At 39.3% G+C, this 71535-nt stretch overlaps 6 protein-coding genes across 8 annotated transcripts in view; 4 read left to right on the top strand and 2 right to left on the bottom strand.

The window, feature by feature from the left end:
- Window positions 1-8176: 8176 nt before the first annotated feature.
- LOC127757070 (disease resistance protein RGA5-like) lies at window positions 8177-10674 on the top strand. The gene is made up of 2 exons (XM_052282494.1): window positions 8177-10189; window positions 10335-10674. Exons 1-2 carry the CDS (start codon window positions 8321-8323, stop codon window positions 10362-10364), a joined length of 1899 nt encoding a protein of 632 aa, XP_052138454.1. The 5' UTR covers window positions 8177-8320; the 3' UTR covers window positions 10365-10674.
- A 2258-nt stretch (window positions 10675-12932) lies between these two features.
- LOC127757074 (prefoldin subunit 2-like) lies at window positions 12933-15861 on the bottom strand. 2 transcript variants are annotated; one of them, XM_052282500.1, is made up of 2 exons: window positions 15729-15861; window positions 12933-13607 (listed from the first exon to the last, which is right to left on the bottom strand). In XM_052282500.1, the coding sequence occupies exon 2, from the start codon at window positions 13561-13563 to the stop codon at window positions 13120-13122; it is 444 nt and encodes a 147-aa protein (XP_052138460.1). In that variant the 5' UTR covers window positions 13564-13607; window positions 15729-15861; the 3' UTR covers window positions 12933-13119. The 2 variants fall into 2 exon arrangements, with proteins under 2 accessions (XP_052138460.1, XP_052138458.1); XM_052282498.1 differs by having other exon boundaries at window positions 15557-15856.
- A 9436-nt stretch (window positions 15862-25297) lies between these two features.
- LOC127757073 (lysine histidine transporter-like 8) lies at window positions 25298-29451 on the top strand. The gene is made up of 5 exons (XM_052282497.1): window positions 25298-25977; window positions 27336-27469; window positions 28027-28454; window positions 28557-28688; window positions 28792-29451. Exons 1-5 carry the CDS (start codon window positions 25634-25636, stop codon window positions 29278-29280), a joined length of 1527 nt encoding a protein of 508 aa, XP_052138457.1. The 5' UTR covers window positions 25298-25633; the 3' UTR covers window positions 29281-29451.
- An 11822-nt stretch (window positions 29452-41273) lies between these two features.
- On the top strand, window positions 41274-44331 carry LOC127757075 (iron-sulfur assembly protein IscA-like 1, mitochondrial). Its single transcript, XM_052282501.1, has 4 exons — window positions 41274-41522; window positions 41993-42238; window positions 43473-43590; window positions 43665-44331. Exons 2-4 carry the CDS (start codon window positions 42049-42051, stop codon window positions 43756-43758), a joined length of 402 nt encoding a protein of 133 aa, XP_052138461.1. The 5' UTR covers window positions 41274-41522; window positions 41993-42048; the 3' UTR covers window positions 43759-44331.
- A 491-nt stretch (window positions 44332-44822) lies between these two features.
- Window positions 44823-53324, bottom strand: LOC127757071 (cyclin-T1-4). 2 transcript variants are annotated; one of them, XM_052282495.1, is made up of 7 exons: window positions 53028-53324; window positions 51617-51933; window positions 50990-51071; window positions 49213-49347; window positions 48377-48552; window positions 48142-48293; window positions 44823-46215 (listed from the first exon to the last, which is right to left on the bottom strand). In XM_052282495.1, the coding sequence occupies exons 2-7, from the start codon at window positions 51850-51852 to the stop codon at window positions 45365-45367; spliced, it is 1632 nt and encodes a 543-aa protein (XP_052138455.1). In that variant the 5' UTR covers window positions 51853-51933; window positions 53028-53324; the 3' UTR covers window positions 44823-45364. The 2 variants fall into 2 exon arrangements, with proteins under 2 accessions (XP_052138455.1, XP_052138456.1); XM_052282496.1 differs by having other exon boundaries at window positions 51617-51922; window positions 53028-53131.
- A 14988-nt stretch (window positions 53325-68312) lies between these two features.
- The window catches only part of LOC127757438 (uncharacterized), a 4357-nt gene continuing 1134 nt past the window's right edge, over window positions 68313-71535 (top strand). Inside the window, exons 1-2 of the mRNA XM_052282938.1 lie at window positions 68313-68848; window positions 68966-71535. The exon at window positions 68966-71535 is cut by the window's right edge and continues 1134 nt beyond it. Of these exons, the coding sequence (XP_052138898.1) occupies window positions 68392-68848; window positions 68966-69390 (882 nt within the window). The 5' untranslated portion in view covers window positions 68313-68391 and the 3' untranslated portion in view covers window positions 69391-71535. The remainder of the gene's footprint in view (window positions 68849-68965) is intronic.

Raw genomic sequence — 71535 nt, 5'->3', positions numbered from 1 at the left:
AGTGATTAAGTCTGAACAAGTGACGGCCCTTCATGAAGTCAGTAAGCTAACCAAGCTAAGGAAATTAAAATTAACACTAGAGTCACAATTGTCACTTGATGATTATCATAGTTGTTGGGGAACATTATTGCAATCTTTATGCAACCTTCTTGATCTTTGTACCGAGAACCTATATGATGAAAATTGTTGTCTTACGTTGGATTCATGGCACATTGCTCCTCCTTGTAGCCTTCGTAAGCTTGTAATCGGACTAGTACTCACCAAGGTGCCAAATTGGATGGGTGTGCTTGGAAATATTGGAGTACTAGCTCTACATATCATATGTTTGGCACCAGAAGATATTGAGATCCTTGGAGCAATATCCAGCTTGCTTTTTCTCAAACTAAATACTTCCGGAGGAACCAGTGGAAGGATCATCATCCATGGAAACAACAGATTCATAAGATTGAAATATTTCTCCTTGTGTATTTATGCTTGTGGGACTGCACTGGAGTTTGAAGCAGGATCAATGCCAAAGGTTGAGCACCTCCAACTTATGTTTTGTCTGCATTAATTGGAATGCCAGAATGTTTCTTATGACTTGGGCATTCTGTTGGCAACTTTTTGTGACAAGTCGACAAGCACGAACGCGGTACCTGAACGTCTTGTGGTGATATGGAGTCGCCAACCACCTCAATCTCGCCAAAAGGCCAAATCAAGATGGGTTTTGTAGAAGAACAGCTAAACCGTCTAGCGGAGCCGATTTAGATATCAAAATTAGCCTCTAGACCGATTTAGATCGATATGAGGATAACTACCCGTCTCGTGGGCAAAACGGAAGGTTTTCAGGGCAGAATGGAAGAGGTGTCGCACTCTCGCAGCGGCGGCGGATGATTTACAACGCAAATCGACAAAGATGGACTAAAACTAGGGTAAAGTAGAAAACATGATAAAAGAACGATTCAAGTATATTCTATTCGAGGGATTTCAATGAACCAGCCTTGTCCCTTAAATAGGGGTTGTCTTGCCCTCTATAGGCCCTCCTCCACGTCTAACTCGGGATAGAAACCAAAAGAAACCCGAAACATGCCTTCCCGAGAAAGGAAACCTGAGACCCGACGAAAACAGATTCGGACTCGGATCTTGACGGTCTGACCAGCCACATACCTGCGGTCAGACCGGACCTACTAGCCGGTCAGACCGCCCACATACCTGTGGTCTGACCGGCCCTATGAAGGAAACCCGACATTCCAAACTTTGGCAATTTTCCCCTATTTTAACCATAGATGCCAAATTTGGGTGTAAACACATGCCCCCCTGCATTTTTGATGAACATCGTGAATCTAAAAGCATAAAACATGTTGTCTTAGGGCGATAATCCAATTACCGGCCACAGGACTTTCTAAGCATCTTGCCAAATGCTAGGGAAGTATTTCTTCAAGTATTTCCCATAGATTGCTCTATGAAAACACCGTCTTGAAGTGCCTCCATCTCTTTCAAAGTCTTCAAATGCTTATCGATGACGTCTTCAAAATTACCTCCCATCAAGGTCTTGTAATCTTCAACCGACAAGTCGTCGTGCTTGAAATACCGAAGAGAGCCAAGATTTATCTTAACTGGTAAAACGGCTTTTGTCCAGAAACCAACTCAAAAGGAGTGACTTTGGTAGCACCATGCTTAGATATTCTATGAGCCCATAATGCTTCCGAAAGCACTTCATGCCACTTCTTCTGATGTTCTTCAATCTTCTCTTTGACTAATTTTAACAATATTTTATTACTCGACTCGGCTTATCCATTACCCTAAGTGTAGTAAGAAGAAGAACTCAACAACTTAATATCATGAACTGGCCTTGTCCCTTGAATAGGGGTTGGTCTTGCCCTCTACATGTCCTCCTCCATGTCTAACTCGGGATAGAAACCAAAAGAAACCTGAAACATGCCTTCCCGAGCAAGGAAACCCGAGACCCGACGAAAACAGACTCGGACTCGGACGCTAACGGTCTGACCGGCCACATACCTGCAGTCAGACCGGCCCTACTAGCCGGTCAGACCGCCCACATACATGTGGTCTAACCGACCCTGTAAAGGAAACCCGACACTTTCCAAACTTTGGCAATTTTCCCCTATTTCGCCTATAGCTACCAAATTTGGGTGTAAACACGTTCAACACCTCTCCGCTCTTGCCAAGGTTGAGGTCAATATTATGGGTGATTTCTTGAAGACTTGTTTGAACTATGATCCAGTGGAAGAAACGAGTGATTGCATTGTCAGATGTGTTGAAAGAAGCATTAAAACTGCCGTTGAGACACTCCCCAACCATCCCACTATCAGTTTCCAAACAGAGTATATGAAATGTGAACATTTCGAATCAGTAAGGCTGTGTTTAGTTCCACGTTAAAATTGGAAGTTTGAATAAATTGGAACGATGTGAGGGAAAAGTTGAAAGTTTGTGCGTGTAGGAAAATTCGATGTGACGTAAAAGTTAGAAGTTTGAAGAAAAAAGTTGGGAACTAAACAAGGCCTAAGTTCTCCCTCAGAATTGCTGGCATTAATATTGTTCACAATATCGCATATGCTTGACCATCCAAATATACAATTTCTAACTTATTCTGATACACACTTTATGTGCCTTGCTTTTTTCGACTTCTGTTCTAGCGTATCAAGAAACTAAAGGCATGTTCTGACGGAATGACCCCAAAATCAGAAAATTGAAGAGAAGCAGACAGCGCAAGCACAACAGGACTGTTTCCTCGTCTTCATTCCCCTATGGTATCATAAACAGAATAATGGCATCAAATCCGGGGAAATCGGCCATGGCAACGCTCTAAATAACTGGATATGTTTCTACTAGGAGTCATCGCTCTGATGTTGTTGCTGGATATGTTATATTTTCTTTTTCTTTCTTTGGATGAATCTGGTGCTGGGACTCTGCTTGCTGAAATAATTTTAGTGCTGAGGCGCATGCTGCCTGTCCTTTCTTACTGATTCAGGTCTTCCAGGACCCAACAGATTTTGTAAGACTATTCAAACAAATCTTTGAAACAAACCAAAATATCATCTTCTGACACCAGAACAACCAAGAAAGAGGAACCAATCCAATCACCACAAACACGAAAACACACTTGGTCGCGTTAAAAAAAACAACATTTCAACGCTCACCCACCTTGCTGTTGACCTAGCTGGTGTCGGGAGGTCAGTGAGAAGCGTGTAAAGAGCATGTGAGCAAAGGCATTTTGGTCACTTCACGCCAAAAATCTGGACCCCTAGCACGCCATTAGCACGGATACATTATTTTAATCGGCGCGGTATCCGCTGGCAAATTACCACGATTATGGAGTGTCTTTCCCTAAAAATAAGTTTGTGCGGTGTCCTACGGCTAAAACCACGAAATTAGGATGTCCTGTAGCAAAATTTACCTTCTATATATGAGCTTGTTTCTCACTGTGGTTTGTCTGTACAACTCAGCACATTTGTTTACTGGTTAGTCCCATTTAAGTAATCAATAGATTCTATATGATTTAAAGAGTGTTGAATGATCGACACGATGATTTGAAGTTTCGGTTAAGTCTGATTTCAGCTAGTGTTGCTTGTGACCAACCGGAGGCGTAGAAGTTGATGTGTGGTTTTGTTGGAGAAACAATATTCTGTTCCGTTCTCTTATTTCACTCTTCTTCAGACGCCGTTTGCTCTTGGAATTAAATTTGAAAATACACTGTTTATTTCTTTTTAGAAATATTCAGGATACAATTATTTTAGTATATACCGTCGATGTTGTTAAACAGTTGCGTGAAAATGATAAGGGTGTGATGACGCAGGCGGTCTTGGACGGCGACGATGCAGGACCGCGCGGTGTCACGTGGAGATGGCCATTGCCTGAAACTACTGAGTGCTGACAGTTGTAACAAAATGATGCTTTCAGTCCTATCTTGAGTGATTAAATTGAATAAGTAAAACAGCAACTTGCCGATAAAAAGAAACTGCAAATTATTGGAATCTATTTTCTTTGAAGAAATTATTAGCATCTTTGACTGATTAGACTGGACTACAGTGCCAAGTCGATGTGCTGCGTACTTCCTCCGTTTCACAATGCAAGTCATTCTAGCATTTCCCACATTCATATAGTCATATAAATACGTCTAAATTTATTAACAACTATATGAATATGGAAAATGCTAGAATGATTTATATCATGAAACAGAGGGAGTACCATATACCTCCTTTGCACGGTAAACTTCAGATTTTAATACGCAGCCTAGCTAATTTCGGAGAAACTAGAAAGAATGAGTTTTTTAGCTCCTAACTTCTTATTTATTTTCTAGATTCTACACCAATACTAGATCTCATAATCTAAATGACAGTTTGAATTATTTGAGAGAACTCCCAAACTGAAATTTAGTTTTCTTTATGAAAGAGAAAAAAAAATTAAAAGTGTGCAACTTTTGAAAGCCGGGTTTTACGCGTAAAACCAACTACTCCCGGGATGCAACTACCAAATTGCATTAGCGGTACATAAACTTGTCAGGTGCGTGCAATTTAGTGTATGAACTTATAAAATGCTTGTTTTGGTGCATGAACTTAACTTGGTACGTGCAAACTAAGACTAAAATGGCGCGACAAGACCGATTTTTCTATGTTGAACATTATAAATTACAAATTAGTAGATGACTTGCATGTACATAAAGGTTATATTTGTAAACTTAGATTCCACTTTATCTTTCTTTGTTTCTGTCCCTTGCATCATTACTTAGATTTTTATTTTTTTATGCAATCATTATGCCTTATTATATGTTTATCCTTCTTAGACTAATGTTTACATAGAGTTTAAATCAACAACAAAATCAGCAAGATTAACCTTGCAGTGTGATTTTGACCTTGTTCGCACGCACCAAACAAATTCGTGCACCAAAACGAGCGTTTTACAAGTTCATGTACTAGATTGCACCTACCTGACAAGTTCGTGTACCACCAATGCAATTTACTCAAACAACAACAACAACAACTCCCGAGACCGCACAACAAAAACGACGGAAGTCAGCCCCGACCCCATAGGCCATAGGCGCTCGATCGTATGCTGCCTCGATCGATCGGCGCCTCGGCGGCGGCAGCAGCAGCAGTTGGTCGGCCTCGGCCAGGTGGAGGAGGAGCTGCGGGACTGGCCTCTTTACTCAGGCAAGAATCCTCTCTCTTTTTATCTCCTCCTTCCCTCTCTCCGCACGATTCCTTGTGAGAATTGAGATTAGCCAGCGTCTCTGCTACTTCTCGAGCTAACGTCGTCGTCCACAACCTGATCTAGCAGCTCAGCACGGCGGCACCTGCTTCTTGCGCGGGTAATCCCCCTCCTATTTTCATTGATGCACTGGATTGATTATATACAGGAGTGCTGTTTACTCTACCCAAACACTACTTTTACAGGGGTATTGGGGGTAATAAAGCATGATTATACTTTTGGTGACCGTCAAATTACAGGTGGAAAGATTTTACCGGTGAAAGATATACTATTCCCTCTATTTCATATCATAAGTCGTTTGACTTTTTTTAAGCCAAACTTTGTTAAGTTTGACCAAGTTTAAAGTAAAATTTAGCAACATCTAAAATATCAAATTAGTTTCATTAAATCTAACATTAAATATATGTTTATTTTGTGTTAAAAATAAACAATATATGTTTTTCTATAATTTAGTCAAACTCAAATCAATTTGACTAAAAAAAAGTCAACCCACATGTAATATAAAACGGAGGGAGGTAATATCCCAAAATCCAAACTATGTGCATCATATGCTTGTTTCTTCGTGTGGTATGCCTCCCAACCAAGCATGATAGAAAAATTTTAATCAGGATGTTCTGAGTCACATTATTAATTACTTGGTCGTCACGATCCTCATGTACGAGTAATAGGTCTTCATGGCAGTGTGAAATGCGTCGTGCAATATTCATTATCAAAGCTAATTAGCTCTAACATTTCTTTATTTTGGGTGAATCTAGAGGACAGAAAACAATTAACCCACTGCTGACGTCAAGGTACTCTTCTTACTTGAAAAACAGGTGTTGGTTGTGCCATATACACGATCTGAAATTAGTCCACTCCCAAAGCACCACCTCACTCCAGGGAGCTCACCAGATCGATGAGCAAAAATGGCTGCAGCAACAGCTCTTGTGGGTGTTACCACGGGGGTGATGAAACCCCTCCTGTCCAAACTCACCAAGCTGTTGGGCGATGAGTACGCCAAGCTCAAAGGCGTGCGCAAGCAGATCAAGTTCTTGAGAGATGAGTTGAGCACCATGAGTGTCGCCCTCGAGATGCTTGCGGATTCGGATCAGCAGCTCAACCCAGATATGAGGGACTGGAGGAACAAATTACGAGAGCTAGCCTATGACCTAGAAGATTGCATCGATGACTTCATGTCTCGTGTTGACCATGAGCATGATGGGAAAAGGATGGGCTTCAAGAAATTCTTCTGCGAGTTGAAGAAACTGAAGGCACGCCATGAGATTGCCGATCAGATCGAAGAGCTCAAGATCTGTGTGATCGAGACAAGCGAGAGGCACAAGAGGTATAATTTTGACCAATTAGCACACAACTCTAGCACTTTTTGCACTGATCCTAGGCTGCCGGCATTCTACGAAGAGGTTGGTAGACTTGTGGGGATCGACGGTACGTCCTAAGGAGTGTATCATTGAGCTGCTAGCTATGGAGATGAAAGGATCTCTAAAAGTGGTCTCTGTTGTTGGTTGTGGAGGTCTTGGTAAGACTACTCTTGCAAAACAAGTCTATGACACAATTCAAAGCCAATTTTCTTGTACAACTTTTGTTTCAGTTTCACAAAACCCTGATATGAAGAGGATTCTAAAAGATATTGCTAAAGGAGTAGGGATCTCTTCTCATACTCTGGCGGATAATGATGAAAAGCAACTCATTAATATACTCCGAGAGCATTTCAAGAATAAAAGGTATGCCTGATTATATTATCAATGATAATATATATGCATGCATACGAATTAATGCCCTACAGAAAGGTTTCAACTGTGAAATGAAATTACCATTACTACTTCTTGATGCAAATGAGATGTGTATATCTTAATTGGGGTAAACATTAACAATTTTCTTATCTATAGGATACTCCCCCTAGTCACAAATAAATGTTGTTTTCTGGGTTTTGAAATGGCTTAAGGGCTTGCTTTGACTACTATATCTGTGTTTCTACCGTTTGCAAACCACAGTGAAATTACATTACATCATATTTGTTTCAGCTTATATATTGTATAAGGTAGCTTGCAGTTATCTGAAATTTACTCTTGCATGAAACGTTAGCACTAGCACGTATACTGCAGTGGCATGCCACATCAGCACTCAGCCCACCACTTTGGTCTAGCTGCACTGCGATGATTTGGTTTGGCTGGAATACTGTTCAATCGATGCACAGATCAAAACCCATTCTAGCACAGGGCAAATGACCCTCTTGTCTTGCCCTTTTCTCTTTTGAAGCTTGATGGGTTTTGACTCCAGTGCAACAACCAAGTACAAGTGGCGTTTCAATTGAACCATATCGCTACAGTGCAACCAGGACTAAGTGGCAGGCTTAGCAGTCTGCCGACATGGCATGCCGCTACAATGCATATGCTAACGTGTCATTCTAGCATGTCCTTCACCGGGTACCACCTCTACAACATGTGGACCCCATGTGTAAGTAACATTGTGGTCTGCATGAAGTTGTCATTATGTGATAATTTTCTCCGCTATCATTGTAGTAAACTGAAATAGGTCACTAATGTTGTAGCAACCTGATAATTTAGTAATGAAATATGCAGTTCTCTGAAATTTACTCTTCTTGCAATGAAGGTGGGAAGCTGCTTAATTTGTTCGTTTTCTCAGTTACTATTTGGTGATTGTTATGATCCAAGAAGTATTAAATAAGTGTATTAATCCTGGCTTCCATCTAGGTCTCCAAACTTATTATATTTGAGTCTATAAACTTATTAATCATCTTACGCTTGAGCCATCTCTCTACCCAATCCATCGCACTCAAATATTCCATTTCAATTTTTCTGTTCTTATCATAATAATTTGATTCGTTAGTATTTTCGTCTTAGCTAACTGCAATTAATTTTGCCAACATTTTCAATTATTATCAACTTCATGGATTTCAAGAACGAATTACTAATATATGTAAATATCTTGTGACAGATACTTTGTTGTGATTGATGATTTATGGGATGCAAAAGCATGGAAAACTATCGAGCTTGCATTATTGAACAATAATTGTGGAAGCAGAGTAATCACTACAACACGAAGCGTTACAGTTGCATCATGTTGCTCTTCTCAAGATGGTTATATTTATGAGATGAAGCCTCTTAGTTTCGATGACTCCAAATGGTTATTTTTGAAAAGAGCATTTGGTTATGAAAAATCACATTATCCTCATCTGGAAGATGTTCTGGATAAGATACTAGGAAAATGTGGTGGCCTACCATTGGCAATCATTACTATATCTAGCTTGTTATCATATCAGCATGCTATTGATGAATGGCATAGGGTACTTAACGCTATTGGTTATGGACTTGCAAGGGATCCTTATGCAGAGACAATGTCAAATATATTATCGCTGAGTTTCTTCAATCTCCCTCACCATCTAAAAACTTGCTTCATGTACCTAAGTGTATTTCCAGAAGATTATAATATTGACAAACGACGTTTGGTTAGTAAATGGATTGCTGAAGGATTCATTCAGGATGAACAAGGGCAAAGTGCATATAGAACTGATGAGTTGTATTTTAATGAGCTCATCAATAGAAGCCTGATTGAACCTGCTGATGTAAAGTATGGTCAGGCAAAGGCATGTCGAGTTCATGACATCATTCTTGACTACATCAAATGCAAGGCTACTGAAGAGAACTTTGTCACCTCATTAGGATCTGCAGTGCCTGGATGCACTACAGAGTATAAGGTTCGGAGGCTGTCAGTCAACAACAGCAATGAAGAAGATGTCAACATACCGACAAGCCTAGATCTGTCTCAAGTACGATCACTTACTATATTTGGAAATCCCATGCAAACTTCTTTATTTGATTTCAAGTTTCTTCGTGTGTTGGACCTAGTATATAGGGACAGCATGGGTGACCTTTTTGCAAATGTTGAAAAATTGTTTCATCTGAAGTACCTGCGTATCTCCTCACATTTAATGGATTATCTCCAAGAAAAAATTGGAGAACTGCAATATTTAGAAACGCTGGACATAAGATATACCTCTGTGAAGACATTGCCATCAACTATCACAAAGCTTCAACGACTAGCTCGTCTATTTATTAGTCGGAGAACTAGATTTTCAGATGAAACGACTGTTGGACAATTGAAGAGCCTGGAAGAGCTAAAACAATTTGGAGTGTCTCAGTCTGAACAAGTGACGGCCCTCCAGGAACTCAGTAAGCTAACCAAGCTAAGGACATTAAAATTAGCACTGCAGTCACCATTGTCACTTGATGAATATCATAGTTGTGTGGGAACATTATTGCAATCTTTATGCAACCTTTATGATCTGTGTATCGTGGACCAATCTGATAAAAATTATTGTCTTACGTTGGATTCATGCCACATTGCTTCTCCTTGTAGCCTTCGTAAGCTTGAAATCAAAGCAGCACTCACCAAGGTGCCAAATTGGATGGTCGTGCTTGGAAATATTAGAGTACTATTTCTAGCTATCCTGTGTATGGCACCAGAAGATATTGAGAACCTTGGAGCAATACCCAGCTTGGTTTTTCTCGAACTAGATACTCTCGGAGGCACCAATGGAAGGATCATCATTCATGGAAACAACAGATTCATAAGTTTGAAATATTTCTCCTTGGCTATCGGTGCCTGTGGGACTGCACTGGAGTTTGAAGAAGGATCAATGCCAAAGGTTGAGCACCTCAAGCTTGATTTTCGTCTGCACGAATTGGAATGCCTGAATGGTGCTTCTGACTTAGGCATCCAACACCTCCCTGCTCTATGCAAGGTTGAGGTCGAAATTAATTGCAATTGCTTCAAGCACACGTCCAATTTCTTCGATGACTTCGAATTGAAATGTTTGAACTATGATCTGATGGAAGAAACGAGTGATTGCATCGTCAGATGTGTTGCAAGAACCATTAAATCTGCCGTTGATACACTCCCCAACCATCCAACTATCAGTTTCCAAACAGAGAGTGAGAAGGAATGTAAACATTTCGAATTGGTAAGTTCTCCATCAGAATGGCCGGCATTAATATTGTTCACTTTATCGCTTATGCTTGATCATCGAAATGAACAATTTCTAACTTATTCTGATGCACACTTTTATACGCCTTTCCTTTTCCACTTCTCTGTTCTGTTTTATCAAGGAAATGAAGAGATGGACTGTGATGGAGTGACCCAAAAATCAGTAAATTGAAGAGAAGCAGACAGCACAAGCACAGCAGGACCGTATACTCATCTTCATTTCCTCTATGGTGTCGTAAACAGGATGAAACAAATTAATGAAGACGAGCACCGGTGCTGCCTGGGGTTAATTCTTACCCAGTGATCCAGGCAAAGCCGACAGCAAGGTATTACATGTCGGCCATGGCCGCGGTCTAAATAACTACTGGATGTTTCTACAGTTGGGAGTCATAGCTCTGCTGATGTTGTTGCTGGATATATATGTTGCAGTAATGTAGTTTCGTTCTTCTTTCTTTGGACGAATCTGGTGTGCTTGTTGAAATAATTTAGTGCTGAGGCGCATGCTGTTGTTTCACTGATTCTGGACCCAACAGAGATTGTAGTAATTAAGATTATTCAAACAAATATTCTTCCGTTGAAAGTTCTATGAGCTTGTTTCTCACTGTGGTTTGTTTGTACAACTCAGTACACATTTGGTTACTGGTTAGTCTCATCTAGGTGATCAATGAATTTTACATGAAGGTTCTTGTCATTATCTTGTTTCTAGCTATGAGGACGCTCATGCTAGGGCTATGTTTTGTCTCCAACCTAGGATGGAAGCCTTTGTGAGATGACAAGGTTAAGGAAAAAGAAACCTTTTGTCTAACAGAGTGATGAGTGACCAACGCGATGATTTGAAGCCTTCGGTTAAGTTTGATTTGAGCTTGTGTTGCTTGTGACTAACCGAAGGCGTTGAGTTGGTGTGTGGTTGTGTTGGAGAGACATGTCTCTTGGCTTTGGATGTAGTGTAGGTGATGGATGTGTCAAATTTACACTGGAAGGCCAAGCGATCCTGCGGATCGAACTCGGGAGATCATGAGCAGCACTGGCCTCCGATCATTCTGTTCCCTTCTCTTAATTACCTCACTCTTCTTCCTGTTACCTTTCCGGCTTTCCTTCCCTTCTTATGCTCAGAAAACATGTTGTTATCTTGTGTGTTATATTCACAAAAATTTGAAATGGGAAATACAGCTCATTGCCACATAATGAGCTGCTACTTTTTGTAAAAATTGTTTCTATAATATTTTTTAGTGTAAGAACTCTCGTATAAGCGTACTTGTACTCTCTATTTTTCAGACAATAAGCTCCAACAACCACATCCGCATGCAAATATTGTGTTCACTATACCCATCAGTCTCAAATGTTCACAAAATGCGGCATCTACAATGCGTGCATGTCATTCAAAAAACCCACTTCTGACCGTGTGCTTCATGGTTGTGAAATGTTCGTTATCAGCATGAATGTTTTGCACCTGCAACTCCAGTCGACCAGTAAAGCATCAAGTGCTTCTCACTTGTTTCCTAAATACCTCTCATTCCCACCCGAATACCTCGCGTTCTCATGGGACTCTTTTGAGCTTCTAAAGATGGTTCTAGACCAAATATAGATGCACATAAAGATTTAATTTGTGGGCACTGCTCTAATGCTCACACAACTCCTCGATTAATCTTTGTTTCATCCACATCGTTCGATCTTTATTGTTTCTCTTTTATAGACCAGGATGAGTTTTGTCTGGCAGTGGGAAGTTTGTAATTGGGTGTTTGTTTTGAGTGTGAAGTTTTTGTTCATTAACCTTGTGAGGTCCCATGTTGAATGGACTGATTGCGAATCTTTGCATTTAGTAGCACACCAGGGAAGGGGGTGCTCAAATGGGTTTCTTCTCTCTTTTTTTTTTTTCTGCTTCTACAGATGATGATGTGCTTGTGAAAATTTTGTTCTTTTGAGAAAAGTAAAGTTGGCATAATCGCCACAAATATCACAATGGTAGATATAGCTCACTGCCACCGAATGGGCTGGTTAGTTTTGTAGACATTTGTTTTGCTACCTTCTTTAAACTAAACTCTCATGCAAGCATATTTTGTACTCTGCTTTGTGAATTACTACGTTACACTACAAAGATTTTTTGGGAAAACAATACATGTGCATAAATTATGTCACCAGGATAACTGGTTAAGGGCTGTATTACTAGACTCAAAGAAATGTAACTTCTCAAATCCCAACCATTCTCAAAACAATCAGCGCACAAGACCTGAAGAAAGAGAGGAAATGGGTGTCAACAGTGAGATGATTTAGTAAGTTCAAGGAGAAGCAAATGATATTCGAGTTCATGGTTAAAATAGAGCTCAAGAACCAAAACCAGAATTACTTCAATTTACTTTAGAACAAGCTTCAACAATAGAGAAAATAATGCGCATTACCAGTGAGAAACAAATTATTCCATTGTTACTGATATTATCAAAACTAAAGTGGATATTACTTAGTACATCCACCTTGACCACCACAGTAGAACATGATATCCTCAAATGGGCGCCTGATAGGCATTTCTTGGATTCAATGTTCAAAACCATCTGTGTTTGGATTTAATGTGAGATCAATCGTATAAGAAAATATGACCAATCCATAAGACCCAACCGAGGTCAAAATTGCATGTTGCGCACAATATAATTGTATCCACAGACTAGCTAACATACATAAACTACAGAACAAAACTGCAGAACTACAGTGCTAAAAGACTGGGGAACTGGTCAGATAACAATACCATTGGATAAAGTCTAGTGTCAAAGATGTATGGTACATAGCACGTAACATGGAAATTCAACCAGATTTGCCAAAAATAACAGCACAACATTGGATCATGCGTGTCCCTATAAAACTGGACTCAAAAGGGAGAAATTTCAGTTTATAAGGAACAATGTAATTTTATCACTTCTACTGCCCAGAGGCAGGGCCTACAAGAACACCCTGCGCAGATCCTTCCTTCATGCTGCCTTCTTCCTGGGTGTCACTATCTGCTTTCCGGATTCTGATCTTGTACTTGAGCTCAAACTCCGTGATTTCCTTCTTCTTCTTCTCCAGTGCCTCTTTCATGCGAGCAACGACTTCCTCGAGGCCCTCCTTGTTGCGTTGCACTGCAGGCAAGACCTCCTTGATAGTCCGTTCAACCAGCACTCCCCCAATCATTCTGTAGCAGCGCCTCGAGGGGTCAAGTGGCTCGATTGCACCGATCACGAGGGAGTGCTCACTGACTTCCATTTCCAGCTCTGTGATCTTGGAGTAGAGTTGATTCATTTCAGAGCGCATGTTGGCATACATGTTTGCAACCATTTGCTCGTTGATGACTTCTTTGTCAGCACCACTTGGTTGACCAGCCATTTTGCTTGGAATCCACTAAAACATAAATAGATTACAAAAGAGGCCTGCAGAGAAAGAGCAGTTAGCTTACTAACAAAGGTAGGTATCATGAAGTTCTGTGTAAACAAATTCATGGGCATATTTTAAAAGATGGCTACAGATGGATATAGTAATTACTCCCTCTAGTAATAAAGAGCTCTTTTACCTTAAATATAAGAAGCTACTTTGATGGCTAGACCACAATATGCAGTTATCATATATGAAGAAAGGTTACAAAAGCGTAATGCTATGAAGTACTTTTAAGAACAAATTTAGTGCATATGTCACTTTTTTACTGGAGGAAGTACCAAGCATAAAAGTAAGGCAATATATAGGGAACTTTGGTAGCAGAATTCCATTTGGAGTTACAGATGAATATAGATGACTCCATGTACCATGCAAAGGCACGAAGCAAAGGAACTGAGACATTTCATAATAACATAATAACCCTCAGTATTCAAGGCTTTTCTGCATTTCCATCTGCCAGGGTACAACTCATTAACTAAACCCTATAGTCCCATTATTTCTGTACCATCCATCCCATCACTGACATAAAACTGTTGACCCAAATCCCTTATCTAGAAAGAGAATTATTTCGGTAGATCACAACTCCACTGATCCCCTCTTACCCATCTTGTGATCCCCACAAGGCCCATTTAAAAGTTAGTCTGCCTTTTAGGACAGCTTGCCCCTATTCTGGTAGCACACTGTCCTTGTACCATTACTCTGGCAGATCGGATAGATCAAAACCTACACAAGGAAGGTGCCCACATAGCGCATAATTGAAGTTATATTGCCAATGACTCCATCAGCTAAAAAAAGCTCCATCTATTACAGTTTGCTAACTGTTTCAGGAATATTTATATTTCCGAAAATGTGGTGTTAGGGATGCAATATGGCTGGTCAAATAATGCACATCTAACACATCTACCACGCAAGGTGGGTTGGAATAACTATAAATTTCAAACTAGCAAAGACGTGTAAAATGATCATGTGGAAATACATTTGCTCATTCTAAATGGGATACTGGGATTCTTGGACACGCTGTCCAACAAAGGGAACAGCCCACTCAAGTTTGTTAAGCAATGAGCATGCCATCTTAAGGACAATTACTCAGATGTGCAAGTGCAATAACCAATCAATATCAGTATAGCATGCTGCATCCTAATTTGAGATTTTGCTGCCTGAACTTAGCCCAAGGTAAATTTGACTTCACAACGGAGATAAACTGTAAGCAACTAATTGCTATAAATACAAGATAGATAATGCGAGCTTGGACCAGGCACCAGCTAGAAGGAACACACCAGCTTAGAAGGGAATCACGGTGGTGACCACACTAAGGTACCAAACGCATCCACCTAAAGACCTCATTTGGAATGCATGAATATTACAAAAAATGCGATATATATCTGTATACTACTTAAAATTTTAGTAGTGGTGGTGGTCGTTCTGCCACACCACCCTTACCACTAATATTTGGGTCTCACAATCTATACTTTGCACCACCACAACCGACCTAACAAATGGGTCCCATTTATTAGCCCCTACTCTCCAATGATTATTTTCCGTTTCAGTGCTGGCTCTCCCAAAATTTCAAAATCACCTACTTGTTCACTAAGGAAAATAATAAAACTACTACTTATTAGACTAAATATGTGCTCAATCGATTTAATAAGTTAGAAACTCAATTCTTTTTCCGTTGCAACGCACAGGCTCTTGGCTAGTATACATGTAACGCATGCTACCATCGACAATCAGACGAAGAGGATCAAAAGAATATACAGATCGCCATGGGCTGATCCAACTTGGGACTTTTGTAGGGGGAACAAACAAAGTGTTAACTGTATTAAGGTTAAGGCTCTGAAATTAAGAGCTTCTTCCAGATCTACAGAAGAGAAGCTAGGGTTAACACAAGCAAGCAAGCAAATTCGAGGGTGTGAGAGATGAATCAGAAAAAGATGATGTGGATGCTCACCAGGACGCAGGAAGAGGACGCGACCTGCTCCGCGAGATGGGAGATCGGCGCAGGCCGCAGGGAGCGGAGACGAGACGGGGAAGATTTTCGACGCACAATGATCTTGGACGCTATGATTATTTCCCCTCTCTCTCTCTCTATCTATCTCTCTGAAAGAAAGAAAGAAACTCACCCTTGCTGTCTCAGCGGATACGCCTCTTCCGGCCGCCGCCGCGGCGGGCGAACTCCGGTGGACGGTGGTCGGCAGCTGCGCGGCGGCGCGGGCGGTGGTCGGCAGCGGTCACTCCCCCTCCGCCATGAATCGGGGGGTCTTTGTCCATGAGCAAGAGTATACGGGCCCATTTTGGGCCCAGTTGGGCTTTCAATCATTGGAGGATTAGGCCCAAACCAGCTCTTATCCATTGGGCCCATGGTTACCGTCATCCACCTGGCCTCATCCCATAAAGGGCATGCTTGATTGCGTACTTTATCATGAAAGTCTGGCAAGTGATCGTTCAAGGCTGTAGTTGTTTTGTGTTAGTTCTGTGAGCATTTTATGCTTAATAATCTTATAGCCAGATTGCTTTCTTTTTTTAATAATTGAATATAACATCCCGGCCTTTGTTCAAGAGAGCTACAGCCAATTATTACATAGTACTCCCTCCGTTTCATAATGTAAGTCATTTTAGCATTTCCCACACTCATATTGATGTTAATGACTCTAGACATATATCTCTATCTAGATTTATTAACATCAATATGAATGTGGAAAATGTTAGAATGACTTATATTGTGAAACAGAGGAAGTAGCACTCAAATAAGAGTGTAGTTCAACAAATCATTGAAAACGCCCAATGAACAAAATAAGTAACGAAACTAAAATAAGGAGAACACATTATTGAAGTCTATTTGTAAATCTCCAACCATAATTAACAAAAGGTTGCATAATTGTCGTCTCAAGTTTGCAACATGCAACTTTTATAAACTCTCTGTCGTCTTCAAACTTTTGTAGTTGCGCCCAGTATCGAAGCCAATATGTTGCCCTAAAAATTACCTGCATATAAGAGATGTATGGTGATTTATCAAAAACCAAATCATTCCTGCTCAACCGCAGAGTCCAACATATTGCATAAGCTCCTACAAGTACAAACTTGCTCCTTTTCTTGTCCACCCCAAAAGCCAACCATCAAAAATGTGGGTTATGCTACTAGGAAGGTAACCAAAAGAGAATTGGACTGCTCTCCATAAAAACTTTGCATAATGACAATCAATAAAAAGATATTGGATAGATTCATTTTTCATGCAGAAACAACATCTCAAACTACCATTCCAATTCCGTCTTGCCAAATTATCTTTAGTTAACACGACACCTTTAAGCAAATACCACATAAAGATCTCAATCTTAAGCAACATCTTGAGCTTCCAGATTATCTTGTTTTTCTCAATATAGCCATTATTAATTAAAGCAAGATACATTGACCTTACCGTGAACATACCATTCTGATTAAAGTTCCATTTAAAACAACCAGATGAGTGATTCAATTGGATATAAACAATAGAAGCACACAAATCATGCCAAGAAACAAGATTCTGACCCACTAATGCTCTCCTAAAAGACACATTAAGAGGAACAGAATTCATAACACTAGTAATTGAAGAACATTTCCTTCGGACAATGGTATACAAGGAAGGATACTTATCTTTAAAAGGCAAATTATCTAACCATTTATCTTTCCAAAATCTTATTTGTTCCCCATTATTCAGAATCCAAGAACCCATATTCAAGAAAGTATCCTTAACTTTCATTAGACCGGACCAAAAATGGGAATCACCATGTTTCCTATCAACTTGGGTTATAGACTTATTATAAAGATATTTTCTCTTCAACAAGTCTTGCCAAACTCCTTCCTCATTTATTAACTTAAATAACCATTTACTCAATAAGCATTTGTTTTGAATTTCCAGATGCTTTCTTTTTTTAGAAACACATAATAGTACATAAGCATGTGCTCCTATGAGCATTTCAGAATACTAGACTGGTCTAGCCTATCACTGAAAGAATAATTAATTATAAATATGAGCACATGTGCTAAGTCTAAAACTTGAACATACTCCCTCCGTTTCAAAAAAAACTCAACCTAAATAGGGATGTGATATCTCATAATACAACGAATTTGAATTCATTGTACTAGAAAGGGTGCTAGATTGTTTTTTAGGACGGAGGAAGTAGGTCGGTAGGATCAACCATAAGGGAACTTACCATCTAAGCTAACCTCAATTCGCCAGGCAAGCAATTAGACATTCTGACGATCTGTACTAACCTCTGTTGTACGAGTAAAGAATTTCCTTCTCACTGATAATATGAGGTTTTCAGATGAGGTGAATCCCACCCAACCAATCAGATCCATGGTGGGACCAATTCGGTTCATAGATCATGTCCCAAGACTCTCCTTTCCTTTCCACGCAGTAATGCCTTGTTTAATTCGCGAAAAGAAAACTTTTAGGTGTCGCATTAGACGTTTGACCGGATATCGAAAAGGGTTTTCAGACATGAATAGAAAAACTAATTTCATAACTCGCCTAGAAACCGCGAGATGAATTTATTAAGCCTAATTAATCCATTATTAGCACATGTTAGTTACTGTAGCACTTATGACTAATTATGGACTAATTAGGCTCAAAAGATTTGTCTCGCGATTTCCATACAAACTGTGCAATTAGTTTTTCATTTTATCTATACTAGAAAAAAATCCCCGTGCGTTGCAACGGGTGAAGTCTATTTTAATCTTATTATTGTCATATGGTTTAGCTAAGATGAAATTCACTGTGGGAGTTCGCTTGGATATATATATTTTTAGAAAATCATGAGTTGTAGTTAGGAGTCCGATCATCTCAAGTTAGCATGCAAGTTTTTTTAAACAGATTTCTTATATGATTCCTTCTGTATTACCAAAAGTGAATGATCCTAAAAACCGACTCAAATATTAATATGTATTTCCAAAAGTAAACAAATTTAAAAATTGACTCATACACGAATGACATACTAAAATACCGGCAAAAACATCTTTAATTTTTTGTAATAGTAGAGATAGAGAAGAGATATAGATTAAAACCAAAACATAAAATTAAAACCGACTCAAACACGAATGACGAACAGCGGAAACATCTTCAATTTTTATAACCGACTCAAACATGGATGATGGACCGTGGAAACATCTTCAATTTTTATAATAGTAGAGATTTAGTGCTCCATGCATGTGTCCAAAGATTCGATGTGACGTTTTTTGGAAAAAAAAATTAGGAACTAAACAAGGTCTAAATTTCATATTTGTCGATTGAATATTGCTAAAAAGATACTTTGACCATTAAAATTTAGAAACTACTAGGTACATATCTGGCAATGAATTCAATCAAAATTTAGGACACTACGTCATAAATGTGTATGTCTTGAATGTTACGTGTGCCTCGCGACCATGAGCTTTTTACTTAATTAATCTCTGGTTGATTCAAACGAAAGTTAGGGTGTATTTAGTTCACGTCAAAATTAAAAGTTTGATTGAAATTGAAACGATATGATGGAAAAGTTAAAAGTTTGTGTGTATAGGAAAGTTTTGATGTGATAGAAAAGTTAGAAGTTTGAAGAAAAAGTTAGGAACTAAACCAGGCCTTAGATAAATTTTGGAGGATTTTATTTCTATGGGATTTTTTTCCTAGATGATCCTTTCAATAAAAGCGAGAATGCTCTGTATCGGTCGACCGGGGGAGGTGGGAAAATCGGTCGCTCCCCATCCCCCCATGCACGCACCCCGCTGGACCCACCCACTTGTCCCTCCCCTTGTTCCACAAAAGATGTTTCATCTAGTGTACTTATAATGTTTCACATGTATAGATCTAATGTTGAAGAGAATTAAAATATTCTTTTGCAACAAATCACCCGCATATTTTGGATCCCATATATTATGGGAATTTGTTTTATCTTTTGTTCCACCAAAAATGTTTCACCTAGTGTACTCACAATGTTTCACTATGTATAGATCTACTGTTGCAGTGAACTGAAATACTCCATTGCAACAAAAAGAATCCACATTTTTGGAACCCCCTATTAAGAAAATTCGTTTTATTTTTTGTTCTACCGAAAAATGTTTCACCTAATGTACTTAGGGCATTCCCAACCCAATGACTAGGATGATGTCCATAGCATTAAATAAGTTGCCACCTAGAACAAAAAATGATGTGGCAAGTGAATAAATGAGGAAAGAGAAGGAAACCATGTCTTGCATGAGACATAGTTTCTACACAACATCCAAAACATCATGTGAGATAAATAGCATTAAATTGAAGTATGGAATAATGGTGTTTGCATTGGAAGAGTAGTGTCTAGTACTAGTTTCTTGATGATGTGGAGTTTATGGAAACCATGTCTAGTGTTATGGGTTGGGACTGTCCTTATAATGTTTCACTATGTATGGATCAAATGTTACAGTGAACTGAAACATTCTTTCGCTATTTGCTGAAACATTGTTTTTATATAAGGTGAAACAACACCCGATTTAAACGAGTTAAACATTTTCGATCTACTTAGTGAAACAATTCCGATATACCTGGTGGAACATCGTGCAACATTTAAAAATAATTCAATAACAAGCTAAAAAAAACTCGTCGGAATATATCCATGTGTGGTCTTGTTTTGAAGATTTAATTGCAACGAATTTAATAGTGCAATCGGATCATGATTTGGATAAGTAATTTAAGAGAAAATTCAATTTAAAGTAGTTTTGCACGTAAATCGGGCTGACGTCAGCGCCTGATTTTTCTCTAGACCGATCGGGCGCCCGAACCGTAGACTCGTCCGAATAAAAGGAGTCGATAAAATTCCTATGGAATGTACTATGAGGTAGAACCTCATGGAACTTTCTTTTGAGACATTATCTCTCCTCTAACTACTGCTGTTGTCGAATGACAACTGCGTCACATTGAAGGACGTGGAAACCCGTTAGGTGTTTGGAATAATAAAGCAATATATTAATTGGTAAAATTTTTTGGGATCCCCCATTACATGGCCCTAGGGGGATATTTATAGTCCTAATACAGGCTCATACCCTATAGGAGTTTGGTTAGTACAGGGGAATTTACATGGTTCCTCTTATGATAGGGACATTACAATGGGTATAAAACGTCTTATACATTCATGGGCCCTAAGGTGATCTTCTTGGGCCAGCCCATTAGGTGGCGAAGGGCCTCCATGGGCCGCCAGGCCTTCTTAGGTCCTTAGCCGAAGGCCTCCTCTACTCCAGATGACGGCTTTATGCTTCGCTTGACGTCCTTCGCCCTTAGTGAGCCTTCGGTCGGTCGCCAAGCTTGGCGGCGAACCCATCGATCTTTATCATCAGGCTTCGCCCGATGGTTGGTAGCGAACCCCATGGTCTTCGCCCTACGGCTTCGCCCAAAGGACTTAGCCGATGCTTTGATGGATTAGGTAGTTTCGGCAGGTTAACCGAAGGCCCTCATGACATTCCTCCAACAACCGCTTTTCCTGCGGTCCAATAAAACTGTTATATTTGTGTTTTGTAATTCTCTATTTTATACTAGTTGTATTCATGTCAAAATCCTATGTTTTCTCAATCCTGTAATTCAAAAGGCCCTATTCCACTCCGTATTCCACCACCTGACGTACTGATCCAAATCAATTCCACTCCCTATTCCAGCACCCCTTTCGAGGACGGCATGCTACGGGGCATAGGGTAGCGGATATGAGCTAGCAGAGAAGGGTTGTGTTTAGTTACACGCCAAAATTGGAAGTTTGAAGAAATTGGAACGATGTGATGAAAAAGTTGGAAGTTTGTGTGTGTAGGAAAGTTCGATGTGACGGATGAAGAAAAAAGTTGGAATCTAAATAGGGCCAAGGGCAGCAGCTGGCGTCCTAGCTCGTGGCGACCTTCTTGGGGTTCGGCGATTGTGAGAGAGTAGAAGAGAGGATTTATGGTTTGGTTTACTTTATATATGAGTCCAGCTACTGATCAATATAATTGTGCTTTACATTTTACATTTTGAAGTGAGCTATTGTCACATGACTACACATAGGGGTGAAAACGGAGCGGATTCGGATGGATAGTGGTCATACCATATCCTAGACCATATTTTTTAAGCAGGTTCGGAGCAGGTGCGGATAGTGTACGGATGCGGAGCGGATTGTTTCAGATGTCGGAAATGGTGTGGAATTGGTTCGGAAATGGATTAAATTTATCGAATGTTATGTTTGTATGCAATCAATATAACACCAAGTTAGCAATGCAAGGAACAATAATCAATAAACGACATAAATACATAATATAAAAATACAGCTACACAAGACTAAGAATACATAAAACGGATTAAAAATACATGAGACGAAGAAATCTAGATTAATTAATCAATTAGGCCATTGGATGGACCAACTTATGTTATATGCAGTAGATAGAGCGGTTACATGTGTTGATAATTTCCGATTATCAACACATGTAACCATGTCCTTCTTGTGCCCCAAAACAGTTATAAGCATCATCTTTACATCCTCAACTCTAAAATTTTGAAATAATATGGAAATATTTCATGATAAGACAAAATAGTGAACTTATTCTCACAAAAATCTAGAAAGAGTTTATCACATTTTTCAAGTGTTTTTTAATGTATGTCTCCCTCTTCATGTGATTTGTAGTTTTCATGATTTTAATTATAACTAACATTATCCAAATTCGTGTTTTAGATTCATGTGGCAACTGCTTGTAGCAATGACAACTGCAATCTACATTCCTAAATTTCTGCTGTTGGTAGAATTTGCCATAGGATTATAGATTTATGAGGTTTGACCTTCTTAGGCAAAAAAATACATATCATACAACATATACAGATAAACACATGGACATCTTATTGAGGACACTACCACTAGAAGTCTCAACTAGTGATACTTTATTTGCCAAGGTCATAACGTACCTAACGTAACTAATGTATGGCCTCGCACAATGCTCACTTGAGTTAAATCGTTCAGAGTGCCAAACTTGTTTGGGTTGTATACCCTCTGCTCCACATTTTAACTTGTAAACATGTGAGAAAAGAGCAACAATATGGTGCAATTTGTGATGTCAGGGATATCCTTTCTTCATATACCTTCCAACGTTGAACCAACTCATTTATCAAGCTACACTTAAAGGGATGCAAAACCGATCCGTGTTTGAAAGTCTATTATGCATGATGGTCTATTGCTATACATTGATTATAATATTGTTAGTTTATAGTTCAAAACTAGCTTTTAGGGGTCTAATTCCCACTCCGTGTAAAATTGACTGGGGGCCAAAGCCCCCACGCTAATAATTATTTTTGGAAAATTTTCAATTAAGCAATAAAAAATAGAGAAATAATTAAGGAATACAATCCTCGTCAAATTAGCAAGGATTTTGGTTCGAAATCCTTTCATTTTAGTAGCAAACCGAACTTCTTTCTATTCAATTTTTTTTTTCAAAAATGAGATTTACCAAAATTTTCATGACTCTAAGGTCCAATCCAATCTATCTTCCTTTCTTTTCCTTTCCTATACTAAAAAGGATTGAAATTCATCACTCTCTTATAGTTCATTGTTCCCAGTGTGCTAGCTTAGTCCCTCCATTTTTTCTGTTAGCACATACTAAAAACTAGTATTCATTCGCTAGCACATATCTAGCCGGATCAAATAAGTAACACATACTAGTTTTTTTTATTTGCAAGTGTGACACCTTTCTAAAATCTAATTTTTTTTTATATGCCACTAGAGCTTGTAATATTTTACCCTCACTACTACCATTCACAAATATCAACCGATTTTACTCCATACACCCCTTTTGCAAAATCACAAAAAAGTACTTATTTTTCCACCTCAAACCCATGTACAAGTCCTTTTGCCCATGTATCGTGTTGTCTTTTACCTTTAAAACTTTTAGAATTTAGATAATGTTAGTTATAATTAAGATGATAGAATGAACTATAGAATTTAGTTTTAGACGGTAATGTGGTTTTAGTTACTAGCATTTAGTCTCAAAAAATACTTTTCATTATTTTAATTTGAACTAACGTTGTTTAATATTTTATTTAAGATTTATGTGCGATGATGAAAAACACATTATGTATCGTTGGATTTGCACTGGTACTAGGATTTGCCACAGGATTATCTATTGATCTCTCATATTTTTGGGTGCAAGAATGAAATACATATCGAACAACATATACAGAGGAAACTTGAATTATTATATCCTGATCTCTTGTATTTTTAGGGTGCAAGCAAGAAAAATACTTCCAACAATATATATAAATTGTTGGCATGTGGGCCTTGGCAAGCACCAAGCGTCTTGGAGAGATCATCCCAGAGATCATCCCACAGTTTGTATAGTGTACAGCTTTCCTTGTTTTTTGCTTTTTCTTTATCTCTAGGGGTTGTATTTTTCTCCTGCTATATTCAATGAATAAGCACATTCTTGTGCTGGTTCCTTTAAAAAAAACAATATATATAAATAAAACTTGGATTTCTTATCAAAGTCAATGCTAAGTAAGGTCTTCAGTTTGTTTTGCTCTTAAAAAGTTAATGTATGGAATTGGAAAGTGTCGAGTAGATACCAATACTACTAGTTATAAGAGATATGTTACCCAAGCAATATGGGGCATCCAGGTGGTACGTATGTGATCAAAATACGGATACCAGTGTTTATTATGACTTTTGTAGCCTTAGATTTAGAATTTCTAGTGAAAATATTCAATTTAGTATTCTACATGAAATGGACATGTTAGCTATACTTGTCAACTAGTCTCAAGTCATTTATAAATGGTTACTGAATAAGGCTGTTGTGTTACTTATTGCTACTAATGTGTTAAGAAAAGTAGTGAAATTATTTACAAGATTTGCCACATCACAACTTAATATAATCACAACCAACAAACCTAAACTACGACAATTGCCACTACCAAAGCATTTTGCATGGTAATTTGTGTTACTGCAAGCAACTATGTGGTTGTGTTTCAGCGGCTGCAATGTGCAGCCGAACACACCCTGAATTCCCTCCTCTATCTCCGCACCCGCCCAATTCCGAGGCCCCCGCTCAAACGTTCCACGGAACGAAAATTTCACCACGCCCCCGTGGAAAAAAAATACCACCCGTCTGATCCCAACTCCCCAAACCAGTGTTTCACGGTCTTTGCATTGGAAGCATTGCCCCCACCGTGCAGAAACGGGCGTGTACAGCTACAGCAGCAGTATGGAAAATTCCTTGCACCCACCGAGGCTGCCCTGCACTGCATGTGTGGCAATTGTCAAACTGTTCACTCTCCCAATCTACGAGAGCATGTAGCCAGTTGTAAACATATTTTAAAAAGATAAAAGAGAAGAGATAAAGGTAGTGGGCTATAGATTTATAGCCAGCTGCAGCACAAACTTTAAGACGTATTTGTGTATGATAAGTAAGACCAGATATTAATTGTGTAGTATATATTTATAGATAACTATCGTATGAATTAACTATTAAGTTGACTACCCATCTTTCGGAGCGAGCTCGGATAAAACGCGCTCTCCTTTGGATAAATACATCACCGTACTCCGTAGTACTAGTAGTAGACGACGTGTTCCCACCTGTCCGTACGGCCGAGCGAGAAGAGCGCGAAAAAGTCAACAGTGCCACTCATCACCCGACACACGTGCGCCCGCTCTGACACCCCCCTCCCGAAACCCCAAACCCCTTTCCCACTCTCTCTCACACACCACGTCCCATCCCGTCGCGTCGCCGCACATTCACCCCCACACCCTTGCCGCGCCGCCCCGCCCCGCCCTGCCTGCCGTGCCGTCCGGCGAACCTACCTAGCCTAGCGCTAGCCTAGCTGAAGCCAGCAAGCAAGTGCAAACAGTGCCCAGGACCACCACCACCGCCATTGCCGCCACCTCTCCCTACAGCTGTTCGACTACGCCATTGTCGTCACTCACTCCACCGTACTACACTCGCCTTCTTCTCTCTCCTCTCCGACACGACAGCGACTTCTCCCTCCCGCCACCTTTTCCCTCCAAGAACCACCCCCCAAGAAAGCCCAGACCAGAGAGACAGTGTGCCGATGGCGATGGCGGTGGAAGGTGCGGGTGCGGGGGTGGTGGTGAGCGAGCCGGAGGTGGTGTCGATACCGCCGACGCCGAGGGGGATGTCGACGCCGGAGGGGACGGCGACGCCGCCGCCGCCGGCGGGGAGGGGCGCGGCGACGCCGGCGAGGCGGGTGGTGGAGGGGCTGCGGGGTTACCTGGAGGAGGTGGGACACCTGACGCGGCTGAACCCGCAGGACGCGTGGCTGCCCATCACCGAGTCCCGCAGCGGCAACGCCCGCTACGCCGCCTTCCACACCCTCAACGCCGGCCTCGGCTTCCAGGCCCTCCTCCTCCCCCTCGCCTTCCCCGCCCTCGGATGGTCAGGCACTTTCCCTCTGCTTGCTTCTTCAGTTTCTTCCTCCTCTCTGCTCCTCGCCCTTGCCATTTCCCTTTCTTTCTTTCTTTCTTTCAGTTTCAGATGTGAATTTAGTGTAGTTTCTCTGAATGTGTATGTTTCTTTTTGTTATTTTTTTACTTCTGCTTTTACTGATTTGGTCTGAGGTTATGGTTTTTGTTGATTTGGTGATCTGAGGATGTAATGTGCATCCTGTGTTACTTCAGATGTTATGCAGTTTCTCTGGAAGTGTTTTCTTTAGTTCTACTTTTACTTCTTTGATCTGAGATTATGGTTCTTCTTGATTTGGTGACTTGAGACTGAAGTGTGCATTCTGTGTTCTTCAGATGCGATGCGGTTTCTCTGAAAAATGTAATTCTTTTACTTTTGGGTTTACTGCTCGAATGTAATTCTTTTACTTCTGGGTTCATCTTGCTCTCGAAATCTGAAGCTGTAATTTTGCATTCTGTGTTCTTGGTAGGAGGTAATTGGATTGGGCGTGGGATATATTTTGATTTTACTGCTTCAGTTTGAGCTTGTGATTCTTTGTTGCTTCAGTGATTTGAGACTGTAATATGCATTTTGTGTTCTTGATTGGAAGATGTAACTGGATTGGGTTTGGAAATCACTGAAGATTTCACATATTCTCCATCACTGCAGTGCATATTCTCCGTGTCCATTCAAAAAAAAAAATCTACTGAAAGCCTCATCCAAGAACAAGACATTGTTGCTTTAATCATGCTCTGGGTGTGGAGCTACCCCTTTTGCTACACTTTGGACTTTGTTGTCCAGGATTCTTCTTCCTTTTTTAAAAAAAAAATCAGATTCTTTAGATGGATATTCAGTCCCAAAAGTTTTAAAGCGGTGGTGAAATTGTATTGTTTATTTGTTTTTCAGATTGTTCCAGCTTGGGATTTCTTACATGGTTAGGAACGAAATGTTTTGATGATAAATATATTTAACAAAAAAAAATTACAACACTTTTTAGCAAATGTAGAGAAAATAACTGAAACTGAGGGGAGAAAATACAGATCTGAAACATCTATTTTTTTTTCAGTTTCAAGGATTTATTCCTGAATCTTCAGTTTATATATGAGTTGATTGAGTTCTTTTGTTAGCACGTGCAACTGCCTCCTCTGAAAAAGCATGCTCAGCACTGAAAGAAAAAACTGTACTATGATTCAATACAATCATTTCAAACTGAATTTTTTCGGTGCCAATTTGTGCCTTGCAACTGGACACAGTATCAACTAGTAGTATTGATACTCTGAAGTGCATTGTTTTCAGCTGAACTGTTGTACAGTTTGAAAACACATCCTAACAAATGGTTCTTTGCACTTTAGGAGCTGGGGAATAATATCACTTACTGTTGCTTATTTCTGGCAACTGTACACACTCTGGATTCTTGTCAAGCTCCATGAAGCTGTACCAGGAAGGAGGTACAACAGATATGTGGAGCTTGCACAAGCTGCATTTGGTGAGACATGTTCTCTAGTCTTTAACTATTTTGCATGTCCATTACAATTAGCTTTCTATTCCAAGCTGGATATCTCTGACATGATTTCTGCTAATAGTAGCACTGAGTTATGAGTAATGCAATGTATATAATCATGGCCTTAACAAGATCTGTGTCAGAAAGATAGAGAGAATCTCCTAACAGTATAATGTGCTCTTCCAATAGGAGATTTTTGTGTTTTTTGGTGGGACAGTGGCTAGTCAAATGTACTAACACCCTCATGATTGGGTCACATCTGGATAGCTTGAACTGTCTCCATTGATGGATAATAGATCACCCTCATGTTACAGTAATGCAAAATGTGGAATCTTTTTTGCTACCACCATTAATTACTATGTCATCATTTTAATCAAACTGTTGCATTTGACAGCTCAAGTAATTATTGCCTCTGGTTACACCAAACTGAGAACATGCAATGTTGCTAAGATTCTCTCTGCCGATCTGATCCATTTGACTGGTGAAATGCAAAATCAGCAATAATGTCTGATTGCTCTTGTTTTTTTTTTTCATTCGTTCAGGAGAAAAACTGGGAATGTGGCTATCTCTTTTCCCAACTATTTATCTGTCGGCAGGCAGTGCAACTGCGTTGATCCTTGTTGGAGGGGAGACCATGAAGCTCTTTTACCAAATAGTTTGCGGCCCAATCTGTTCACCGAGTCCGATTTCGACGATCGAATGGTACTTGGTGTTCACATCCTTGGCCATAGTCCTTTCCCAGCTTCCGAATCTCAACTCGATAGCCGGCGTTTCACTCATCGGTGGCACCACCGCAATAACATACTGTACCATGTCCTGGGTTCTCTCGGTCAGCCAACCGCGGCCTCCAACAGTCTCTTATGAACCACAAGCATACACTTCTCTTGGTTCATCTTTGTTCTCCACCTTGAATGCTCTTGGAATAATAGCATTTGCATTCAGGGGGCACAATCTTGCACTTGAAATACAGGTTTGTCCTCAAGAAACCAATTCACAAGAGACTTTTTGTACTCTACAGTTACCATTTGGTGGTTCAGTGTTTGAATGAGCTGGAATCTGTAATTTTTTTCAGGCGACAATGCCGTCGACTTTCAAACATCCAGCACATGTCCCGATGTGGCGCGGGGCCAAAGTCGCATATGCCCTGATTGCAATGTGCCTCTTCCCTGTCGCGATCGGAGGTTACTGGGCCTATGGAAACATGGCAAGTACTACTTGATCATTAGACCCAATTGTTGCTGCACTTAACACTCTTAAGTCCTAACAGTCCTTGGAACATTCTCCCTGTTGTTTTCCAATGCCTGCAGGTGCCACAGGGAGGGATGCTGACGGCGCTCTACGCCTTCCACAGCCACGACATCCCCCGGGGCCTCCTTGCTGCGACGTTCCTCCTTGTCGTGTTCAACTGCCTGAGCAGCTTCCAGATATACTCCATGCCGGTTTTCGACAGCTTTGAGGCTGCCTACACGGGCCGGACCAACCGGCCTTGCTCGGTCTGGGTGAGATCAGGCTTCAGGGTGTTCTACGGCTTCCTCTCGCTGTTCATCAGCGTCGCGCTGCCGTTCCTCTCCAGCCTCGCCGGCCTGCTTGGGGGGCTGACATTGCCGGTCACCTTCGCCTACCCGTGCTTCATGTGGATCTGCATCAAGAAGCCTGAGAGGTTCAGCTCAGGATGGTACCTGAACTGGGGGCTTGGGCTGCTTGGCACTGCATTCAGCCTGGCTCTCTGTGTGGGTGGTGTCTGGAGCATCATCAGCAGTGGGATGAAATTCAAGTTCTTCAAGCCCCCAAGCTAGATTGACCAGCAATTTCCAGTATCAAACTTGCAAAATCAGTACAAATTCTGGTGTGTTTGTGATATTTTCAGACAATGGAAAAGCATATCCCAGCTGGCCTCCGCATTGTGGGTGTGCTTGTCATATGGTTATATGAATGATATATGATGATGATATATATGGTTTATCTTACATGCCTTGGCAAGAACAGAATTATGTATTTTCTATTTTGAACACAAGAAAAACAACAATGGAATTTCACCGAAACAATTATAAATGATCCAAGATTCTTTGCACGATTCCTAGCAAGAATCAAGTTATCACTAATAAGGCTCTAGGACAATTCAAATGGTTTTGGGCTGATTATTAACTCTTTTATGCTCCGCTTAGCTACTAAGAACCAGTTAGGAACATAATAATTTCATTGGAGTGTTTTTTTTTTTTTTGAAATGTTTTCTCAAAAGACAATGGGCACTATCTAGCAGGAACTTATTTAATCAGAGTCAATGTTGCGATCAAATGAAATTATTGCATCCAAAATAGGGGTAATAATATCAATTTTACCATTTTTAGTTTTTTTTAACCAGACAAAAAAGATACGGTAACGTCACGAAAATAAATTATCAAGATGACTATGATAAAATAGCTTCGGATGGCATGAGGCAGCGCCAATGGTTTTGTCAATTAAATATTGTTTTAAATGATAAAAACGTGGAAAATATCTTCGGTTCCACATAATCAAGAATGAAAAAAGACACGTTTGGTTAACTATATGCCTTGCACACTATTGCATGAATCCAGCTGGCCGACCAGCTTTTGTTTTCCCCCACCGCCTCATGTAAGCTATGATTAAAGTCATTCTGGATTTCCATATTATTTAGTCTCACTATTTTATCCTGTAGCATGAAAATATGGTTTGTAGATATGGATGTATGCATGAGTGATATACTCCCTCTGTCCCAAAATATAGCAACTTTAAGCTCTCAGGATTTGTTCCAAAATATAACAACTTCTCCACCAACATTCTCTTCTCAACCAATCACAACCCTCTACCATTCACTTTTCCCACATATCTCTACTATTTATCCAGTCACAGCCCTCCACCATTTATTTTTACCTATTTTTTTAATAACCGTGTTCAACTCTAAAACTTCTTATATTCTAGGACAAAGGGAGTATAATTTTGCATGCCATTGACAAATATGAGTACTGTGACATTTAAAGCCTATCTTTGTATGGTAAGGCTGAGGTTAAAGCCTATCTTTGTATGGTAAGGCTGAGGTTAAGAGCATCTGAGTTGGTGACATACGGAATTTTACTTTCTTTTTATTCTCGTGTGCCTACTTATCTATTGGACAGGAGCACAAATACTAACAATTGAATTTTTTTTTGTTATTATACCAGAATTACACATCCACCCTAACTGTTCACTCTGAGGTCATTGACGGCCAGCCAGGAACACTAGTGATTGAGTCATTTGTGGTGGACATTCCACAGGGGAACTCCAAAGATGACATACACTATTTTGTCGAGAACTTGCTCAGGTGTAACCTAAGGACCCTCGCTGATATGACTGAGGAGAGCCTTCCCGGTCTTTGATATGCTTTGCCTTCTTTTTTATAGGGGAATCTCATTTTCCTTATTTGCTTATGGTCAGAATAATCGAGATTTCAAATTGGTAGAACTTGTTAAAACTCTAAGAAATAATGGAGCTCCTTGATCAGCACTAACTACTAAAGCTTCTTCCAAAGAAATTAATTACCAGTGCAATCATAGCGCTCACTTCAGTTTACTACATATACATATGCAACTTTCTGGTTTAGTGTGCTCTAGTGTTTGAAAAATGCTGAACTGAAATAAAATAAAAATATTCCGAAGGATTGTTCTCGGACTTCATGTGCAATCAAGTGTGTTATTCTTGGGTATTCAACTAATGTTTCCATATATGCATGTCCCTCTTATCATCATGTTCCCTAACTTATTTGAGTTCAACATAAACACTTATTTAATTTAGCATTATCTTAACTACAACACCATATGCCCAAATGCAACATGTAGATTGTATTGACTAGAAAGGCTAATTTGTATTTAGAAAAAAAACAAATCATGATATAAGCTTTCAAGAAAAAAAAACCAATCAACTTGACAATTATGAGCATGATGTACCTAGTATAGACATCTCCACCCTTTGGATGCTGAAGAGGGCACTTCTCAGCCACCATGCTTGTCCTATCTCTACCTCTTAATCGAAGACCCATCATGCAAGGTGTCGTCCACCAAGCTGGGCATCCATCTAGTGGCCCCTGCCTCCCCACCGTTGGATCTGAAGGTCTAGGGATAAGGGACATTACACGTGGGCCTTAGAGCCATCGGCATCACATGCAATAGGTTAACCTCAGAGCTTCCGTTGCTGCCAAAGGGCCTCGGAGACCATGTCACGTGATGCTACAATATGAGAGCTTACCTTCCTTCCAATTTGGGCTGCCTGAGCTTGGGGGGACAACAGATCTAGCTACTCCCAAGCTCATAACAGCTAGATCTAGCCACCTCAGATCTCATGCTGGCTGGATGTGGCATTTCCTATGGTCGGGTTGAATGGAAGGGAGGAAGGTGGCAGAAATACAGAACTAGTGGCATGGTCGGGTGAAGGGAGAATGAGCAGGTGGTACGTCATCCAGAGGAGAGGAGGGAGGGCTAGAGGGGGATGAATGGAGATATAGGGGGTATGAAGGGGACCTCACGTGGACGATGAACTTAGTGTCGGATCGAGGAATCTAATTCAGCTTTTTTTTTTGGCTGATTTCACTAAAAACTGGTAATGTTGTTTCAAACATGATATATGGTTTTTAACATAAACCGGTTCTTTGAAAACAATGATTGGAGGGGGGGTGTTGATTGATGTTTTAGTGCTAGTGGTTCCTTCTGCCACGTCTTCATAATTTGATTCATGTATGCTATGATCTCTTCCATATGATCTTTTATTAGCAATCTCTGTGGCTTTTTGTGTGCAGTACTCATCACTTCCTTGCTGATCACTTGGTCCTTCCATCCTTATCCTCTCTTACCTTTAATTTCTTGTCAAAACTAGCTTAGCTTTTTGTTAAATCGTTCCCAAATGTGTAAAACCATGTTTCATTTGTTTGATGAAATTGTGTTTATTAAGATGCATACATGCATAGAAAATTTCTGAACAAGAATTACCTTAATTACTTGATCATTGGAATGTCCTAATGTCCAACATAGGATGAAAATGATATACTACATGTGGTTTAAATTACATGGCATCTGGTAGCACCAAGAGGAAATGCTTGTATGTACTACATGCATCATTTGCCATATGTTTATGCCAACAATTAATGTATTTCACATTTTTAGCTTTGAACTGATATTCTATATACACCTACTTTGAAAGTGTGATGAACACATTTTTTTTATATTTTTTTATTAATAATTCTCTACAATATTGGTTGGCATAACTTATTTGAGTTGATAACATTTTGGAGCAGCCTGGGTGTGTTTTGGTAAAAGTAGGACTCTAGCTCTCAGATTCTCATCTCAAGGAGTTAAATACCCTGATCAGATTTTTAAAAATGGTGTGGTGTACTAGAGGTTTTTTTTTTGGGGGGGGGGGGGGGGAGGGCTGCTCCGTGATACAGAAAAAAAAATCAAAGACTTTTCTCATAGCTACTTGTCTATACCAGCCAACTATGGAAAACAGAAAAAAAAAAAAGAGTAGCATGGTCACTTTTTAGTTTTTATCCACTCCTGGTCTCAAAATTTTTGGAACTAATATTTAACAAAATGTTTTCTTATAGGGACTGTCTAATTCTCACTTCCTGAAAAAAAAAGTCAATTTTTTGTACATCCAGGATTGTCTTGAGATTTGTTCATGAACAGTTAATCTTATCTTCTCCTCTCGTTTTCCCATCCCAAGCACGACCGCACTAATGGGCGCTGACGGACGCCATCCTCCCCTAGCCCGACTGAGCCACCGCCGCCGCCTTGATCTGAACAGTTGGCTGAAGGCCATCAATAGTGCCAGCACGTTCCGACCAACTAACCGTCTCCTGCTGCCCCCCTCCCTCTCTTTCCTCCTCCCAAATCCGGCGGCTGCACCATTCCCCTGTGCTGGCATCTTCACCTGCTCGCACCGCCATCAATCACCATCTCCATACCCCCCCCCCTCTCCCCCCTCCCACCGGATCCCACGCCCCCGCTGCCAACTATCACCCTCCGTCTAAGCCCCGTGGAATAACAACCCCCCCACCACCACCACCACCCCCCCAACCCACCCAGACTCCCACCCCCAACCTGAACTCTAACCTCAACCACTACCACAGCACCATTGCCAGAGAAGAGGACCTCGTCATCGCTGTTGCCACCACCGGTGAGTTCCTCCCCTCCTCCCTCCTCAATCCCAGTGTTAGGTTGAAGGTGACTGAAATTCCTAGCAATTTTTTTAGGGAATTCCTAGCAATTTTAAGTCACCTAAAAACTAGTAATTCCCTTTCCTATGTAAAAGGATCCGCTATATATTTAATCAAATGTTTTGCTATATAAGGATTGAGTATATGCATTCGTGGATCTTTTGTTGAGCCATATTTGGATCTGTAAAAGTTAGAGCCCTAAATGCACCCCTTAAATACATTTTTCTTTTGAAAAGAATTGGTACAGAAAATATTTCTGCAATTAATAGGCGTTTACCCTTTTAAGACCCTCGGAAATTGGCTACTTACACAGGTATAGAAATTTGAACATTTTCCGCTGTGCTTGGTTTGTTGCTGACTTGTGCGTGTCATCACTAGCTAGTACAGAGCAAAATAAACGTTTAGGCATGTGACAACCAAATTTGACACAAGGACAAAGTCATAGTAAGTTTGGCCAGATTTGGAATAAACCGGAGTTTTCACATGGGGACCGGTCGGACCACCACTGTATGGTCGGTTGGACCAAATGGTGAACTGCGGTCAAACCGCCATTGCGGGGCTGGTTGGACCGACAGCCTCGAGTCCGAGTCCAATTAAGGTTATTCTCGTGGTTCCTTGCTTGGTTCCAAGGTTTCTTATATCCTAATTGATCTCTAAGTCTAATAGGCATGGAGAAGGTCTATGGAGGCAAGAAAAACTCATTTATAAGGACGATGGCAGATTCAATTCTAGACCGACCCCTATACAATCAAATCATTCTTTTACCTTTACTTTTTAGCCATGTTTTCTACTTTACCCTTTATCATCTATCTTTATCAATTTGCATCGTAAATCATCCATCTTCACTGTGAGAGTATGATATCCTTTGTAGGTTTTTCCTGTAAAACTTCCGATTCATCCATGAGATGGGTGGTTATCTCCTTATCGATCTAAATCGGCCTAGAGAATGGTTTTGATCCCTCAATTGGCTCTGCTAACCAATTTAATATCTGAAACCCATCTTGGTTTGGAGTTTTCTAATCAAGGTGGTTGGCGACTCCGTTAACACTAAATGTATGTTCCTATCCTTGAATGATGAAATTTTAGCCGATATAATGTCAAAGTAATATTATTATCTAATGATATATCTTGTCATGCACTCACACTAGATGACAACCGCTCTTTTATATTTTTAATTTTTAAAAATTTTGAGCTGGCTCCAGTTGAAAAACTAGTAAACTACTAGTCAAATTCAAAAAAAAATAGAAAAGGTAAACCAATCTGTTAACAATGAAATTTGGTAAGCCCCTAAGAGAATAATCACGTCGCCAAGACGCCAATAGTCGGATTCCTTCTATATTCGGTTAAGGAAATTAATCTATTAAAGGAAACTAATCCAGATGTGACCGAGTTCAAGGAGAATGCGGCATGGCAGTTTATCTATTAATTAGGTAGTATTTGTTAGTTTCCTTTTACCTTTAAGAAAGTGTGTTTAGTGTCCCATAAGTACTTTATGTTTTCCTTTTATCTTTTAGGAAAGTTTCTTTCTTGTCCTACAAGGTCTAGTATCTACCCATGGATATAAATATGTACACCCGGGGTCATTGTAAAGAGCTTTCCACGATCAACACAATTCGGCGCATCGCCACCTTTTTATCTTTTCTACTTTTTATCATCCAGCGGAACTTGGCACCTAACGCGGGGCTGCATCGGCTTTCGATCTCCGGCGAAGGGGTAAACCCTATGTTCCGTCGGTGCAGGCAATTGTATTGGCTACATTGGCGTCGTTCAAGGCTGCATCAGTACATTCGACCTCTTGGATTGCTCTGGTTTGGTTGATATATTTACCTACCTATTTATCATATATCTTAGTTAATCTAGTTTAGAATCTTAATTTACTTGTATCGGCTGAGATTTGTTTTAGGGTTTATGCTGCTGTCGGCTAAATTATCTTGCTAGATTAGATTAGCTAAGGTATCCACCACCATGAAAATTAGTCAAAGGCTTGATTGTTTAGACTTTATGCTTCTTTGCATACTTAGTGCTATATCAGTTGAGTTTGATCTACTAAATCGTGCTTAGAATCATAAAGTCTAGCCTGTCTTTGGTTATAATAAGGGTTTCATCAAGGTTTCAGCCGATGAGGTATCTGGACGTTGCATCGGCTTATAAGGATTGCACATATAAGTTGGATTCAGCCGATGATAACAAAGGTTTCACTGTTTATCTAAATCGATTTGATCTTATGACATCGGACCTCCAGCTGATGTATACTTTAACCATCGGATCAGTGCTTGTTTTACCATCTCATTGTTAGCCAATTGGTTTCTATTGGATTTATATTGTTATTATATTATATTATATTATCATCAGCCGATTGTCTTTATATCATTATCTACATTAGACATATAGCCGATTGCTCAAAACCCTATCGCTATCGACTGGTATCAGCATCGGCTGGAATCACTCCATCGGCTTGTCTACCGATCGGCTATTTGATCTACTGTTTACATATCTTGTCAGTTGCAGGTTCAAACTAACTAGCACGCCCGCATCTCATTAACTTTTGGACCTGCACTGGAGCTAAACAGATCTCCCAGGCCAGTGTGTGTTTTTTGCATCAACACAATCAAATTAAAAAAGTAAACTAATTTTTTAATAACATTTATCTGAATTTTATCCATTTCCAAAAGTTTTTCAATGTTTTTCTTTTCGAAAACCGCTAATAATGGCTTTGTGAACCCTGTTCATACTTCATATGTTTTTTAGCCGAGCCCTAAAGCTTCACTCTAGGGTTAGTTTAGTCACTAGCGTTTGGCTCAAAGTAGTTCTTCGATCCATGGAAAAGGCCATGTGAGTGTGCCATGCCATCCTCGCATGTAAGTGTAATGATCAAATAACCATTCTACTATTATATATATAGTATTAAAAAAGAAAGAAAAACAAAAACAAAAATAAGAACCTATAACTCATGATAGAAACAATTTTGAGTTGTCCCGTTATTTCTGTTTTGTTTTTCTTTATTTTTCTTTAATATGGTGTGTGTGTGTGTGTATATATATATATATATATATATATATATATAAGGGTAGAATGGTCATTTTGTTGCTATACTTATATATGAGTATGATATGTCACACCCACGTGGCCTTTTCTATGGGTCCAATGACTACATTTGTCGGAGCGAGGAGCTTCTTTAGTGGGAAGGCATGATACCCCTTTTAGAGTTTGACCAGGGTGCACATTCCGAGCTCGTGCACTGGGCACATATGGGAGTGAGTACACATGGTTTATACAGGTTCAGGCCGCTCGGGAATGTAACACCCTACTCCTGTGTTCTTACTCTATGAGATAGTGTCAATGTTACAGTGGAGGATGATGATATGTTCTAAGTGGAAGAGGATGAACCCTACTGTAACAAGGAGATAATGAACCCTTCTTCACTGAGTTTGATATATGAATCTAACTTATAGCCTATTTCAGTCTGTCCAATTCCAGCTCCCCTCTCTGTGGCATGGATCCTCCTTTTATACATCAAGGGGGTCCAGATGCCTATATATGCATACAAAAGTGGGGCCCAACCCAAAGGGGTTGGTATGCTAGCTTGTTCTTGTAGTTGTCCATCCAAGCAGGCCGACCAGATGTGATGAACTCACCTACCGGCCAATATATGGAGCGGGGCAACTGACGTCTTTGTCCCAAATGTCAATGGACCCGCCTGTCAGCCTCCGATGCTAGTGAAAGGGGGGCCTGTGGGGTGGACGTTGAGCATGTGCCGCATCACACGACTTCCTTTTGAGGCAACATGGGCAAGCAAGAGGAGAAATGCACAGTCTCGTTACCCCCACACCACCCATGATATGTCCATAAGATGCGTATCACTACGCAATTAATGCAGAATGACATGGTAAGGTAGCGCATAAGACCAGGTCAAATCTCCTTAATATGGTAGATTCTCATGAAGAGTCCTCCTGGCGTAGTCATCGGGGCCTTGATACACCTGTAGTGGTTCTCAGGCCCCCAAGGTAATAGATGCTTGTCCTAGGCAACGGTTGTCCCCGAGTCGTCTTCAACAGCTCGAGACGACACTTGTTACTTCACTTCATCTTCTACTTTGTCCACGGTGGATCCTATGGTGCCCCGAGCATTCAATGGATCATCGTTCCCATATCTCCAACAAAGTTGAACCAAATAATAGATTTTAGGCAAATTTTGCTACAGGACATCGCAATTGTGTGTATTTAGCTCAGGGACACCGCGAAAGTGAACTTTTGGGGGAAGACATCCCATAATTGTGGATATTTGCTGATGGACACCGCGCCGTCTCCTCTCCACTTGACGTGCTGACGTGGCAGACGGGAGGCTACTTTTTGACGCGGTCGGACGTAAATACCCCTGTCCTTATCTCCTCACATGCACTCGGTAGACAGAGCAGCAGCAGAGCCAATGGCGCCCGGCGACGTTGTCACCGACGCCGGCGGCAATCGGTGGCGGTTCTGACGATGCGGCTAAAAGAGAAAGTGGAGAGGGCATCCTTGTGAATCTATAGGTGGTGGTTTTGTGCAATATGGTGGCCGGAATAGTTGTCGGCGGCGACGCGAGCGGCAGTGACTCTCGGCATGCCAGTGCATGCCGAGCTCCGGCTCGTTTCCATGTGAGTGAGTACATGCGTGTGTGGCTACAAGGCTCCTGGAGACTCACTGAAGGTCGTCTGAGGTTCGGGGATGGATGGGCGGCGATGGCGACCTTCGAAATGCTCCAGCGGCGGCAGAGAACGGCAGGTCGACGGCGTCGGCTCCTTCTGGCCTTCGGGCTGTCAAAGGTAGGAGGGAAACGATTCAAAGACCATCTGAGGATGCTACATGTGTGAGGAATTGCGCCAAAGCTCACCCGGGAGCGAGGAATCGAAGGAAAGAGCCGGTGGCCGGACTTGAGGAAGAAAGGTTCGATCTCCTCAACGGCAGTGCCTCGGATCGATTCCTCCGGCAGACCTCCTTCTGGGATGCCGGTGATGCTTTTGGCGCAGTGGCTCGGTCAACGATGGCTTGAGTCGACAGGAACGGCGAAGCGACGCACGGCAGTGCCCTGGACACCGAGAACGCCGACGAGCGCATCTTCATGTGCTTGATCTGCGGTTAATTAGGATGCAAGGACATGGCTAGATCAGGTAGAGGAAGTAGTTCATGTTCCCATGGATAAAATGCGACGAAGCTTTCCAGAGGTCTCTAAGATTGGATCAAACACCTTCGGGAAGAGAAATGAGGAGGGTGTTCTTGGAGATAAGGCGCAGGGGTATTTACGTCCGACCGTGTCAAAAAGCAGTCTCTCGTCTGCCACGTCAGCACGTCAAGTGGAGAGGAGACGGCACGGTGTCCATCAGCAAATATCCACGTTTATAGGAAGTCTTCCCCCAAAAGTTCACTTTCGTGGTGTCCCTGAGCTAAATATACACAATTGCGATGTCCCATAGCAAAATTTGCCTAGATTTTAAGTACTTGTTTGGAAAAACTGAATTATCAAGGACCAAATTGATCCCGCAGAAAAAAAAATTATTTACCTTGTTGGCTATTTACCATTCCATTTACATGGACACCATTGACCGGTACCACTCAATTTTTATCACCAATAATTTTCAAGTCAACAAATTTGAATAAACGAAAATCAAATGGTTATATTTAACATACACCAAACTTCGCTAAAATAGTAGTAGTCATAGTTCGGAAATAATAGTGCAGGGTGTTGAGTAGCAGTATTTAGGAACAGAGGAAGCAACTGTCTATTTTTTTTTAGAGAAGGCTTTTTTTAACCCAGTCTCTGTATCCAACCGGATATATATAGCCATATATTAGGTTTATAGTGAAAATATAAGCAATTTTTTTCACTATTATTATTTTATTTTCCTATTATCTGTGCAGCATGAGTGTGATTTTAAAAGGAGAAAAATCTGAGCTTTCTTGCCCCTGGATTTTTCAACTTTTTGAAAACTTATTTTGCAAATATACCCCTAGAAAAATTTATTCCAACGATGGATCCTTTTCACAGCGCCTTGTTCCAATATGTAACGGCCCATCCTCTAGAACCATGCAGTCCAACTCATCCGACAAGCAAGCCCATATACACATATCATCCCACTTACACTTTCATCATCGCTTTGGGTAAAAGGTTGAACCCGGAACAAGAAGTGATATGGCTGGAGGTATAACCCCTTATAAGTTGGTTCCACCATTGCTAAACTAGCATTGTGATACTAAACATGCGTACACAACTTTCATGGGTCACACATGCCAAATCATAATTGGCCAGAATTTCACACAACATGACGTCGCCAATGACATTGGCGTTGTCTCCCTCGCACTCCCCTGGAAGCTAATTCACTAATGTGAAGGGGATCAGCGTTATGTACCTATTTATAAAAAGATTAAATTGCATCCACCGTGCATCAATTTGGTAGGTAGGTGCAATTTGGTACAAGAATTTGAGAAATAAGCGTTCTAGTGCAATAACTTGGTAGGTAGGTGTAATTTAGTATAAGAACTTTATATAAATGATTGTATAAATGCAAAAACTTGCAAGGTAGATACGATTTTGATACAGTAAACTAAGAAGTTATACGACAACTTAATTATTTGAAGCAATTTTTTTATATAGATTCATTTTTAAGTAATTATTTTGACAATATACTAGCGTGGATTTGTATAAGCATATTTATATTTTTATCCTAATAATCCATAACTGAAAGTCAATTAAACTGGATGTAAAAATTATTATATTTCGGTTAATATTTGAGAAGATAAAGAAAACAAAAAAAATCTTAAAGATAATTGGATGTAAACTATATGTGCAATATAATTCTTAAAGATTAAATTCAATATTTAAGGTAATATTCGTAGGATTACTATGTAATGGCATATTGACATCGTGAAAAAACTCATCTAGCATATACTTAGCCAAGTTGATGCACCAAAATATCGAATTATCAAGTTCTTATACCAGAACGCACCCACTTGTCAAGTTATTGTACTCGAACGTTCAATTCTTAAGTTCTTGCACTATATCGCACCCACCTACCAATTTATTGTACTGTGGGTGCAATTTACTCTTATAAAAATTTCAAAAAAGATATATTTGTAATAAAAAAATATGTATAAATATGTCCTCGATGCTAATAACGATGTCATTAAAAACCTATTGTATATATATTTTTTAATTTCAAATAGATCATTGGTGTCAATGTCATTTGTAAAATAAGTTTTTAAAAATGACCAAAAGGTAAAATGGATTTAATTCTCGACAAACTAATAAGGATTAGGCTGTGTTTGATATAAGAGGCTCGTTAGCGTATGATTAATTAAGTAAAATACTTAAAAGAATATAATATATTTTTTAAAATAACCTTTTTATAAAAAAAATTTAAAAAAATACACCAGTTTGGAAAACATGTGCGCGTGGAAAATGAGAGTAAGTTGGAAGGATGGAAAATGGATACAGCCTTTAGTATATGGGTCGATCGGATCGGATCCGACGGCTCTGATTGCATCCAGTCCCAGCACCGTCCGGACTCAGGAGGAGAGTGACCTACCTACCTATACATCTCCTACCAACTTGGAAGAGAGAAATCGTGTCAAAAAAAACAACCAAAAAACAGCCAAAAAAGAAAAAAAAAAACTCGGAGAGCGGAATAGAGGCCAATTCCAAATCCGCCATCGCATCCTTCTCTCCATCCACCGAGGCGGCGCCACCACCTCTCGTCCGGCGGCGGCGCGGCGCGACGCTCCATCCCCGGCGAAGAGGCCGCCGGATTCCCTGTGGGGGCGGCGGAGAGGCGTCGGAGGAGGCTGGCGCCGGCGCGGCGACAAGGTTAGCTGATAAACTTTTTTTTTTTTTTGGGGGGGGGGGGGGGGGGGTGGGGGGGGGATGGCCTGTGGGGTGGGGAAGGCGGCGAGGTGTGTGTGGCGCGCATACCCGCATCACCGACCTAGAAGTTAGCCATCTTTCGTTCAATTCCTCTCGTTGGGGAAGAATAGGCAACCGGGTCGTTTCTTTGACAGCAAATCAGACGTTCTTGTTCTTGGTCAAAAGAATAATCTAATCGATGCCCCTGTTTATCAGACTAATCATTTCAGGTGATTCAGGTGAGGATTATCTGGTCCTTTGGTTGGTTACTAGATGCGTAGTAAACGCCAAGAGAAATCCTCACAGATGTCAAACAATTTCATCTTATGTCTTTCTGAAATTACCTTTTTCAGCTAGTACATGTAAACTGGAGTTGTATATATATGTATACTCGTTGGCATTGATTGCTTTCTCCATCCATTATGATTTTGCAGCTTAATTAAGCAAATTGGATTCGGATCACAAAGGAGGCAGTGCCTGTAGAAAAGCCATGGCTTCTTCGGTGTTCAAGGCGATGGCAGAGAAGGCAGGGCCGTCTGTCCGAAAGCAGGCCCTTACGCTGACCGATGCAGCGGCGTCGAGGGTGCGCCAGCTGCTTGGCGTACGGCAGCGTGCTTATCTCCGTCTTGGCGTCAAGGCCCGTGGTTGCAATGGGTTGTCGTACACAATGAATTATGCTGGTATTCGGTTTCCCCGACGTTTTAGATCTTGTTTATCATCTTAATATGCGAATAAGCTCTGGGTCTCTTGTTCTACTGTTGCGAGGAAAAATTTAGATTCCATTGTCACTCTTCCTGAAATTCCTATTTGGGTGCTCCCTGATAATGTCCATTGCAAATTCCTTTTAGAGCCTTGTGACAAGATAGGTCAAAACCATAAAAGAGGTATTAGCTTGAGTATGCGAATAAGCTATTTGTCTCTTGTTAAACTGTGGTCAAGACAGATGTAAATTCCATTGTTACCCTTTCTTAAATTCCTTGGATGCTTCCTGATATTTGAGCTTGATGCAAAATTGTCATATCTGATCATATTCCTTTCAAATTCCTTTTAATGCCATGCCCAGCATCACAGTTGTCTTGCAAGCAGTAGCAAGAGAGAGTGTTCTTTGGTGTATGTCTGGAGCCAGGGCTCTCAATGAGTTATTGTGTGATCGCTTCCTTTGGATGGTTGTTGCTCCTAGGAGGTCTTTTTGTTGCGCATCGCTTTTTGTGATGCTTTTTTTTTTCTCTAGAGGGTTCCTTCTTTATGGATCACCTCTGTTGTACATATTTCTGCTTCTTGATGAAATGAAGCGCAAGCCTCTTGCGTTTTCGAGTAAAAAAAATGTGTTAAAACCATCAAATTTGTTTGTCACTATCCACAAAAGAGTTATTAGCTTGAGTTCATAATACCAGTGGACATTTGTTGTGCCTACAAAGGTCATGCTTCCCTAATAATATCAGGTGGAACTTAAGCGTCTAGAAAATGAAATTAGTTCTCAACTGGATTGAGCGATTTGGCTTTGTTTGTTCACATCCTTGTCTTTTCATCTCTCTAGCATTAGCACATATAAGTTAGCCTTTTAGGATGTTGGTTGATTCCATATATGAACTTTATATTCCAAAAGGTACCTTTGAGCCAATTAACAATGGTTTACCTGCACATGTTTTAGGGTGTCTCTCTTTTGTGACTGGGCACTGAAGGAATATGTATGATTGTTTATTTGGAATGACACCTATTCTTCTTCACAGCTTCTGAGATTATACCATCTTGCTAAAATGTGTAGTTATTTCAATCCCATAGTCACTTGTTTGTGCCATAATTAACAGATGGGCTTATTTCTGCGCTTAATTGTTTGGCTACAAACGATCCAGTTAATCTGACTAATTTATGAAACTTATACTAGTATTGTAATTTATGCTCATTATTTCTCAGATGAGAAGGGAAAATTCGATGAACTTGTGGAAGATAAAGGAGTTAAGATACTAATTGATCCGAAAGCTCTTATGCACGTGATTGGAACCAAAATGGATTTCATTGATGATCCACTTAGGTATGGTTATTTTAACATGTCTTTTTTCTTTTTCTTCTTTTGCAAATTGCCATTAGTGATTCTTTGTCTTGTAGGTCTGAGTTTGTGTTTATGAACCCTAATTCCAAGGGAGAATGTGGTTGTGGCGAATCATTTATGACATCAACCAAAAACAAAGGCCCGGCATAGTCCACCAAGTTTTGGCAGCGATTTGTTGATTATTTGATGTATAGAAGTATGTTGCTAATTTGCTATACACTTCAGTGACCCATTGTAGAGGAAAATTTCATTTCAGCTCCATTGAGCTGATTATCCTTCGTCACTAAGCATGGTTGGCACTTAGTTACCTTTCACCTCTGGATTGGATCATCTGCAGCAAAGGAGGATACTGCCATTCCCCTCTAGCACGAAACATCCAATTGCAAGATGCCTCCTGATTGCATACTCTGGTGAGAACAATGGAGGTCAGCGTTCCAGCAACTCGCCTGAGGGATCATATAAGAGGATTTTCGGCATTCCATCCACTCGCTAAGGGATCATATAACAGAGGTCTTGTTTACATCTTGTAAGATGGCATCCAAGGATAGATGTGGCATTGTTTTTTTTCCTCTTTTGCACCATGATCTGATAATCACCTTGCTGCATGTTCAGCTGTCCACACTCCATACTGAGATTTTGATCTCTCATGTAACGGGATTTTATGCCATTTATGCTTTTCCTGGTTGGAAGTTGATGTTAAATTTAACCATGATTATTAACCTACGAGCTGTCCTGAGTAATCATCATATCATAGGATTAGGTTGTGAATCATATTGTTCCATGTTGATGAGATAAAAATCACTAAAGATAGATGGGTAGATCAATGTCCTAAACATGACACTTAAGCTGTCGTCATAAGCTTCCATAGTTTGTATTAGTAATGGTTTAGTAGTAGTTTAATGGACAAATGCAAAGTTGGCTGATGCCTCCTGGATGACCTAAGACAACCTGTTTCCAACGATAGGGTTTCTCCTCGTAGATCCTCGGGTCTACATGTCAGTGAGGGTCTATTTTCACATGTAGAGAGCAGTACTGCATCTCAATTGGTTTCGAACATGAACCCAGTTATCCAGCCATCATCATCCAACAGAAGCATGTAATCTGATAGAACATATAAAACGAGGAAAATAGAACCCATTTCATTAACTGCACCCCATGCACATAGTTCGATAGAACATTTGAACGCCATTCCATTCGAGAATCCAGGTTCAATGTTGGGAAGAAACCGCCACCTGAACAAGCTAAAATATTTCAAAGTTATGAACCAATGCCAACTTCTCGAGCTAGTTAAGGGGCAGACAGCCTGCAAAAGCATATTCAATTCATCTAGTGGACAAAGTTGAACCCTAGCTAATCTACGGAACGTCGCTGAAAATTCGCCTAAAAACAAAAAAAGAAAGAACTCAACGCAAATGGAACTAGAGGCTTTCTCCAGTGTATTTACTCCAATACTTGTTGAAACACAGATTTTATCATCATGAGTTTCCTCCCAAACTGTCCCCCAGTACAAATCCAGGGCAAAACACCCGTTGCAGTCAGTTGCGAGGTTGTATACAGCTGGGTAAAAACATGAGCATCCTTATGCCTGTCACTCCACAGCATATGCCCACTTTGATGTCACATGGCAGCGATCTCAGGCAGAAAATGCATATGTTCAAGTAACATATGCTGATCTTAATATGTTAAGTTCCAAGCCAAGTGCTCACTTTCCAGCACATCGCTCAAAATCACAAATGATCTCTCAATGTCATCAAAACTAACCTTCAGGCCGAGGCCTTTTATAGTCTCTTTCACCTCGCTCATGAGCAGTATCATGACTGTCATGGTGCTTTGAGCCATGGGAATTGCGCTGTTCTTTAATGTCGTCCATTGGGGCATCTTGAGCAGTCTCTGGTGTATTCTGCTTGCCAAGGTGCCCATTGCCTGTAACTTGATCAGCATTTCTATGATCCCCCCAATGCATAACATGAGGGGAACTCTGCTTCCTCTCCTGCTTTATCTTATTATCCTCAACAGCCAATTCAATGTCATGTTCTAGTTGCCTCTCAAGATCATCATCATCATCTATTACCTCTACCTTCCTAGCAACATCACCTTTCAGTTTCCTTTGCTTTTCCATTTGTGCTTTCACCTTATCCTTGTCAATTTTATTTACCATCAAGGATGTCACATTCGTACCATCATTGCCATTGCGGTTGACATCTCTGATTTCACTGGAGTTGCCATGTGATGGAAGATTCTTATTTTCTGTCATGGACTGTTTGTCATGATGTAAACCATCGTTGGCACCAAAATCAACTCTACTTCCACTCTGATTGCTTCTTGTTTTGTTGCTCCCATGGTCACCATTGTCATTTTGAAGCATTTTCTGGTCCACAGTTTGCTTTTCTAGATTTGAGTGCTCGACACCATGATGACTTGGAGCACCTGTTGAATGCTGTGAACTTGACTGTTTCGACTGGTGAGGAAGAGGTGTTTCCTCGGATTTTACAGAGACTCGCTGATTAGGAACACTAGCAGAGCTCCCTTCAGCTTCATTTCCATGGGACGGTTGTGCCTGTGCTGCACGGTTTTGCTCATACAGCTCCAACATTTGATTGCTAACTTCTGCAATCAAGGGAGACATGCATTATTATCTGATTTAACAAGAACCCAGAAAGGAATGTGTCAAATGATCAAATTGTATTATCAAAAAGTTAAATAAATATAACTAGTGTAACAAGAATAAAAAGACTTAAAATATACAGCACCTAGTCAATGTAAATTTGGATTGCTCATAGCAACTTAGCAAGCACAAATCAGGTTGCGCAAGATGTCACGACCAAAAGAAACCGGTTTCTGGACCCTATCAAATTTTCGAAAACTGGCCACAATTAGGCTTTTCCAGAATTTCTGTGTATCCTGGTCAGCTTTCATTGTAATGTTTATACTTAATATATAGTTTGGCAGGTCCCCACTAAGAAAAATAAGTGCATTCAGCCAGTTCAGTTAACCATTGCACATCAGCAGGCCAAGGTATGAAGATAAACCCTTGTGAACTCTAAAATTGACCCCTAATGCAGTGCTTATGCCAACTGACCCCAAAAATTCTAGCCATCAGATCGAACACAATTAGCACATAAACCCTCAGATCCTAACCAACCAGATGCTTTGATTAGACAGCTTGCAATTGAAAGCGTGTGCTTATGAAACCACGTGAACTATTTATGAAATCACACATACCCATGGAGAGATTTTTAATAGCTCCCTTTAGAAGGTAGAACATACAAATAGTAATAACGAAGATCTGAGAATCTGTATGCTAGTAATTCATTAGAAAGACTACTACATAAGCTCCACATTATGACCCAAATTTCAATCAATACAGCAGAAAATAAGAAAACAAGAACATGCTAATGAAAGGCACAATTACTATTCCACCAACACCCACTACGAATTAATCCACTACGTAAATCAAGCCTTTCACAAGCAACCAATTATCTGTTCAAAGCAGGGCATAGCAGATCAGTAAAGTGGCGAGGATCTGAGCATGGCATCACACAGAGAGCAATGCCAAGATGGTCGTGCCAGAGGTCAGGATGGAAACCAGCACCTCAGTGCTGCAGGCCACAGTGTAGACCTCAGACAGCATCAGCCTCAGCAGGCCACATGCTTTGCTCCAGGTACATCATTCCCAGAATCAGTGAGGGGATGAAGAGGGGAGGAAGAAAGAAGGGCAAAAATGATGAAATGGTGTAGGTAAGAAGTTTTAGCCCAAGTTGTGGTATTACTACTTGGTACCCAGAAAAAATTAATATTTTTTGGTACCTGGCCAAATTCTTGTGAACTTTTTTGTCCTTGCCTTTCTTTGAAAAACCTTGTGTATGACGGTATGCCAGTCTTAACCCATCCCCCCAGAATGTTGCAGAAAGTTAATGTAGAAAACAACGGGTGTAAACCTTTTAGAAAAAGGACAGCTGACGATGTGAAATTTAAATAGGAAAATCTGCACAAGTTGAATACAAATATGTACTTTTCTGAAACAGAGGATTATCAAAAAGGAAGCCGCGTAGTGTGAAAAGTATTTCTACAAACCATGTCCAAACATAGCATCTGATGATTGCAAGATGATGCTGAATACTTTAGACTTATATTCCCTGCTCTTCTGATGATTAATTTCTATTTCCTAGTACTACTATGGAGGCATGGACTAATAAAATAGACCATTCTAAATCCATAACAAACCTAAGGAACAATGTGTTCTTTTCTAGATGTATATTAATTTTTGTGCGAAATCCAGGAATGAAATCTGTTGATGAATAGAGTAATAAACTAATGCATCAGAACAGATTCTCCATTGCTTCAACTAGTATACAAAATTAAAATAAGCTGCAGCGCAACATTAACTGCTTCAGCAGCCAGCAGTAAGGTACCAAAGCAACCTAGTCAACATGCTCGTTAAAAAAAATATGCGGTTTAAAACTCAGGAGATTGTTGTAAACCGTCATATGGACCAGATAGAAGTATAGAACACAACATTATCTAGGCACCAACCTTCCAGCTGTCTTGGAGTCACATCAAACTCCTGCCACCAAACCTTCTCACCATCAGATGGAAGCTTCACTTTGAGAAATTTAGCAGCCAAAAAGATAGCACCTGCTGCAATATGATGAGGCTTGAACTGCAGGCAAAGCGAAGTACGCAGCCTGTACAATATACGCCCTTTTTAACGTGTTATATACATGATTGAGTGATATCTCTAAAGATAATAAGGGTATCAATAGCATACCCATCATTGACAAAATTCCATGCAACCTGAGCAAGCGCATTTTGAGCAACTTTAAATTTTCTTATTGCTTCAACCAAAGGCTTGTATGGATGATGCACATTCAAATCAAACCCAAGAGTTGCAAGTACAACTCGCTCCGCAAGTAAAATAAGTTCTTTTTGTTGATCATATACTTCCTGCAGAGACAATTACAGACCATTCATTAAAGCATCCCAGTGGAAATCATTGCCTGGTGCAGGAAGAAAAATAACTCCGTCCAGACAATCTCCCAAAGCAGGAAATATCACGTGCAGGGAAAAAGCCTATACTACTATCAGGAGTCATAAACGCTATAACCCTATATGCTAGCCTTGGATTGTTTTCAAGAAGCATTAGCTGAGAATAGAAGCATGCAATGGTGACTATTTACTTCCATTTTTTTTTACATATGCACGCAGTAAAACCAGGACGGAAGTAATTATCACAGGCAGATGCCTTGATGGTTAACTTAATCACAACCAACATGATATAATACAATGAATAACTGTCAGATGTTGAAATTTGTTTACATGTAATTTAACCTCACATTCTTGATTCTTCCATTAGATAAATTCTAGGATTCAAAAATGCCGCAAAAAAATCAAAAAGGCGATGGGTAATAGTTGCCAATATAGCCAGTAATGTTTACCAGGAAATTGAACAGTCAAAATACTTAGCACATCAAAGAAAACTAAATATCAGGCAAAACGGATGGTCCTGCTGCCAAATGCAGATCAGAGGGATTTTTTTTTGCAAGAAAAAAAACAAATTCATAAAATTAAAGTATATAGCAAAAGAAGCATCTAGTTTATTGTTACCTTCTGCTTGATTCTCTGACCAGCAGCAGGATCCTTTTTATGAATAATCTCATAAGAAACCAGAATAACATCTTTCAAAGGCCTAGGCGTCTCTTCAACTTTTCCAGCCAAGAACATGCAAACTGTGGCAATTGTCTGTAAGAATGGTCAGTACAAATTATAAGTTCTCTCTTCAAACAGGTACAGATCTATAGGACAACACTTAACATAGGAGTAAAATTAAGATCATGCAATCAAAAGTTTGCGACACGAGAATGCAAGGAAAATGAGAATAGAAAATTATTTCGTTTGATACATGGTACAAAATACTAAACAATCTCAGGACAAGTAAAACAAACTCACATGCACTACAATACTGTTTCTTTCCATTGGCAGTAAGAATTTGTATTCATTTCTCTTTCTGGTTATAGCTCTGAGCTTTTGACACTACAATACTATAGACATAGCAAGTTCTACATTATATTTGTTCCAGTTAATTCCAACATTGAAGGCATTATCCGGAAGTATCTCCCACTTTTTCATGTGATTTTCAATGCTTCATGTGTATTAGCTTAAATCAAATATGAAAGTGTTGTATTATACATGTGATGGCTAAAAGCATTCAAGATTCGCCAGCTGGTCTGCACACAGATAGCGCAGAAGATTGAGGTGTTCCGTTTGAGAAGCCCGTGGTAGCTTTATAAATGCTTTACTGCCTTAGTGGTATCATATCCTTGCTTGGTTTCCATTCACATTGGTTCTCTCTTGTTCATTTTATAGCAAAACCTTGGGAAATGTAAAAATTTTCCAATGTTACAGTAGGGACAACTTTTTCGCACCACTCACCAATGCTCCCCTAACTCCTAACTACATAGAAGATTGATAATGGGGCAACCACTGGTCAACTTTAATCTGGATCATTAATCCGTAACCTCCACCAACAACTATCAAATATATGTGGTACTTTTATCTCATGACAAACAGTGCAGTCAAAAGCACAAAAGGCGCTCGCCTAGATGCAAAAGCAAGCGAAGCGCAGGGTCGCAACTAAAGCACCTAGAGTAGCTTAAAGCACAATGCCGTTGGTGAGCCAACTTTAGGCTTAAGAACAAGGCGCTCAGACGCCTGCTGCCTTCTTTTTTTCTGCCAGCTTGATTCAGGACTCATATTTTGGGCATCTTTTGTTGAAGGATTAGGTTATTAACTTCTTAGCAGAACTTTATTAATGTGGCACGCTATGTATATTATAGCAGCCAAAAACTACTTGAATTGCAGTTTGCTAGTCTCAGACCTTATCCGTTATATATTTCTTAACTATTAGTTTGTTTTTGGTCAGCTGCCAGAATCAGGAATGGAGCTTCCTACTTAGGGGTAGACATTTATGTTTTTATATTGTGCTCCATGTGTCTAACGCACACACTTTTTAATGCTTTGTACCTAAGGCAATATAATACTATTGCGTCTTAGTGTACTTTTCGCTTTAACTGCACTGATAATAACAACTTCAGTCCCTATAAATTAAGTAATGAAGTCCCCATAGCTCTTGTGATCGTAAAATGCAAATGTCAAAGTATGTACTTCCCCGCGACACAACTTCTATATCTATAAAATATTGCAGTTTTCATCACTCCTACATTACTATCCATACAGAAGGAAACCATTTTCTTGTTAAACATGTTTTAGAACTAGATAAAAAATGCAAATATGTCGTTGTAATATAAAGGCTACTAACTAAAAGAGAAATAGCCATCCATAAAACCACAAAAGGAGGAACGAACCAAGCATTGAAAGTACTTACTCGTCTATCATTTTTTGCATGGGACTGACGAAGGTAAAAACGGTGACAGAACACAATAGCTGTAGCAATAGTGACTTGTGGCCTACCACAGAACAAAAGGCAGTCATTGATGGGAAGTAGACAGAATGATATTATACTCCATAAATAAGAAAAACTAAACAATATGTAGTATTCACATGACCAGAACAATTTGCATGGCAAGCAAGGGCTAAAATCAATGATATAAAGCACACATTCTGCTTCCATATTTTGATAATATACACATTCAACAAGTCGAAACCAAACAATTACCAGGTCCTCATAACAGCAAACCATACAGTTTGAAAGAGATAAAAAAACATCTTCTGCTTCTATGTTGATTATGTACACATAAATGGATCTCACATGGATGTCCAAACAAAGGGGTAAATAGATTGATCAAGCTTATTAGAACAAATCAGACCAAAAATAAGCTAACAGCTTACAAATTACAACCACAATAGATATACTTCAGTTAAGTTTAGCATCCTTTGAAAATAATAAAGTAGAAATTCATGCATCATGGTAATTGAAGATCATAATAATGATTGAAAGGAACAAGTTAACATCAACAATGAAAAATATAAGTTAAATCAACTATGATCTTACACTTTAAGCCTCATGCCCAAATCTTGTAGAAAAGTACAATATGATTTTCGGAGGTAAGACTCTTTCTTCAAATCAATGCCATCCCTCCTGGATGGAGAATTCTCTTCTATTTCCTTTCTACTGAAATACCATGAAGCACCAAGTTCACCAGTCTCCTCATTCCTGCCCTGGGTAGTTCTGTATGGGCTATTTTCTACAATTCCATGATGTGATGAATCACTTGGCATCATAGCCATGTAAACTCGCTCTCAACTATATTGAGAAAGGACTGATGAAGATATTACTTCTTTATCTGTTGAAAGTGGCCTGAGCAGTCACTGAACGAAAAAGATACAGTAAGTGTTTATAAATTTACTAAGGACAAAGGACAGGATAATAAGATACAGTACAAGTAATGATTAATTCTAAAGTACTAACATATGGCTTTATGCTCATTCCAATCTGTAAGTTCGAAATAGAAAGAGCAATAGGATGATAATCATGCTTTACAAGTCACTAGACCCATTAATACCCCACTACCAGAGAAAATGGCAAAAAGCCAAGAATACGTCTAGTAGTACACGTTGTCGAACTATGAATGCAGGGAACTAATATAGATTATGGTTTATAAAATTATCGGGATTATGCTGTCTAAAGTTTCTAAAGCATAGAACTAGACAAGTAAAATTTAATCAGCAACCCTCGTTACTTCCCTAAGATGCAAACCTCATTCAAAAGCATAAATCACTTTAGATCAATTCCAATGTCTATGTACATATTGGTCCTGATACACCAATCAAGGGTGGTCGCCTGGTTAAACAGAAAGATTTAAATCGATTATTGATTTATATTATGTTTGCAGGCTAACGAAGCCCTATCCCCAGTGATACTCATCACCCACAAAATGCATCATACATCTCCTAAAATTGCCCATCCAGTCAGGCTCTTTACACGAAACCTAATTACAGTCTTACACATACACAAAGTGGGGATTCAAGATCTTGCAAAAACATGACCCCCAATAAACCTATTCGAGCATGGCAAACAATCATCGATTCATTCTGACCCGCAGCCTGGCTAGCTGCGAACCCCCCATAGCCTGGCTGACGTCGTCCACCCGTCTAGCTGACGTTCTTTCCTATTCACGCAGATCCGCGATTCGACCCTACTCTTCTCCTAAAAAGGCGATCTTGAGCCCAATACATCCCGCAAGATCACACCTTGAATCCCCCATACCCCCGCACGAAGACCATATATCGAGCCGAAATGGCACCAATCGCGACACCTAGGGTTTCGGAATTCATTGAACCGCACAGCTGTCGAAAAATGGCAAGAACGCCGCACCTAGGGTTTCGATTCCCCTCCCCGCTCCGCGAATGAGACCCGCCATCACGAGACGCGAGAATCGAAACAGAGAGGCATCGACGCGTACCTCGTCTCCCCCCGCGCTAGGGTTTCGCCTCCTCCTCCTCCTCCTCCGCCTGAGCCCGCCCGCGGCGGGGCGGATGGCGCCGAGGCGCCGGGGGCGCGACGCGGCTCCGCCCCCCCCCCCCCCCGCCACCACCACCACCGAGCTTTGCTTGCCCCTCTCGCGCGGCGTGCGTGCGGCCGCCGCCTTCTCCTCCTCGTCGTCGGCGAGGGCTGAGAGGGCGGAAGGGGGAAGAGAGGAGGAGGGGCGGCGGCGGCGGTTCGGGTGCTTCTCGCGGATAAAAGCCCCCGCGTTGCAAAAACCCTAGTCTTTCATGTGATTTTTTTTTTTTGGTTCCCCTTTGGTTTCAGAGTTTGTTTTTCTTTGTTTTTTTTTCCTATAGGTTGGGGTTTTGATTGAGAATGATAATTTATTTTATGTGTTTTATATGACCGTGGTGATATTATATCGATTGATGGTTTAGTGTTGGTGTTCCGTATAAACTATTATTATGTGATTGGAAGTTTTGTTTATCTGTTTATGGGCCATGGCACATCAGCAGTGACGCGGTGCATGTTCTATTTGGCGTTACACTTTCCTTACTTTCCTGATAAATTTCCTCTGTTTTTTCTACATGGCATGTTTCGGTACATGTTCTTTTTTTTTTTTTGCTGAGATGTTACGCTTACTTTCTTGATAAACTTCTTCTGTTTTTCTACATCGCATGTTTCTAAAGAGAGTGAACTTTTTTTCTCTAGCGCTGAATCAACAAAGAATGGAAGACGTCACTACCATATGGCTTTAGCTCTAGCTACTCTCTCGTGTAATATACTTTATTAAGTGTTTTGGTGAGCAAATATTTTGTTGCATCAAAGATTATTATTCATTTAACAGAAGCTTTATTTCAATTGTAACACGTTTTTTCCTTGTTACACAAGTATTTTGTTCCAACAAGATTTTCGTTTGTTACATTAAGTATTTTTTTAATAGATACTTTTATTTTCTACATATGTAGTTAAAAAGAAGTGTTCAACAAGGAATTTAATTTCTTATAGAGGAGTGCTGCTCATTTTGTGTCATAGATATTTTTAGGCTATTACTTTTTATTGTATTGTGTGATATATGAAGATCACTGATGTAATTTTTTGAAAGAAAGAATTTAATAAATGGATGTATTATTCTAGGGATAATTTAGTTGTTGATTATTGTTTAATAGAGATGGAAAAACCATAGCTTAGTACTGGTTGATGCATGGGCCTATCGATCAATTTGACAAAATATTTGTGCTAAAGATGAAAACATGTTATATGCTGCATATGGCGTCATTCCTACCCTGCGTCATATTTTTGTTGTTCCTATTCTTTTCATACCTCATGGTCTTCTTTCCATCATATCGTTATTCCTATTTTTACCATAAAGCTTTGCGCTACCTTCGGAATCTTTCATACATGATAACTGCCCCTCCTAGACAAACAGTCACATAGATGGAAGTGAATGTGCAAAATCCATTCATCATATCGTTATTCCTATTCTTACCATAAAGAGGGCCACATTTACAATCTTTCATACATGCTAACTGCCCCTGCTAGACAAATACTAGTCACATAGATGGAAGTGAATGTGCAAAATCCATTGGAAGCAACATTGGTAAGTTATGGGGTTTGTAGGCAAGTGAATCCACCTAATAGGGTTCATGTCCTCAATTTGGATAGGACGAAGTAGAAATTTTGTGAGACGTCCTCTAGTTGTTAGGCAAGTGTCACAGAGACACATCACACACTGGGATGTATTTTGATGTGTACTATGTCTCTCTTCCCAAGAAAATAATTTGTAGGTTGCCCAAACAAAACATCAATCGGAATAGATTTTATTCGGTTTCCATTTCAATGTACGACTAACCCAATTCAATTTTGATTCCCATTTTCATTTCTAGATGGACTTGAATAACCCAGTTCAGTTTATTCTATATAATCGTACAAACAAAACAGAAGCTTGTAGAGACAAAGGGCTCTAATACAATCACTATTTGTAGTAACAGGTTCTGTTCTAGATGTTTAACAATGTTTTTTGGGGTATTTTTTTGACAAAGCAGAGTTTTATGTTTAATTTATAGTATTAACTGTTTCTTCTGCTGTAATTTGTCATTTAAAGCTTAATAACATTGCATCCCTTGAAAATAAATATATCATAACTAAAATCAACGTCATGTTTGTATATTGGCTTCTGGACTAAAACCATGTGCACCTAAGGCTATTTTTTCAATGAAAAATTATTCACCGTATTATTAAAATGGCTTAATTGTTCTATACTTTGGAAAATAAATTTTCTTCTACTATATTATTTAGAACAGTTGTTTCAAGCTATTTGCTAAGTTTATTTCTTAAAATATTTAATTTATTCTTAATAGTCTTGTAAAAATTAATAATCTATTTCACACGAACCTCCGGTAGGAAATCAAGAGGGAAAGCACGTTTCTACCACTTGACCAAAGACTTACATTTCATTTCTTTTCCACTTATTTTGTACAGCTAGCAATTCTTACCAGCAAGCACCTTCTCTAGCACCAAAACAGCTATCCCAAATTCAACAACCATAGGAGTATATGTAGCCGCTTCTAGCACCAAACTTACCTGAACTCATGATCACATCTTCTCATCATTAGCTCATCACTACTCAGTACTCACTCCTCTAGAATCATGTCATGTGGTTGATGCCAACCCTGATCGATATCGACTGACTCTTGTCATCTCTGTTCCTCTACTTTGTCACCTCTGTAGCTATAAGCTGCCGTATTGGGAGGCTCTACAGCAAGCAAGCAAGACATTGATGGACATTGGACAAGATGCCATGGCAATGCAGCAGCCATGGCCGGCATTTTTGGATCCACGATGATACTGTTGGGCACCCTACGAGATACACAAGCGAGCAGCAACAAGGGTAAGCAAACGACGGTTCGTGCAGTATCTGTGAAGATGTGTACCACTCCCAACATTGTACAGTTGCAGGCACTTCCATCAATGGCCGTGTTTAGTTTCCCCATATTCCCAACTTTCCATCACATCATATCACATCAAAAACTTTTCTACACACATAAACCTTTAATTTTTTTTCCAAACTCCCAACTGGCCGTGTTTAGTTTCCTCCCTATTCCCAATTTTCCATCACATCATATCACATAAAAAACTTTTATACACACATAAACTTTCAATTTTTTTTCCAAACTCCCAACTTTCTTCAAATTTCCAAATTTTTTCAGGAACTAAACACAATCAATGTGTATCAACGCACCCTGTGGTATCTCGTACTCCCCCTATTTTAAAATATAATAACTTCTATCTCTTAAAATTTATCTCAAAATATAATAACTTCTCCACCAATATTATTTTCTCAACCAATCACAATCTCTTTCCATTTAATTTTACATATTCTCTTAATAGTCATATCCAACTCTAAATGTGATTTAATAGTATGTTCTTGTGAAGAATTCAGACTGCAACCCGACGCAGTTGGGCACGCTACTGCCTGAATGCAGTGTCCACTGTTCAATGGAGGTTTTTGCATGTACGGCATGTAAAATCTATGAATTAGGAGTACTCTGCTCAATGAATTTATGATTTTTGTGTTAGGCGTCCGGTATGTCTATAGGAAATACATGCCACTCAGTGACATAACCCGAAATAGTTTTGAATTCAGGCAAATTTTAATATAATTAGTATTTGCTAAAAAGAATTTCATTATTAATTTACTCATCAATATTAAATCTTAATGGAGTTTTCATCGACGAGCTCAGACAGCTGCTCGGGCTAGCTAGCCGGGCAGTGGCTCCACGTATGTACCCCCGATGCTACTTGACTTAAAGCTGAGTACTTTTGAGCAGCTCCTCATGATAACTTTTTTTTTCCGTTAACACTTTTTTAATTGCTTAATGATATGTTTCTATATAAAAGTTTAATAAAAATATCAAATAATAAATCCTTTTGAAGTTTAAAATAGTTAATAATTAATTAATCACTTATTAATAACTCGTCTTGTTTATGCATGAAACATACTAGCCCAAACCAAATTGTTGAATGGAATAGTACTACCCTAACACTTAACACGAGGCGTATCCTATGTACACAGGCCCTCACGTGTACACACCGTGTACACCAACTAAAAATTATCACAAAAAATTCTGGGAAAATTCATACATATACTTTCAATAGTATTACATCTACGTGCAAAGTCGCATCTTCAAATTCATTCTACATAGAGAATAACAAAAAAGATAAAATTCTGACAAAATTGCAACCTTAAAACTGTCAGATTTTTTGTTTTTTTGTTACGGCTAAAATATAATGAATTTGACGTTAAGATTTTAACCCTAGGTGTAATACAATTTAAAGTATGTGTATGATTTTTTCTAGATTTTTTGGTGACATTTTTTAGTTGGTGTGCACGTGTGTACACGTGAGGAACTATGTGCATAGGATATGTTGCCCAGAGAATAAACCTCAAAGATTGAAAGTTTGAAACTATCCTTGAGATACCTATATGACGTATTCCATCCGTCTCAAAAAGAGCGACTCCTATATTCCATATGCAAGTTTAGTAGTAGCGTGAAAATACTAAAGTGCCCCCAATAACTACTTCCGTTCCGATACTGTTGTTTCTCTAAACCCAATAATTACACAGCATATACGAAGAACACAAGCGACATCTTGCGAAAAAAAAAATCCAAAAATTCAAAATTTTCACTTGCCGAAAGAAACATAACATCTCCAATCTGAAAAAAGAAATGCTTTGGACGGTCAAATGCAAGAATTAGCAAGAACTAACTACCAAGAACAGAGATTAATCGTTTGCCTTCACCACCGTACGCTCGTGCATCCTCTTGCATTAGATCATCTGCCTCCGCCACTGATTGCGTCGCATCCACCCGTAGCCTCCACCTCCATCTGCAAAATAACGAGATGCACCTGCCTCAACCACCACCGCCGCCATATTCGAGCCGAATCCGTCCGACAGTGCCATCATCTGTATTGGATCCGCCTCCTCAAAAGCCTCTGCCTCTGCGGCCACATCCAAGCTGCCGCATCAGGGTACAGGTGTCGCATATGAGCTATTTGCGAGGATGGTGGGAGGGAAGGAACATGGGTAGAGCGGTTCATCGCCAATGGGAGGGGTAAGAGATGGGTGGAAGGAGGAGAGCGACGGACGAGACAAGACGAGAGGAAAGAGGATGAGTCAATTCTGTTTTTGGTTTTTTTTTTTAATCACGCTTGGGTGAGGAGAGAGGCAAAGGATAAGACTGCCCGCTATCGCTGTTTCTCGATGTATGGAGTAGAAATCGTTTTTTTTTTTTTTGACAAAGACTCCACCCCAGTGCTCAGAAATCGTTTTTTAAGACGGAAGGAGTACACTATAGTGCAAGTTTTATGTATAAGAAACTGTGAGATTGGGTTTCTTTCAAAGTTGAAAGTTTGGGTTGAAATTGATACGATGTGACTAAAAAGTTGTGTGTGTATAATATAGGTTAATATGATAGAAAAAGTTGGAAGTTTGGATTCAAACACAGCAAAGTTTGAAAAGTTAATTTGAACCAGTGGAACACAAGAAAACTCACAAGAGCAACAAGTGCAGTACACTGGTCCTACTAGAGCAAGTGAAGTACCCGGTAATCGGTGCCCCGGCCGGCCGGACACCATGGCGCAAAGCTCTGACTGCCTCAGCCTTTTCACCTGGCGATCGACTGGCGACGCAACACGACGGCCGGCGAGAAACCGATGCCTCGTCCGGTCCCATCCATCCATCCATCCATCTCGCTCGACAGACACGGGGACGCGACGCGATGGTTCGACGACGACGGATGGCGCGGGGAAGAAAGGCATATATGGCGTCGCAGCCAGCAGAGAGCACCCACGCGGGGAAACAATCGCCTGCAAAAATGCAAAGCAAACCTTTGCCTGCTGCGCTGCCTGCGCGTGCGTGCGTGGACCATCGATGCTCGACGGCTCGGTGCCGTTTCTGCATGCGTCTCTGGCAGATGCGTAGATTCGGCGACAGGGGCACCACAAGGACGTATACGCTTCAGGGGGTGCAGAATTTTTGGCGCAGAAAATTCCTGTTCGAGCTTGTGCATATCTCGGCCGTTTAACGCGAGTTTCAGTGCCGCTGCTGGGTCAGAGATGAGTTATGCCTTAGGACAACCACAACATGCTTAAAAAAAAGTAAACTTAAAGAATAAATATATTGATGAAGTGCACCTTACACATTGTGTAAGCCAACAACCGGCCATAGTGAATAAATAACTATTTTTTTCTCCTCTACTTACTCTCTCTTTCCCCACTATCCCAAAAAAGGTTAGCAGCCATCTCATATTTTTATTTTATAGTGGACCTATGTTAAAGACTATATACGTTGTGCATCATACTATAATAAATAAATAGCTAACTATTTATGGATCATACCTTAAGATGTGTATGAACATTATACACTGACCTTGCCATTATGGTACAAGCTTTTATTTACTGTAACGGATCAATTTTGTATGCCCTTATGGTACAAGCTTTTATTTACTATAACGGATCAATTTCGTATGATTAGAGATTGACTGAGTTGGTAAATTAAGGACAAAGCACGGACTGAGTCCATATAATTGGGATTAGTTGGGTGTGTGGGTTGGGAATAAAGCACGTGTCAGTCTCATATAACTAGAGATTGACTGGATGGGTGCATTGAGTATAAAGTATAGGGTAGATCCATATAATTAGGGATTGGTTGAATGGGTGGAATGAGGAGAAAGTAGTTAGGTGGTGTTTGGTTGGAGGGACTAAAGTGGGGCTAAACTTTAGTCCTTTTCACAAAAATATAAGTCCCTACCATAAGGACTTATGCTTTTATGAGAGGGACTAAATTTAGTCTCTAATTTCCAAACACCTCCTTAATCTTATGGTGGTTACACACGTACGAAGGAGCGCACGACCTCTTGCGCATGATGAGAAGGACAGGATGAATAGATGAGCTGTGGAGCACTGCCAACATGCTCGAAAGTACAGTTATTAGTAGTAGTATAGAGTACTACCTATTTAATTACTTCTAGCTAATTCAATGAGCTCAATTTTCTTATCATCTTGCATGCCGGCCTATATGTTTTAAAAAGAAATAGAAGTCTCCTTTAATTGCAAACTAGGAAAGAAACCCGCCCAGATGTGCGGGCATTTTGTTTAATGTTTATGTCAAAAGCGTTTCCTAGATTCAAACATAAATCACTATGTCCTGGTTATATATAAATTTGCCTAATATCGCCACTACTTATTATTATTATTATTATTTTATTTTATTATGGATACTTATTATCGTTCTTTTGAAACCTGAGTGATTATTTAATAGATGAAACTGTATTTGTAACATCAAAATAAGAACAATACATCGTTAATCGACTAAAAAAATTATCTCCACTACTAACCTAACTGTTCATGTCGATCTGACTTATTTCCAAATCTATGTATAAATATTCCAATAATATTTTATCAAAAAAATATATTATAACAATATCGCTTGTATGAGTTAATAGGATAATACTGTTAAAATTTGATATGAATGCCCATCTAACGGATGAAGCCGAACATAACTACCAAGGCTTTCTTCCTCGATACCTTAAAACATGGGTCACATATCGACATAGTTGTGCCCATCAAGACCATCGTGGAGAACAGTTTTAACGGCTAATTCACTATTAGTACCCTCATAAAGGATTGTATCGTTAAGTACCCATGGTGGCTTAACTCATCCAAATGTATGCCTTTGCTATATCATGGTAGTATAGCAAGCTTTATTATCTATGCTTGGCACCCTTTTGAGAATGGAAAAAGAGAAGACGGAGGTGATTACAATAATCCTTTTTAAAGTTTGAGTTGTTTTGTGGTATATAGCAGACACAATTTGTTTATAGTGTAAATCAATATTACTCAAATTTCAATAATACATATACAATATTCTTATTTGAAAGTGAGTGAGGTTATCATGTTAGTAGAGTGTATGACATACATCCATCAACTATGCCCGACATATCGGAATTCCTGAAGTATAAGAAAATATATTATGGGTGTTACTGGATTGTTTATTTGTTGCCAAAACTATATGACAAACAAAAAACCTACATATAAGACCATAGTTCTCATGATGGATTAAGGGGTTGTAGTATAGCCATATCACTCGCTAGAAGTATTTTTAATAAAGTTTATCATGTCTATGTGTCATGTGTGCTTCTCACTTTTCAAATACCAATCAAATAGTTTTGAAAAATTCAAAAAAACTATTTGAGAATCGTAATATCTCACATATTAAAATTAGATAAGATCTACTTGAAAAAAATATAACTAAATTCTGTTGTTTTCATTTTTCATTTTTACATATGTAGATTCAAATTATTTGTCAGGTGATATTGTACACCATAATTATTTGAAAAATTATTATGACATTAATTATTATGTGCCATTATGTATTTATCAGTTAGCACTAACTACTATAGGTCAATAATAGTTCATTTAATTAAAGGAATACATCAGAATTATTGAAATTGATATATATTTAATAGATGAACACTTACAGACCATTGAATTCATATTACATCTTTGATCTAGTTTAACTGCGTATATTGGTTGGGTAATATTTTTTATATCATGGAAAATCATAGTTTAGAGACCATTGATTTTCTCTGATCATAGTATGTATGTATATTTTTAGCTATATATTTTTACTTGTGTATATATGTTACTTTGCTTTTTCTTACATGGGAGATTTTGTTTTTTTTTTGGGGGGGGGTTGTTTTTTCAATAGACCTAATTTAACGGTATAAAATAACGGGTTCACTAATTTAAAGTTTGTAGAGTAATATATTTTAGCTCTATATCATAGAAAATGCAAAGGGTGATGGTATGGCTCACACTATTTTTTAATTTATAATAAAACATCAATATATAGATTTAAATTATTGATTTAATTGTCAAGAATATAAAGAACTAAATTGATCATAAAACCAACTTATAGTTTTCAAAAGTTAAAACATGCATGGAGCCCTCCACGAAGATGACACTGACCTAATTTAAAGTTCGTAGAGTAATATATTTTATCTCTATATCATAGAAAATGCAAAGGGTGAAGGCATATATATGGCTCACACTATTTTTTAATTTGATAATAAAACATCAATATATAGATTTAAATTATTGATTTAATTGTCAAGAATGTAAAGAACTAAACTGACCAAAAGTTAATACATGCATGGAGCCCTCCACGAAGATGACACTGACCGTGGTAACCATGAAAGTCTACATTCAATCGAAGATATAAATCAAATGTTGTTTAGATTTTATTATGCTTTAGATATCTCAACAACCTAAAAATAAGAAGAGCAGATAATGCATATACGTGCTTGAGCCATGAGCTGATGGTGATTATCTTGGCTGATCGTTTGGGCTGGTGCTTTTATAATTAATCTTGGCAGTGATTTTTTTCAATCATAGTTATCAATATCTTTGGTTTTTATTTCGTTCGTACATACGTATAGCTTTTGCCTTTTTTTTCCCGGATGAATTGTACGCAAGGATTTTCTCTTGTATGTGAATAGGATATTGGGAGTGAGAGATTATTTTTTTAGATTTAATAATTTAATAATTTAATTGTCTAAAATAATGGTCTCTTAGCTTTAAGTGAAAATCGAGGATTAAATGTTTTATTTTCTCTAAGGATTTCTATGATTTTCTTTAATTTATTATAGCGCTACTTAGCAACGTAGAAACGTTTGTAGAGTGACACATGGTGACGTGAGAGCGTTTGTAGGAAATTTAGTGGACAGAGTATAACAAAATAAATGATAATTACATATTTCTTTAGTAAATAAACATATGTTCAAACACCAATAATATTATGGAGGTATATTAGGTAAAGCAAAATAATAAAAGAAGGTGTATAAGAAAAGGAAAAAAGTCTGGGGGGGGTATGTTACGTTCGTACTTGTACGTACGTACGTACTTGCAGGCGGTGAGGGAGGCATACATATGAGGGTCTATTTTTAATCTAATCTAATGGTGCAAAATTATGGACCCACCAATTTAAATGAAAATCGAGGGTCAGATGTTTCTAATATATTAAAACGTCACATGGCGACTTAGGAGCGTTTATAGAATTGCCATGTGGCGGCTTAGGAGCGTTTGTAGGAAGTTTAATGGACTTTTAGTATATAATAGATAGATAGATAGATAGATAGATAGATAGATAGATAGATAGATAGATAGATAGTGGAAAAATATATATTATGCTCTCACATAGTAACTAGATAAAATCATGTGCGTTGCCGTGGGGAAAAGTTTGTATGATAGTGATATATAGAAATAAGGTGTACGACAGATTTGTTTTGTTACTCGACGATATAATATGCATATTTGATCGATCATGTTAAAAAATGATAAACCATTTAGAAGGTATTAATTTATGACAATTTAAATCATATATAGATTGCAAAATTAAAGTGATGCCACTTCACGATAGAAGAAAATGAAGGAACTAATATATATGGATCATCCAAAGACAACTATGGTGGTGTGGTTATACGGGAGAAGAAAAAAGAGGCAATTTTCACCATAGTTTAATTATTTAGGGTTATAAATATTGAAGTGTTGTGGTTTAATGAGAGAAGAGAAAAAAATACTACCTCCGTCCCAAAATAAGTGCAGTTATAGATATCCCTGTTTAGCGTGTTGACCATCCGTCTTATTTGAAAAATTTATGAAAAATATTAAAAAAATTAGTCACACGTAAAATACTATTCATATTTTATTATCTAGTAACAATAAAAATACAAATCATATTTTTTTTTCAAATAAGACGAACGGTCGTACGTTGGACGTGAATAGTGCTAAAACTGCACTTATTTTGGGACGGAGGGAGTATTAACTACACTAATTATATAGGCATATATAATTAACTGGGTATAAAGTATATCTCAATTTTATTAAATTATGGTGTATATTTTACTGTATATTTTATGTTTTGGACTATATATAGATATCTGAGAAATATCTCTCATCATACGTACTGGTTGTTAGGAACTTCAGTTCTTAACAAATGTCCTTAATGATTTTAGTGATGTATATTTCACAGTTTACAATTCAAATTGACCAAAATTATATATAAAAATATTGTTAATTGCTAGTTTGAGCGGTATGCTAGCTATTGATTGTCTTTTAATAAAGAACATATGAATCATGAAAGAACTCTGTTTTTTTGAGTGTGCTCACCTTTGTAGAACATGATTTATTCGTACGTTGGGAGGAAGCAAATGAAAGTACGCAGTTAAGCTGTTACATCACAGTTACATCTTTTTTTTAAAAAAAACAAACAACACAGTTACATCTTACTTTTCCCAAAAATTACATTGCAAACATGAGGAGGATTTTCATTGGTATTCTAGTATTCATAGAAATTGATAGAAAATTTTCGATATGATTGCATTCATATGGCTCAATTTCATATGAACATAACTGCTTTGTTTCATATTTTTCATTCTTGTAAGATTAGAGAAACATACAACAAATTCTATATTTTTCATTTCTTTTTTTAGGGGATATCTTTTTTGTATTTATGTGTTTCCCAATCCTACATTACAAAGAGGACCTAACTATTTGAGGGGTGTACCATATTTGCTACCGATAGATGATGTACGATTTGCTATGCCTTTAGACCTCAAATGTGTTAATTTTTCATTAATTTAATCAGCCCGCTAGAAAAAAAAACATAACACTTCGAATTCTTACGGTCTTTTAAGCATTCTTGTTAAATCTTTTCTTAGTATCGAGTTTAGACTGCTGAGACTGATAGTAAAAAAAATATAAAATTCATATGCTAGAATTATTTTCCGCTGTATTGAATAAGTCTCTCGTATTATAAGCCGGTTCTATGCATACTAAAAGTAAACATATGAAAGTTATATATAATACTATTTTTTTCTCCAGATACGTGTTCGGATACAATCCAAAGCTCGATATATAACTCCAGCTTTAGCAAGTAATCGTCCTATCTCTTTCCAGGGGTGGGAATCAGAATCATCAGCTCAGCTCCTACCAACCTCTAGATAGATGCCAATGGCAACCAAAAGCAACCACCTCTTCCTCCTCCTTTTGTTCTGATGCCATTGGCAAAAAAGAAAGGACGGCATTGTATGTGTGACGGGTAACGACGACGGCACATAGTACCCACACCACTTTCGAAAACCGACGGACCAAACAAAGCTGCCTATTCACCTGCAAATAAAAGGAGTACACATTCATGTAATCATGTATAGGAGTGATGTGAAATTCCATCTGCAGACAGCCTAAAGATTTTTGCAAACAGCACACAGTACCAGTACCTTGTACCGATCTTAAAAGTGATAGTTGATCTCCCCAGTGTCACTTTCTCACCTCTATGTACGTATGATCGTATATATGGGTATGACCACCATAAATACATACGTGAAACTGAAGCAAAGCTAGGGTGTGGATCGGATATGATGCTCATTTGTCCGATCACGAAAAGCAGGTTGTCTGGGCCTATGGGGTATTTGTAATTAATTAAACTTTTTAAAACCATTACAATTAGTATCTTTTTAATATTTATACTACTAGTAACCATAGTCCAAAATTCTGGAATGAAATTTCCAAAGTTTCAACCCACTCCACTTTTTTTATGTTAGCACAATTTATTAAAATTTGATCAAAATATGATAAAATGTTAAATTATTTCGGTCCAAAATATTCCAAAATTTCGGTTCGATTGGTCCCCGTCCTCCCAAAATAGAAGGGCAAAACCAAAAAAATTCAACCTTTTATAGTATAGATTGACTTTATACTTTGCTAGCAAAAATACCCGTGCGTTGCAACGGGTGAAAAAGTTCTAATAATAATATATGTTTGTATTTTGATGAGTGGCTTGTTTTTTTATAAACGGTGCTTTTTTTCTTGCACGATTTTCTCAAACTATTTTTCAGAAGTGGCGCATTTCTTTCTAATAGTTTTTCATAGCATGTTTTTTTTTGCTTTTTTTTACTGACGATGAAAACCATATTTTTCTCCCTTTTTTTGCTTTTATTTTCTCGTGTGTTTTTTGCATGTTTTTTCTAACAATAATTTTCTCGCGCGTTTTTTTCTTGTTTTTTTTTTTCAAATGTTCTTTTTTGCTTTTTTCCAATACATGAGAATATGTGACGAAATAAAAGCCGTGTAGTAGATGGCAAAAAATCGATGGATTCAATTCGACTCAAGCGTCCATCAATTTAGTGTTTTTTCTGACAGTTTTGTCAGAGCGATTTGTTTTTTAATAGATGGTGTTTTTTTTCCTTGCGTGGTTTTTTCAAACCATTTTTTTAGAAATGGCGTGTTTTTTTTACAGTTTTTTCCTCGCATGTTTTTTTTAAATTTTTGTACCAGCGATGGAAATAATTTTTCTCGCTCTTTTTTTTTTGTTTTATGGAGGATGTAAAACCTTTTTAGCTTGTTTTTTGCGCTCTTTTCTAAATTTTTTCTCACGCGTTTTTTTGAAAATTTTTTATTTTCTCGTGCATTTTCTATTTTTAAATTGTTAGATTAGATTAGAGATAGAGAAGAGATATATACTGATTAGAAATCGGACTTTATTTCGCCCTTTTCATTTTTTTTGCAAGATTATAGGGACTCAAATGTAAATATAAACAGGGACTCGAATGCAAAAGTACAAATCCAAAAATTAAAATCATATAAAAATGGAATGCTCTCGACCTGTAGGTTCCATTTTTGCAAACAGATCTTCAATCCGACACATCAATTTTTTTCACCAAGATGTATGAGATATCATGGTATAGATCGAAACCGAAAGGAGGGTGCCTGGGATATCAGACTCAAACCGAGAGGAGTGGTGACTTTTATTTTTCCTTTTTATAAGGGGGAATTGGATAGAGCCGGATTTTTTTTTCTGGTTTCTGATAGGAATAGGAGTCGGACCAGAGGAATAGGAGTCGGACCTTTTTTTTATTATTTTTTCACTATTTTTTTTGTTTTTGACGGACGAAGGAAGCATATCTTATTTTTTTAAGTAGTAGAGACCTTTTTTTTATTATTATTTTTCCGCTATTTTTTTTTGTTTTTGACGGACGAAGGAAGCATCTCTTCTTATTTTTTAAGTTGTAGTGATTTACTTATCGTTTAGGATATTGCCATAGTCTTAGTACATTAATATACATATTTTACTAAGAAGTGTCGTGACTGTGATTTTCAAAAATTTTAGTCGGTTTTCTTATCCCTGTGGTAACAGTCCACTGGTTTCCATCACTCCTCCCTTTTTCTTACATAGAAAGTTTAGCAATAAATTATTCTAACCTGCAAAATTTTTCAAAAAACACATAACTAAAAAAAAAGAAATTACAATTCATATTACACAAGTACATGCACACAATATTCAAACTTAGCTAAAAGTAAAGCAAAACCATATAGAACAGGAAAAATAAAGCTAAAAAGAAGTAAAATTGCACATTGCATACTTCTGCAATTTTAGGCGTAGGAAAGTGTAATTTTTAGGTGGCTAAAATTGCACCTCTGAAACATAGCAATACCCATTTTATTATTACTAGCCACATATCCATGATAAATCTACTAATATAATTTTTACAAATGAAATCTTAACTTTTATTTTCTAAATGTATTAGTGATCTAAGTTGTGAAAGGATGATGTATCTATAAATCATTTTTATAATAATTTGAGAAAACGTCCGAAATACCCACTGAACTATTGTGGCAATATGAATTACCCTCCTTAATTCAAAAACCAGATATTTTTCACTCTTAACTTTTTATACCAGACAAACTACTCATTTGATAGACTCCAGAGCGGTTTTAATCCTACGTGATGCACATGTGGCAATTCATACAACATAAGAAAAAATATAAAAAAAGTTAGGGGCCCAAATGTGGTGACCGAGAGAAGAGGCAGAATTGATAAGTGGGCCACACTACCTTATTTTCTTATGTTGACTTATGCCACGTAAAACCAAAACCGCTTCGGAGTCAGCTAAGAGGACAATTTGTCCGATATGAAAAATTGAGGGTGAAGAATATCTAATTTTGAATTGATGAGGTAATTCGTACTGTCACATTAGTTTGGGTTGGTAATTTGAACTTTTTTTTCATAATTTTATATGGTTATAAATATAGTCATATTTTTAAAAAAGTTCAGTAGCTTAAAGTATATTTTCATGACAAAAGGAGATATATAGTTTGGTAACCAAAGTAGACATTTCAGAGTCTCAGATTTTCAATCTTCTTTCCCCCACCTTTATAAGCCTCCATTCATCCATCCGGCGCCGTCCACCTACCTCCTCTCTCCGACGGTCCGACCCCCCATGGCGACCCTCCTCTCGCCGTCGCCGGCGTCGGGAACAAGCAGCAGCAGTGATGGCGGCGGCGCCCGCCGCCTGTCAGAGCTGCTGGAGGAGCAGCAGGAGCCCTTCTCTCTCCACCTCTTTCTCCTCGACAAGGGCTGCTCCCCCGCCCTCCTCGACGCCGCCTGCTGGCCGGCCGCCGCGCGGGCGATGAGGCGGCGGCGACGGCGACCGGCGAGCGCGCTTCTCAGCGTCATCCTCTCCAAGATTCTACCGCGTGGCGCCGCGGCGGCCAAGAAGTTTGGCGGGAAGCGGCAGCAGCAGCAGCAGCCGGCTGCGGCGGCGGCCATCGGCGACGGCGCCGGCGAGGACGACATGGAAGACGAGGAGGAGGAGGAGGAGGAGAAGCAGCTGAGCCCCGTCTCCGTGCTGGAGCAGAGCCCGTTCCAGCCGCCAGCGTCGCCTGCCTACTCGAAAAGTAAGCAAACGTGTACACTCACCTCGCGTCTCCTTCGTCTCCGGCGCGGCGGCGCCATTGCTGCCGCCACGTGGATAGCTCAGAGCTCACTCGCTCCACGTACTTCGACCATCGCAGAGGCCATAGTCATCTTCAGGGAGCTCCTGGCGGCGGCCTACACGCCGGCATTACCCGACCACCCCGTCAACAACCACACAGCAAGCTCGCCGTCGACAAGCTCCTCCTCCTCCTCCTCCTCCGCCGCCGCCGCCTCACGCTACTGGGAGGAGGAGGAGAAGCTCGAGGCGGAGATCGCCAAGGTGCACGGCCTCATCGCCGCCGAGATGGCGGCCGGGTGGAGCGTGTGCCCCGTCGGCGACGCGCGGCGGCGCGTCGGCGCCGAGCTCGCCGCCGCCGTGCTGGAGTCCCTGACGGAGGAGGCCGCGGCGGCGCTGATGCTGACGTGGAGCAACGGACGGCCGCGATGCGATGATGACGACGACGACGACGCCATCGACGACGATGCGAGGTGTGTGGTTGTTGCTGAACAGAGTTGCTGGTGATGATGTTGATATGTGTTTACATTAATTTTAACTTAAATTAATCTTAATTCTTTTGGTGATGATGATGATTATGTAGTTGATGTGTATTAATTATAGCATAAAATATGTTTAGTAGTAGTTGCTGCTATTAGGACTGGGTAGCTACCTCTGTTTCTTGGCATGAGTTCTCTTATGCCAAAATTATCAAGTTAGGAGAGTTGTATATATGGTACTATATTTAACACAAGTGAAAAATTGCTGCAATGTTCCATTATGGAAAAAAAAAACAAACTATGTAACATATAATTGGATTGATGTGGATGTATTTTACATGATTTGGTATCAGCCAAATATATTTGAGTATAACATATGTTTCCGAAACCAAAGGCATTTGATTCTGTAGCTTTCCCACTAAACACACAGAAAAGAAAAATATTAGGTGAGAACATGCATTATTTCCTCTCTAGAAAAATATGCATTATTTTGCCTAATTAACCTGCTAAATAATTTTGAAGAGTGGGCCATCTCTCAGTTTCATTCATTTCTTTGAAAGACAAGTTTCAACTATTTAAACCAGCATGCATGGTGGTTTGATCTGGAAGTTCATATGGCGACATCAACACAAGCATAGTTGATCCGTGCTATCCTCTCTCCTGCTATGTACTCCAGTTTATAAGATCCATGAAGCCATTTCTTTCGATTACGTGGATGATCCATTGGTACATACACCATCTATACAGTATACACACACTACACTTACACATTCACAAGCACAATATCTAACACATATTTAACGTCTCTTTTTTTCGCTTATATTTATACTTATCAGTTAAAATTTAAATTTTTTACCTTAAATTTAAAGTTGATTTTGAGAATTTTCATCGTAGTTTATTTTAAATCATAAGAACATGTATATGAAAGTTTTATTCATAAATTATCGTTTACAAGTATGCTTTTTTTTTATATTTCTCAGTAAGCCGAGCGATGAGGCTGTAAATAGAGGAGATAGAGGTTTTAAGACTTGAGATCATTAACAATTCCCTAGAAGTCAGGGGCACATCACTACATCAGTAGCGCTTGTCCCCCGGTCAACCATTTATATTTTAAAAACAGTCCCACTAACTACAGAGCTATAGAGCAAGTTTAATATTATAATCAACTACTTTTTTTTCAAAAGTCAAAACATTTATAGTAATCTAATAATCTATTTTTACAACAGTTATCTATAAATATATGTTACATCATTAATAACTAGTCCCACCTCTTATACACATAACGTGCTAAGATCCGTAGTTTATTTTTCTTCTCTCTTTGTTTTATCATAGTTTGCTATTGTACTTAGTCTTATATTTAGTGACATTTTAAAAACATTTTAGAGACCACACAAATCATATTATGGGCCTGTTTAGTTCGCGAAAAGAAAATTTTTGGCTGTCACATTGGATGTTTAACCGGATGTCTGAAGAGTTTTTCGGACACGAATGAAAAAACTAATTTCATAACTCGCCTGGAAACCGCAGGATGAATCTTTTGAGCCTAAATAATCAATCATTAGCACATATGGGTTACTGTAGCACTTATAGCTAATCATGGACTAATTAGGCTCAAAAGATTCGTCTCGCGATTTCCCCCTTAACTGTGCAATTAGTTTTTTAATTTATATTTAATGCTCCATTCATGTGTCCAAATATTTGATGTGATGTTTTTGGGAAAATATTTTGGAAACTAAACCAGGCCTATATCATATCATAGAGGAAATGTGTCTTATTAGTAACACCTACAATAATACCAAAATTTCATCGCGTATTCGACTACTACCAAGGACGCCGGGCCATCGATCGGCCATTAATATATTTGTATTCTTTTGAGAGGATTCATGTGCAAAATAAACTTCAAATTTTTTTCTTCTGGCCAACCAACTTTTTGGTGGTACAAGTACGTAATCCTACGACGCACACGTGTGGCAGGGCAGCAAAATGTGTACGGATGGGATGAATTGTATAGCGCTGTGACACTTTGGGTTCAAGCAAAGGGAACATATTTCTTCCATTCCGTTCCGTTCCGTCCTTGCTCGTGGCCAATCAACCCTCACGGACGCACAGCGCCGTTGTCCGGTTACTATTGGGGTACGTTGGGCTCGACAAGGACGTCCGAGCTACTTCTACC

The sequence above is a fragment of the Oryza glaberrima genome, chromosome 12 (genome assembly GCF_000147395.1).
Source record: "Oryza glaberrima chromosome 12, OglaRS2, whole genome shotgun sequence".
NCBI lineage: Eukaryota > Viridiplantae > Streptophyta > Magnoliopsida > Poales > Poaceae > Oryza > Oryza glaberrima.
Note: the sequence above shows the minus strand (reverse complement) of the source record. Positions and strands in the feature narration are given on the sequence as shown.

What these genes read in the sequence shown, in the direction of transcription:
- LOC127757070 (XM_052282494.1), top strand. Translation starts at nt 8,321, where the DNA reads ATGAAGCCTCTTAGTTTCGATGACTCCAAATGGTTATTTTTGAAAAGA. An exon ending in AATGTAAACATTTCGAATTG is followed by an intron (nt 10,190 to 10,334) that starts GTAAGTTCTCCA and finishes TGTTTTATCAAG; the next exon opens with GAAATGAAGAGATGGACTGT.
- LOC127757074 (XM_052282500.1), bottom strand. Translation starts at nt 13,563, where the DNA reads ATGGCTGGTCAACCAAGTGGTGCTGACAAAGAAGTCATCAACGAGCAA.
- LOC127757073 (XM_052282497.1), top strand. Translation starts at nt 25,634, where the DNA reads ATGGCGATGGCGGTGGAAGGTGCGGGTGCGGGGGTGGTGGTGAGCGAG. An exon ending in GCCTTCCCCGCCCTCGGATG is followed by an intron (nt 25,978 to 27,335) that starts GTCAGGCACTTT and finishes TTTGCACTTTAG; the next exon opens with GAGCTGGGGAATAATATCAC. An exon ending in GCTTGCACAAGCTGCATTTG is followed by an intron (nt 27,470 to 28,026) that starts GTGAGACATGTT and finishes TCATTCGTTCAG; the next exon opens with GAGAAAAACTGGGAATGTGG.
- LOC127757075 (XM_052282501.1), top strand. Translation starts at nt 42,049, where the DNA reads ATGGCTTCTTCGGTGTTCAAGGCGATGGCAGAGAAGGCAGGGCCGTCT. An exon ending in GTACACAATGAATTATGCTG is followed by an intron (nt 42,239 to 43,472) that starts GTATTCGGTTTC and finishes ATTATTTCTCAG; the next exon opens with ATGAGAAGGGAAAATTCGAT. An exon ending in TTCATTGATGATCCACTTAG is followed by an intron (nt 43,591 to 43,664) that starts GTATGGTTATTT and finishes TTTGTCTTGTAG; the next exon opens with GTCTGAGTTTGTGTTTATGA.
- LOC127757071 (XM_052282495.1), bottom strand. Translation starts at nt 51,852, where the DNA reads ATGGCTATGATGCCAAGTGATTCATCACATCATGGAATTGTAGAAAAT. An exon ending in TTGGGCATGAGGCTTAAAGT is followed by an intron (nt 51,072 to 51,616) that starts GTAAGATCATAG and finishes GTTCTGTGGTAG; the next exon opens with GCCACAAGTCACTATTGCTA. An exon ending in ATGCAAAAAATGATAGACGA is followed by an intron (nt 49,348 to 50,989) that starts GTAAGTACTTTC and finishes CCATTCTTACAG; the next exon opens with ACAATTGCCACAGTTTGCAT.